Source organism: Mercurialis annua, linkage group LG1-X, assembly GCF_937616625.2.
Source record: "Mercurialis annua linkage group LG1-X, ddMerAnnu1.2, whole genome shotgun sequence".
Lineage (NCBI taxonomy): Eukaryota > Viridiplantae > Streptophyta > Magnoliopsida > Malpighiales > Euphorbiaceae > Mercurialis > Mercurialis annua.
The window spans coordinates 903,269-964,216 of NC_065570.1; the positions used below are offsets into that span (position 1 = coordinate 903,269).

The 60,948-nt window shown below is 33.1% G+C and overlaps 7 protein-coding genes across 10 annotated transcripts in view; 5 read left to right on the forward strand and 2 right to left on the reverse strand.

The window, feature by feature from the left end:
- Positions 1–1,761, forward strand: part of LOC126664758 (uncharacterized GPI-anchored protein At1g61900) — a 4,336-nt gene extending 2,575 nt beyond the window's left edge. Inside the window, exons 4-8 of the mRNA XM_050357300.2 lie at positions 1–223; positions 352–363; positions 747–890; positions 1,001–1,045; positions 1,384–1,761. The exon at positions 1–223 is cut by the window's left edge and continues 23 nt beyond it. Of these exons, the coding sequence (XP_050213257.1) occupies positions 1–223; positions 352–363; positions 747–890; positions 1,001–1,045; positions 1,384–1,454 (495 nt within the window). The 3' untranslated portion in view covers positions 1,455–1,761. The remainder of the gene's footprint in view (positions 224–351; positions 364–746; positions 891–1,000; positions 1,046–1,383) is intronic.
- Positions 1,762–1,851: 90 nt separating this feature from the next.
- LOC126664757 (wall-associated receptor kinase 2-like) lies at positions 1,852–4,928 on the forward strand. Its single transcript, XM_050357299.2, has 3 exons — positions 1,852–2,883; positions 3,459–3,635; positions 3,716–4,928. Exons 1-3 carry the CDS (start codon positions 1,905–1,907, stop codon positions 4,765–4,767), a joined length of 2,208 nt encoding a protein of 735 aa, XP_050213256.1. The 5' UTR covers positions 1,852–1,904; the 3' UTR covers positions 4,768–4,928.
- Positions 4,929–18,999: 14,071 nt separating this feature from the next.
- On the forward strand, positions 19,000–23,657 carry LOC126664594 (protein DETOXIFICATION 40-like). The gene is made up of 7 exons (XM_050357068.2): positions 19,000–19,406; positions 19,947–20,578; positions 20,868–20,924; positions 21,263–21,501; positions 21,752–21,870; positions 22,886–22,972; positions 23,477–23,657. Exons 1-7 carry the CDS (start codon positions 19,113–19,115, stop codon positions 23,540–23,542), a joined length of 1,494 nt encoding a protein of 497 aa, XP_050213025.1. The 5' UTR covers positions 19,000–19,112; the 3' UTR covers positions 23,543–23,657.
- Positions 23,658–26,201: 2,544 nt separating this feature from the next.
- LOC126664939 (protein DETOXIFICATION 40-like) lies at positions 26,202–32,416 on the forward strand. The gene is made up of 7 exons (XM_050357576.2): positions 26,202–26,713; positions 28,107–28,738; positions 29,281–29,337; positions 29,980–30,218; positions 30,383–30,501; positions 32,022–32,108; positions 32,283–32,416. Exons 1-7 carry the CDS (start codon positions 26,399–26,401, stop codon positions 32,325–32,327), a joined length of 1,494 nt encoding a protein of 497 aa, XP_050213533.1. The 5' UTR covers positions 26,202–26,398; the 3' UTR covers positions 32,328–32,416.
- A 5,049-nt stretch (positions 32,417–37,465) lies between these two features.
- LOC126654532 (UPF0051 protein ABCI8, chloroplastic) lies at positions 37,466–41,799 on the reverse strand. The gene is made up of 2 exons (XM_050348428.2): positions 40,259–41,799; positions 37,466–37,979 (listed from the first exon to the last, which is right to left on the reverse strand). Exons 1-2 carry the CDS (start codon positions 41,684–41,686, stop codon positions 37,761–37,763), a joined length of 1,647 nt encoding a protein of 548 aa, XP_050204385.1. The 5' UTR covers positions 41,687–41,799; the 3' UTR covers positions 37,466–37,760.
- A 2,832-nt stretch (positions 41,800–44,631) lies between these two features.
- On the forward strand, positions 44,632–47,520 carry LOC126685397 (uncharacterized). 3 transcript variants are annotated; one of them, XM_050379559.2, is made up of 2 exons: positions 44,632–44,866; positions 45,791–47,520. In XM_050379559.2, the coding sequence occupies exon 2, from the start codon at positions 45,877–45,879 to the stop codon at positions 47,197–47,199; it is 1,323 nt and encodes a 440-aa protein (XP_050235516.1). In that variant the 5' UTR covers positions 44,632–44,866; positions 45,791–45,876; the 3' UTR covers positions 47,200–47,520. The 3 variants fall into 3 exon arrangements, with proteins under 3 accessions (XP_050235516.1, XP_050235517.1, XP_050235515.1); XM_050379560.2 differs by having other exon boundaries at positions 45,839–47,520; XM_050379558.2 differs by having other exon boundaries at positions 44,633–44,866; positions 45,829–47,520.
- A 342-nt stretch (positions 47,521–47,862) lies between these two features.
- On the reverse strand, positions 47,863–51,683 carry LOC126685433 (polyadenylate-binding protein RBP45-like). Of its 2 annotated transcripts, none has more exons than XM_050379562.2 (6): positions 51,248–51,683; positions 50,466–50,937; positions 48,790–48,848; positions 48,580–48,710; positions 48,399–48,495; positions 47,863–48,307 (listed from the first exon to the last, which is right to left on the reverse strand). In XM_050379562.2, exons 1-6 carry the CDS (start codon positions 51,560–51,562, stop codon positions 48,092–48,094), a joined length of 1,290 nt encoding a protein of 429 aa, XP_050235519.1. In that variant the 5' UTR covers positions 51,563–51,683; the 3' UTR covers positions 47,863–48,091. The 2 variants fall into 2 exon arrangements, with proteins under 2 accessions (XP_050235519.1, XP_050235518.1); XM_050379561.2 differs by having other exon boundaries at positions 47,863–48,313.
- Positions 51,684–60,948: the final 9,265 nt, after the last annotated feature.

The window sequence follows — 60,948 nt, forward strand, 5'->3', positions numbered from 1 at the left end:
ATGAATCATGTTGCAAAGGGTTGTGGGAATGGGATAAGTAACACTGCTGGGTGCTGTAGTGCCATGGACAGCTATGTGTCTCACTTGCAGAAGCAGAGCCTTATTACAAATTTGCAAGCTCTGGACTGTGCTACTACTCTCGGAATGAAGTTACAAAAATCTAATATCACCAGAGATGTTTACAGCCTTTGTCACATAAGCCTCAAGGATTTCTCACTCCAAGGTCAATCTTCTAATCATACTGAAATATTTTCTGTTTCCCTTTCCATTTCTTTACGGAGATACTAATGCACCTGCCACGTGGTTTTGTCATTTTTTTATGCTGATGGTTAATGATTTGGACTACATCAGTTGCAAAGCAAGGTATGTACTAAAAACCATCTATGCATTTTTGTTGCCACATACTTTCTTATTTCCTGTACTATTTATTAAGTCTTTGTTGGTGTCTCACACAGAGTGCTTAAAAATAGATTTCAAATGCATTGAGTGTTTTTTTTTTCATCATTTAACCATATGCGTTACATGAATCAAGGTTCTGAGTGTCTTACACTAATGCGAGTATTCAAAACTATGAAGCATGATAGTAGAGTGGATTAGATTTGTCTACAATATCTTAGAAAATGTTTACAATTTTGTTTTCGTTTTTCCATTTTTTATATAATTATTATAGAAATAATTATTTTATTGCTTCGTTGTTTGTCATCTGAATGCTCTTTTCCCATATGTTTTTTGTTTTTCTGGAATAGAATCTGGGTGCCTTCTACCAAGTTTGCCTTCTGATGCAACACTGGACAAGTCTTCAGGGATAAGCTTCATTTGTGATCTAAATGACAACATTCCAGCTCCATGGCCATCTTCGTCTCAGTTATCGGCATCATCATGCAACAAAAGTATGTCTGACTTATTATTAACTGTCTTCATTAAATAGTAAATTTCTGTTGTTTAAATCTTTTTCCCCGGTCTTCTACTCGCCCTCTAACTTGGCTTACTGGGTTGGCAGCTCTGAAACTTCCTGCACTTCCAGCAGCTGCATCTGCCCAAAATGGTAAGAATTTCTACAATAGCTTCATATGTAGTTGTGTGCAACCGAACCAACTGAATCATTTTTTAACCAGAATTTTGAATGAATAATATTTTTCAAACTGAACTAGTCAAGTTTGGTTGAATTTTTCTGTTCGGTTCAGTTTGCAGTAAAACATAACTGAATCCTTTATGTTCAAAACCGAACCAAACCAAAAATCATTTTCTAAACATCATCAAACCGAACTGAATTTGGTTCTTCAGTTCCTATTCAGTTTGGTTCGATTTCAGTATGTATGCGCGGTAATTGCCTTTGGATGTAAGAACATTGCCATTTACTGACTTAAACTTGATGTTTGATAGGGATTTATAATGAAGATGTAGTGTTTTATGTACTACTTGGTGCCTCAGCTGCTATGATGATGCTGTTATAGATTTGTAGTGAAATTGAAGCGTACAAGTTCTTGTAGAATGAAGTTAGTTATGACACGTGTACTTGGGAGTCAGCAAATTTTCAACCTAAGGTGAATTCTAGTTTGTCTCTCCTCTGATTGTATTAATTCATGATTCTTGCATGTTTTCTGTAATAATAATAATTTTTTTTTTGTAAAGTACAACGATACAGTAGAAAAAATCAGAATATAATATTGTAATTTCCTATCTTACCGTGTATATTTTTCTATGTACACAAGTATTAGATCATAAAGATTCTCCCATATATTTTATTAACATATTTAATAATCTTCCTATTTTCTTGAATATCATACAGAATTTTCCTATTTTGTTAAAATGGTAAGCTTACAGGCTGCAGAATCAGAGTATTTCTTCCTAATTAGATTTTTTATATTATAACCCTAATAGCAACAATCCAAACAAGAGAAAAGATGAAACTCTTGAAAATACTAGCTCTGCAATTGTTGTTTCTACGAGTTTCCTCACCGACAGCGGCTCCTTCACCGGCACCAACTGCAGCACCACCGCTAGTATTCGGATTGAAGCCTGTTTCAGATTGTCGGAGAAGTTGCGGCAATGTTACTATACCGTTCCCATTCGGCATGGAACCGGGTTGTTACCTCGACGACAACTTCCATATATTATGCAACGACGCTAAAATTCCAATATTAGCTAAAAGCATCAACGACACAGCAATTTCAGTTGTTGATGAAAAAACCGTAAACCCTGGCATCAAGATCTTGGATATATCCATTAATGGCGAATTACGAGTTTCACTTCCAGTTTCTTATCAGTGTAGTCACTATTCTTCTGATTATTCACAGGAAACTCAGGAAACTTATAACTATTATTACACCTCCTCTTTCCCACTGTCGTACACCCGAAACAAGTTCACCTTAGTTGGCTGCGAAGCTTATGCATATCTCTGTGATTTATCTATTCTTAAAGACGACGGTAGTGGCCAACCAGTAACATGCACACTCAGCCACGCCTATTGTGATAGTACATCCGAACTTGTCAACGGATCCTGCTCCGGCATAGGATGCCACAGGGGTCTCGTTCCTAAAGCATACAAGGAATTCTCCGTAACTAGTATGAACAATCCGCTTGATTTTCTCCATCCTTATGTATTAAATTTCAGTCCGTGCAGTTTTGTATTTCTAGTAGAAGATGGTTACTATAATTTCACAACTCCGGACCTGGTTAATTTAAAGAAGGGGAGAGAGTTTCCTGTGATATTAGATTGGGCAGTGGGAGATAAAAATTGCGAAGAAGCTAAAAAGGCTCCTCAGAATTATGCTTGCCGTGACAAAGGTAGTGTGTGTTACGACGTTGATAATGGCTCCGGTTATCGTTGCAACTGTTCTCGGGGATTTCATGGAAATCCTTATCTCGAAAATGGCTGCCAAGGTATTCTTTTTTCTATTATATTCACTTATGTTGTGCGTAAACAGAAATTTTAAACAGGAAAATCTGAATTTTAAAATGGCTAAACCATATCTGTGACAATAATGGTTTCAAAATGTTTCTGCAAATGAAAGCTTTTAAAAAATTTCATGCAATATTCGCTCATAAATTGTATCTTTGCTTTGATTGCTACTTTATTATTTACATATTGAACATTGTAGGGTTAATAGGATCGATTTATAACCTTTATATTTTGTTTCAAATTGGGATTCTAATTTTAATTTAGATTTTTCTGAGAGTTCATTTTATTTTTATTTCAACCAAAACATCCTACCATTTCCAAATTAGTTAAAGCTGATGTGAACATCCATTTTAGCATATTCTAAAAATATTTAGATATGTCAAGCTGTCCAGAATTTGTACAAATGTTCTTTGAATACACTCAAAATGATGTCCATGTTAGCTTTTTCTAATGATTCAGAGCTATAAACATTTGGTACTGTCTATTCTACTAACCCGAACATGGTACTTTTGCTTGACGAGTGATCTCTTTTTAACTTTGTTCTTGTGGAGTTCAGATGTTAACGAATGCGTTGATTCAAGCCTGAATCAATGTATTTATCCGAAGTCATGCATCAACGGAGCAGGATATTACGCGTGTTCATGCCTGAAAGGCTACACCGGAGATGGTAAAAGAGACGGAAAAGGTTGCATCTCTCCTCATCATCTTGGACTATGGCCTAAGCTTTTTCTTGGTACGCACGCAATTCATCAAATTTGCACCAATGTAATTAACAGGCAAAACAATTGATGTGCTGATTATTTTTACTCGTAGGTATGCTCGTGGTCATTCTAGTCGGAGTGATAGCCATTTTCGTCAGTTGGATCGGAATTAAAAGAAGAACTATCAGAAAGATCAGAAAAAAATTATTCAATGAAAACGGTGGTCTACTACTTCAAGAAATGCTTTCAAAATCGGATCAATCCAGCAAACTTGCCATGGTTTTCTCCGAATCGGAGCTGAAAAAGGCGACAAACGATTTCAACGAGAGTGAGATAGTCGGGAGAGGAGGTAACGGAATAGTATACAAAGGAACATTAAAAGATGGCAGAATTGTTGCAATAAAAGTGTCAAAAATGATGGACAGATCACAGATTACGCAGTTCATAAACGAAGTGATTGTTCTTTCGCAAGTAAAGCATCCACATGTCGTAAAACTATTGGGATGTTGTTTAGAGACACCAGTTCCCTTGTTAGTTTACGAATTCATCACAAACAATACTCTTTACCATCATTTACATGATGAAGGTAAAGAATCATCGCTTTCTTGGAAGACACGTTTAAGAATCGCAGCAGAAACCGCAGGAGCATTGGCTCACATGCATTACGAGACTTGTATGCAGATCATCCACAGAGATATAAAGTCTGCAAACATATTGCTGGATGATGAATTCACTGCTAAAATTTCGGACTTCGGAATTTCAAGATTGGTTACTTTAACTCAAACTCATTTCTGTACTCTTGTTCAGGGGACTATTGGGTACATTGATCCACATTATTACGAGACAGGGCTTTTAAACGAAAAGAGCGATGTTTACAGTTTCGGAGTTATTCTTGCAGAGCTTTTGACAGGGAAGCCGGTGGTTGGTCACACGCAACAAGGATCGTCCAATGGCGAAAAAGCTCTTGCGCATCGGTTCACTTCTATGATGAGAGATGGCGTAATTCTTGACATTATTGAAGACCGAGTAAAAGACGAAGGAGGAGAAGATCAGCTGATGGGAGTGGCGGAGCTTGCAAACTGGTGCCTGGGTCGATTCGGAGATGAGAGGCCGACGATGAAGCAAGTCAAGGAGAAGCTTGACAATTATTACTCCAGTCTATGACCGGTGTGGAACCCTATTTCTATTTTATATTGCACGGAAACTTATCGAGTCTGCGTCTCAGAAATTCGTTTTTTTGTTTCTAAAACGCTTGTGAAACTCCAAGACTTTATAAATATGGTTTCACCTGTTTTCCATGCAACAGAAATTTCTAATTCTAAGACATAGTTTTTTGTTTTTTATTAGATACATTTAAATTTGGGGATTTTTTTTGTTTATTTTTTATTACATGACAAGTTTAACTTATAATACTTGCTAATTGAATAATTGAATTTCCTCTTAGGCTTTTCTAATGCAGTTTCTCTGTTTTTTTAATTGTGCGTCTGGTTCTGTTTTGATTGTCCTAGAGCTGATCATTGGAACGAGTATCCGCCCATGTCTGGTCTGTTTGGTCCGGACTTAAAACACTTATTTTTTTCATCAAGTCCGGTATGAGTTTGAACCGGTAATAGATTCATTTTTTTACATGAGGGATTAAACTTTTAAATTTGATAAATTAATGTGATATTTATTGATTGGCTATAACATTTGTTATTGACACATGTCACATAATAAATAGATGGTTTATAATTGTACGTGGCGAATTTAGGGGCCGTTTGGTTCGCCATAAAAAGGGGGAATGGGAATGGGTATGGGAATGATTCCCATTGTTTATATTTGTTTTGTCAAATTGCACGAAATGGAAATGTGATTACTCCCTCAATGAAAATCACCCATTCTCCCCTTACCCCATGGGAATGGACTTTTGGGAATGGGAATCAAAATTTTACAAAATATTTTAATAATAAATAATAAATATATAATTATTAAAAAAACTATTTTTAAATATTTATTTTAAAAAATATACTTAGAATAATAAAAAAAATTTAATATTTTTTTAAATTTTTTTAATTTTTTTTTATTTTTTTAATTTTTTTTTTTAAATTTTTTATAATTTTTTCGAAAATAATTTTTTAATTTTTTCGAAAATATTTTTAATTTTTTTTAATTTTTTATAAAAAAATAATTTTTAATTTTTATAATTTTTTCGAAAATAATTTTTAAATTTTTTCGAATTCTAAATTTTAATTTTTTTATAAAATAATTTTTTTAATTTTTTATATTTTTTTAAAAAAATTTTATTTTTAAAAAAATATTTTTAATAAATAATAAATAATGTTTTTATTAAATTTTATCCATTCTCATTTCTACACTAATTTTGAACCAAACAAAAAATGAAAACAATCATTCCCATTCCCATTCCTTCTCATTCCGATTTCCATTCCGATTCCCATTTCCAACTTTGAACCAAACGGCCCTTTAGTTCTGATATAATCCGACCCAATCCCACATTAATCTAATATACGGATCAATCTTTAGTAGCTACATATTATAGATTCGAACCCATCCAAACCCGGTCATGAATAGGTATTGTTTATGGCAATTTGTGTTTCTCATGATACATAATGTTTGGTCAGATGCAAAATGTTTGTAAGATTTCCAGTAAACATGAACCTCTACTAATTGGCTGTTTTTTTTTTTTAAGCACAGTTGTTTGTTTCGCAGCTGGCAGAATATTTCCAAAAGGTGATTTTTTTTTATATAATTTGATGTTTTTCCAATTTTTCTCATGGCATGCCATATACATATTCCGACTAGAAGTGTGCGTTAGTTCAAATCGAACCAACCATGATCGATTTTTTTTAAATAAACCGAATTAAATTTATAAAAATGTACAATTTTTAAACAAAACCGAATTGAACTAGTACGCTATGTTGATTTTTTGGTTTAATTTGTACTAAAATCTAAGTGATTTTTATTTATATTTCAAATCGAATCATATTAAACATAATATATTTTTATAGTTTCAAATTAAAGTGAACCAAATATTCGGCTTGCTTCGTTTTTATTGGGATTTTCTAATTTGAATATGGTCTATGGTTAATTTCTAGACCTACCCAATCAAAAGATACCCAAGCAAATATTCGGTTTGGTTTCGGAAATTTGCACATTGAACCGAACCGAAGCATGGACACCCCAATTGTGAGCGTGTGGCTCAATCGCCATTAAGTAATTAACCATTTCTATGTTAAAAATGAAAAAAATGCACATATACTTTTAAATTGTGTTTATCGGTCTCTTTTCCAGGTTTTTTTTATTCAATAGGTTCCAATAATTATAAATTTTTGTTTTACTAATCCTTCTTAAAGTTTATTGGTGTGACATATATTGCCAACATATTAAGTTAGTTGAATATTTAAATTCGGTCTCACAGCGATAATGCACGCTCCTTTTCTGTCTTAAAAATGACCTACAAATTAAAAATATTAAATCAAGTATAAGAATTTAGTAAAGATAAAAGTTTTTTTTTAAATAAAATAAAATTAAAACAGATAAAATAAAATCATGAAAGTAGAAGAGTTATTTTTCACTACTTTCATTCTCCATTATTTGATTGGTTTGAGTTCATGAATTAATCATAGACTGGCATGTCTACTCTTAATACAGAGTACGATCATGAAGCATGCAATGACTAGATGGACAAAATGAAAACCTTTAAAGAAATATTATAATGAGAAGAAGATAAAGTTTCTTTAATAATGGACCAAACTTATGGACTTATAATTATACCATTTGCCCTAATATATAAACGGCTAGATTCCTATGAACAGTCCAAGCAATATATTTCCAAATCACTAAAACATAATATTCAATGGAAAATTCCAAAATAGAGTTTTGGAGGTGTGTAAATAATAGTAGTATATATTGATGAGGTAAGTGATGAGATAATTTTGTGGATCTTCTACATAATTTCCCATCACTCATTTTGGATTTGTATTTAGTTTGAGCCGCCACATTTCTACATTACGTCTTCAAATTTGATGGTATTATCTCTTAGGTTTAAATTAATTCAACATTTGTTTTTCTGGTTGAGAATTTTCCAAACAAAATATGAAGATATTGCCAAATTATCGCCATCGTTTCAACATATCAAACAACAGAATCTTCAAACAAAAATTGGACCACTCTTTGTCATCTTCATTTCCCATCCATTAGGACATTTTTTGTTTAAATTAGTATACGGATATAATAAAGTTGATAGTAAATTAAACCAAATTGCAATTTTAATTTTGTTTGGTTTTTGCTTTATTTAATTCAATTATGGTTAGTTTTTTTGGAGTAATTTTTTTTTCATAAATTTGGTTCGGTTTTATTTTCAGTATGAAATTTTTGGATTAAACAAATCGATTGATTTTATCAAATGATCGACTAATGCACATTTTTTCTCCTTTAGTAAAAAGAAAGAGGAGCTAGATGCCTTCTAAATCAATTTGAATTTTGCTTCCATAACAAAAGTAAAATACCTTTTTTTAACGAATTAGTGATTTAGGTTAACATAAAGGAACGAGATAATGATTTTCACACATATTCAGATTCGAGATATTTTAATTTCTAATTTTTCTCACCCCATTATAGTAAAAAGATAAAAAAAAATCTAAGCAGCATGACATGTGATTACTTAGGAGGAGCATTGCATAGCATATAATTAATTAAGATAATGAAATGCATGTGTAGACCAATGCATTCTGGACAAACATGAAAGTGAGTACTCTTGTTTTTTCTTATGAAATGAAAGTGACTATTTTGTCTTGTAAGTCATTATGGAAAATTTGAGGGTAAATCATTCTGAGATTTACTGAACCTTTTTAAAATTATAAAATATTTATTAAACTTTAAAACATATCAAAATGATGACAATCTTGTAATCTTAGTATTCAAATATGTAAATAAGTAATAAATAAATTTACAAAATTGCCATCATTATGTGATAGGTTTAGTCCATGGATGACGTGGTAGAACGAATCTACCTAAAAATCTCTCTATTAAACTATTATTTTATTTAGAAAAGGATTTTTGTCACTGAAAAAATAATTCAAGTTGATTTTTGATTGATTATGTATAAACATAAAATATAAGATACTATCTGTAATTGATGGATACCGAATCCTATTCTACTTATAATGGAGCCGAGTCGCAGGAGATCTATTCTCAGACGACACCAGACTCCCGCCCAAAGGGCCGAATCCACCGGATCCGCCTTGACTGGAATACATCATTCGACATCATAAAGACCGAATCCCTGAGGACTCGGACAAAGCACGTCGACCCCGAGATTCGGATAAGATTTCCAAGATCTACGCATATTCGGAGTATCTGTCCTATTTGGATACAAATTCCAACTTAGGAAGATAGCCTCCAACTTAGGAAGACGAGACTGTTTAGGAATATCTTCCTAAATAGGACTCCTGTCTGAATAAGGAAGGACACTTCTAATCAGGGTCAAACCCTACTAAATATGAATCACTTTCCTACTACAACTCTGCAAGGTATACATTCGACTACTATAAAAGGAGCTTGAGGTATGCCTAAACAGACAACTTATAACAAATACAACTAGTCAAAATCCCGCGCATTTGCGCGGAATCAAATTTATATATAATTTATAAAATAATTAAATTTTGAAAAAATAATATAAAAAATTCATAGAAAATAAAAATTCATAATTTATGAATTAATAAGAAAAAAATCTATCTAACTATCCTAGTTATGAATTATTTTAAAATACTGAATATCTACGATACATTTGTTGCATTTTATATTTGCAAACATTTTTCGTACTGGTATTTGGTATTTATTACTCCAATGAGCTTCTTTTGTTTCTTAGCAAATTTATCTGCATCTACTTCTCGTAATGAAATGTGAACTGGTTACCATGCTTCTTAATACTTTACGATATTTATCAAATTATCTTGTATGATTTTTTTTGCTATTGATAATAAAATTGATGTTCCTTTTTCCATTATAAAATGCGTGTCGGATTACTACATAGGCAAAACTTGCATGGTTGTTTTTCTTTTTATAAGACCGCTCTAAATTATGAAGTCCTTGAACTAATTTTCCTGCAAAACAAATATTAATAAATTCTAATAATAAAAAGAGCATATTTTTTATTTACTCTTTGACATTTTACGAACATATCATATTAATTTGACTTAATGCCTTAAAAAAATTCAGACCTTTCATCCTTTTTTCAATCTTATCTTGACGTTTAAAATTTGTCAATTTTACCATATTTTGTATTTTTTTCATTTCAATTGTACCCTGAAGCATAAAATTGACATTTATTTATTTGACAAAAGTTCAAAAAAATTCTTCAAAAATAGTCAATTTAATATAAAAAGTTAATCTAATGTAAAAAGAGTCAATTTAGAGAATCTTTTTGAGCTTTTGTCAAATAAAAAAATGTCAATTTTATGCTTCAGGGTACAATCGAAATGAAAAAAAATACAAAATAGAGTAAAATTGACTGATTTGCAACGTCAGGGTAGGATTGAAAAGAGGATAAGCGAACGGTTTTTTATTAAGACATTAGGCCTATTAATTTTGTTTAACATGACATATAAATTTATAGAGAAACTCAAGGTTCAGATTTCTTAAATAATTTGATTTTTGAGCTGCAGTATAAATTTGAATGACCTGTGGAAAAAATATAAATGGTTAGATAATTTGTTATGATTATACTTATACTAATTGAAAATTTTGTAAATTGGTCATGTTTGATTTTGTCATTTTTGTAGCTATTTTCCAAAGGACTTTCAAAGATAATATTGGATTTTTCTAATTTTTTTTCTATAAGGGGCATCACATTTAAAAAAAATATATAAAATATTAAATTAATATCACTATAATAAATATTATAGTGTAATAAGATAAAGTGTTAAGGAAAGGTCTCATATTAGTTCATAAAGTCATAAATAAAGACCTAAATAACCACAAATAATTATGTTTAGTTATAGTTTAATAAATTTTATTCCATTAAGTAAGAAAATAACGTAATTTGAGACACAGTAAAACAATGAAGGATGCCATTATTTTTTTGGATAAATGATGGTTTATTGAGCACAACCACAAGAAGTGGGAGGCAAAAATCTCAAAAGAGATCAATCAAAAGGAACTACAAAAGTATCCAAACATCTAAACACGTCATTTCCGTTATATGAAAAATGAGGGTGAAAAGAAGAAAAATAAAAAACCGCCTTAGTAATACATAAATAAGCTAATGATTCATGAGAGCTTTCAATACCATTAAACACCCTATTATTTCGACCTTTCCACAACTCCCATATGCCAAAAAACCAAATAAGCCTCCAAATGTTCTTGAAAGAAGAAGAAGAGAAGGAAGACCAAACCTCAAAAAAGTTACCAACCGACGGAGGCGACACCCAACAAATATCGCACTTTGCTAAGATATAGCACCAAAATCTCCAAGCCAAACTACAATGACAAATAATGTGCATACTAGATTCCTCCAACTTACACACCAAGCAATCAATTAAGTCCGGGTTCAAAATACCTCTAGAAACCAAATAGGAATTTGAGAAAATTCTATCATGAACTAGAAGCCACGAAAAGAATTGGATCCGAGGGGGCATTTTAGATTTCCAAATCAAATGCAGGAATTTATTAATGGCAGTGACGTTGCAGAACTTCTGAATGGAGGTGGAGACATCCCTGCTTTTGAAAATTGGCTTCCTATTCCAATAGAAATGATCCGGGCTGTTAAGACGCAAAGGGAAAGGACCAATTTCCAGCAATAAATCGTCCAATTCCTGTTGTTCACCGAGCCTCAGACGGCGATTCCAGCTGAAACTGGACAGCGACGGCGCCTGTTCACTAACCAGCTGCTCATTAGCTGAAATTAACTTTGATCTAGATAAGGCATAAAGACCCGGAAATCGAGCAGCTAAAGAAGTGTTATCCGTCCAAGAATCTAACCAAAAGGCAATAGACAAACCATTTCCTATTTTAATCGAAACTCCCGCATTAAAAATTGACCAAATGGTTTGATTAGTAACACAGAGTTTGTAAATTCCTTTCCAAATGTGCGAAAGAGAATTAAAACTGCAATCCTCAAAATCATGCCAAGATCGAATACCACAACTATTAATCACCACGAAGTACCAAAGAGAATTACCTCCAATACGAAGCTTCCAAAGCCATTTACAAAGTAAGCTTTGATTTTTGATTTTAAAAGGAATCAAATTGAGACCCCCTTGATCAAAAGGAAGACAAACTTTATCCCACGAAAGCTTGCAGATTCCTTTGCCGTCCGGGTTACCACACCAAAGAAAACGCTTCATACAACGATCAAGCGAAGCAATAATAGACTGCGGCATTACCAAGGAGCCCATGAAATACACTGGAAAACTATGAAGAACAAATTTGATCAGAACCAATCTTCCGGCGGGCGAAAGTAAATTTCCTTTCCAAAGGGAAAGCTGATCCGCAAAAGTAGAAACAACTAGCTTCCATAAAGAAGCTTTAACTGGCTTTGGCGAAAGCGGCAGGCCCAAATAAGTGATGGGAAATTTCTCAATTGAACAATTGAGAATACCTGAAGCAATAGAGAGGGAAGCATCATCAACATTAACACCAAGAATAGAACTCTTCTGATAGTTAATTGAGAGGCCTGATACAAGCTCAAAACATCTAAGAACCCGCAACAAATTTCTGAGCATATCAAAGTCGTGAGGAACAAAAACCAAGGTGTCATCAGCAAACTGAAGAAGAGAGATAGGGTCAGCATACCCATCAATATTAACGCCATCCGGCAAATTAAGACTAATAGCTTCACTTAATAAAGCCTTTAAACCCTCCACAGCAAGCACAAACAACATGGGAGATAAAGGATCACCCTGTCTGACCCCTTTTCCCATAGTAAAATTCTTTGACGGGCTCCCATTGACAAGAACCGATAACTGGGAAGAATCAAAGAAAGAGGAAATCCAATTCCGCCATTTGGAATCAAAATTCATTCTAGTAAGCATCTTCAGAATAAAATCCCACGATATACTGTCAAAAGCTTTACGAAAATCCAGCTTAATAACAAAAGGCTTATCCTTGCGCTTGGACGCTATATGAATAATCTCTGAGGCTAGCATATGACAGTCATGAATATTCCTACCTCTGATAAAACCAAATTGATTCTCTGAGATAAGCTGAGGAAGCAAAGGAGAAAGCCTATTTGCTAGAACCTTAGAAATCAATTTGAAGATACCATTAATCAAGCTGATGGGTCTGAAATCCGAAATATTAGAAGCACCCTTAATTTTCGGAATAAGGACAAGGAAAGCAGTATTGATACCTGGAGGGAAAGACCCCGATCTGTGAAGCTCATAAAAAATCTCAAGGATATCAGTCTTGAGAACTTGCCAAGCCTTCTTATAAAAGAAGAAATTAAACCCATCAGGACCAGGAGCTTTATTCTCATCACAGCATAACAGAGTATTGTGAATTTCCTCTTCGGTGAAGGGAGCGGACAAGGACGCAGCACCAGAGGCATCCAGACACCTCACGGTCAAGCCATCCAGGGAGAAAGGAATTGCCGCATTCCTTCTGAATAATTGCTTGTAGAATCCGAAGATCTTCTCCTTTACTTCAATCGGATTAGAAAATGTAGCATTATCAACCGTAATCTCAGAGAGCATATTACTCCTAGAATGAACCGAAGCAATAGAGTGGAAAAATTTTGTATTTCTATCTCCAGAAAGATTCCAGCTAACTCTTGACTTTTGATGCCAGAGAGATTCTAATTGCTTAGAAACTTGAAAACTCTCTGCGCGTAAAGAAGTCAAAGTTTCTTTATCCACCTCTGATAAGTCAGAGAAATCAGCAGAAGATTCTAAGGAATGAATGGATTCAAGAATTACATCCAATTTCCTATTCATGTTCCCAAAAACATTAAGATTCCAATCCTTGATCAAATAACGGAGAGCACGAAGCTTGGCCACAAAATCACCTGTAACCGAACTATTGATAGATATCCAGGAAGAAGAGATAAAAGACTCAAAGTCCTTATGCTCCCACCAAGCATTAATAGACCTAAAAGGTTTAGCACCCCAATCTGATTTAATCTCTGATCTGAACAGAAGCGGAACATGATCAGAAAAATTCCTGGGCAAGGCTGACAAGGAGCAATTCGGCCACTCAATCAGAACATCAGCTGAAATGAAGCACCTGTCAATTTTGGAACTCGAGAAGGAGTTCTGCCAAGTATAAAGACGACCTTGCAGCGGCAAATCAATAAGATTAGACCCTGAAATAAAATCAGCAAAAAGTTGCATGGAAGCAGAAAAGCTCACGCAATTTAATCTATCAGAAGGAGAAAGGATCTCATTAAAATCCCCAATAAGAACACACATCTTATCCTGCACAATTTTATCCAGAATGATAGGCCAAAAGGTAGCACGCTCAGTAGAACAGTTACTAGCATAAACACATATAAGACGAATAGGACGAGAACACCACAGAAAATCCAAAACAATCCATCTATCCCCAATAAAAGAAGAGAGAATAGAGAGGACCTGATTATCCCAAATACAAATGATACCTCCTGAAGCTCCAATGGAAGGGGCAAAACAATAACCAAAATCCATGTTAGGCCAGAGCCTACGCACTAGAAAATCATCAAACATCTCCTTCTTAGTCTCAATGAGGCAAATAAGAGATAAAGAATTCTTGCTAATTAAAGAACGAATAATACGTTGCTTTCTAGAAAAAGCCAAACCACCACGACAATTCCATGAAATACAATTAAATGTGTATGACATAAAATGATAATTTTAACCTGGAAGAAGCAAAGCTTCAAGAAGCAGTAGCTGCTGTCTTGAAGAATCTGTCGAATAGAAGAGATGTAATTTTGTCTTTCTTAGCCTCAGAGAATAGACCTGTGTTAACGCCAATGTTCCATGTTTTCTCAAGTTCAACAGTAAAATCATCTTCCACCTCCTTCGACTGAATCTGAGCTGAAATAAGTTTATTCCTATTAATAATGCAATCATTATTAAAAGAGGATGAGACCTCTGCCGAAGATGCTCCTGCCGTTGGAGAATTAACGTCACTAACTGTTAACTGCGTCTTTCTACGCTGAGTGATTCCCGGATGGTTCAGAGCTGGATACTCAATATTCTGATCAATAGCATCTTCTGGCAAAGTTTCTGGAACGACTTCTCTTGAAACATTACCAGGAGAAGGGAGATCTGTCCTCTTAACAACGTTTATAGTATTAATAGGAGAACAGGTAGGGGTTGCCGTTGAAAAAGAGTCTGGAGCTGATGAAGAGTCATCACTGTTCGCTGTAGTATCAGAGTTATCAGAGAGATCTTGGTAATCAGTCATTAAAACCGGACTATCCGTTTCAAAAATAGTGGCCGAAGCAGATTGATCTCCTAGAATTATAGGAATAGAACAGTTAATCTTCTCAAAACCTGCTGATATCAAGATATATGCCGCATCCAATCGTTCCTTTGAATTCACAAACGGGTGAACCGTAACAAACTTTCCCAATCGGTTTCCAACTGCTTCAAAAAACGCTTCAGTCCAAGCCCCCAAAGGAACACCCATAATTTTAATCCACACAAACCGTTCCTTAGCTACAAAATTGGAATTCCACGAACGATAAGTATCAAAAAAATCCGAACAATCTTGTTTTTGAAAGAAAAGTTTGTCCTCAGTTGATGAGAAATTGATCATGAAGTAATGACCTCCAAGGAAAGAAGTAGAGGAAAACCTAATTCCTTTCTTCTGCAGGTAGCTGCATGCATGTAGAATTCTGTGAATTTGCAAAATACGTACAATGACGGAATTCTGAAAAGATTGCTGCACCATCATAGACGGTGTAACAGTGATAGGGTTAATAGTGGCCACTTGCACATATGATCTCGTATCCCTGAGCGACGGAATAGTAACAGGCTTCTGCATCGCAACTCTAGCTGTCGTGTGAACTGGAGCTGAAGACTACACTGGAGCAGACTTGAATGGGTATTTAGCTCGAAAAGCCCTAATAAAATAGGAACCAATACAAACCGTATTCATTAATCTCAAAACCTCTGACAAACGGCTGGAATCATCAATATGCATAAATCCGAAACGCTTGTTAGCCTGATTCAATCTGCGAGCTATTGTAACTTTTCCATATATCCCATATTTGGCAAAAGCCCTTTGAAGGTCCGAGAACTTCCAGAATTGAGGAAAATTCTCAAAGTAAATCAATGCTGATGAAGATTCTGAAGGTTGCGAGGGGGTAAGGTTTGGTGGGCTACGATCATGGCTGAGAATTGAAGGTTTTTGGCTAGGGTTAGGGTTAGGGTTAAAGGGGAGGGAGAGAACCATAGCGTGATCCTTTATCTCAGCCATATTTCTTTTTTTGTATATATATTTACAGTATGGCTTCTGAAGGATGCCATTATTGTTTTTTGACTCATCAAACCACATTGTTATTAAGTAATTTACTTAAAAATCATATAAAAATATTACATGAAGTGGAACTTTTTTTAGATTCCTTTGATTTTGAATCGAGTGTTATGTCTGAACTGTTCGGCAAGTGTCGGTCGAGACGTAGGTGACTGCTGTCATTTTTATGCATCGTTCAAACAAAGGAAAATAAATGAACTTCAATTGGTAATTTATTAGGATTCTCTATTGATGTTTATGAGAATTATAAATAAATAGAATGACACAGATTGTTGAAGTATTAAAATGACACAGATTGTTGTATATTATAAGGATGAGATGTAGAGAATTTACATAATTGAAGAATTCGATGTAGAGTTTGTATAAAATAAGGATTAGATTTAGAAAGTTTGCATAATATAAGAATTAGATGGATATATAATATTTTAAAGATTCAAAATTAATATATATTTTTTAAAATTTAAATAGTTTATATATTTTTTAAATTTAAATAGTTTATATATTTAATTGGATTATTTAGGATTGGTAAAATCCGCATGGAGTTTTGATTTGTGTTTTTTTATCACTTTTGTAGCTATCCTTCTGCATTCGAAGGAATGAATTGTTTTTGTTAGTCCATATATGCGGGATGTTATTATGAATTTAATTTTTGTTATTATGAATTTAATTTTTGATTTTTAAGTATAGCATGTTCAGCGTATTTTTAAGTAAATATAAAAGTTAATTGACCTTAAATTTATACATGTAATATGAAAATTAAACATTTATTTTAAAAAGTACAAACTCATATTTTAACATAAAACCAACCATACCCTGCCCGGAAACACAGATAGACCTAGAATTCACTGTGAAAACAACTGCAAGCTACACTCAAATCTATCCGTAAAGACGCTCTTCCCTCAAATACTACGAAGTTAACATATTCCTTGTAACCAACCGACGATGGACCTAGTATTTATTCACACAGCAACAATATGAATGAATAATAAATTGTACTGAGTTAATGCCAATACAATTTGATTATAGGCATTAATTTATGAAGATTGATATGAAAATACCATTCTAATTGAATGAAATATAGGCAGTGCATAATATATATCTACTAAAATAAACAATGAGAACTTTTTCCCACAAATTGTAAACAAATATGAAAGATGAATAAACAATGAGATATAGACAGTGCATAATATATGCCTTCTATAATTTTCAATGCAGATGAAGATTACTGTAATTTTTTCACAACTAATTGTAATTAAATATGAGAGCTTTTTATTTTTCAAACTGATGTTGGAATACCAAATGAAGAAAAAAAAACGTTAGATTTTGGCATGAACAAAGAATGATGTAAAGCAATTATGATTGAATGTAAAGATTAAAAGAGTTATAAATTTTAACAAAGACTGATTTAAACCGATGAATGAGTAAATAAGTATTTTGAAAAAAGGTGGGAACTAACAATAAATAAAATAAAAAATTATAAAACTTAATAAAAATAAGTATTTTGAAAAAGGTGGGAACTAACAGGCAATGATTTAAAACCCGGACCGGACCGGCCGGTTCAACCGGTTTGACCGGGAACCGGAGGCCAGTCCGGTCCGATTCTCTGTTAAAACCCGGATTTCCGGTTCGACCTCTTTGAACCGGAAATACCCGTTAAAACTCGGAAAACCGGAGAACCGGTTGAACCTTTGAAACCGGTTTCTCACATATGCAATTAGAAAAAAATTTCAGTTAACAAAAATAAAATGACAGACAATAAGATGTTTTGCAATCGATGATGATGACACAAAGAGGTTCATGTAATGGGAACTGAGAATTATAATAGAAAGATCTATATTCTTGAAGTTTTTTATTATTGATTGTTGAAGAAAGCTTTTGCAGAAATAGCCGCCACAAGTGTTGTATACTTTGAAATAAACATTAAAACCCTAATAGTTAAATTGTCAATCACATGTAGTTTGAAGGGCCTGGATTAATTATAAAGCCCACACATTCATTAAAAGATAAAGCCTACACATTTATTAAAATTTTAAAATAAATTTCGCTAGTCCATTTACTTCTTTAATTTATTATCATACACATATTTATTTATTTATGAATTGTCTAAACGGTTCAACCAGCGGTTCAACCGGTTGAACCGGTTGAACCTTGAACCGGTGACCATACCGGTTCTGTCACCGGTCCGGGTTTTAAAACATTGCTAACAGGAATGCTCTATTTGGTGAGAATGAATGAGAGGGCTCCGTTGGTCCTCTCAATTATATAATATATAGATTATTCTCTCTTAAGCCTAAACTGACTTAAGTATCGGAGAGCTAATCGGACAAACCGTCCGATTAGCCATCTACACTGTTTTGCAGGATTAATGCCGTCGAGATGCCGGAATCCATCAGTAATAAATAATTAAAAATTAATTGTTACATATGTATAATTTGATCTGAAATTATTTAAAAATTTCCCAAAGTCACAAATTTGAAATTTTAGTAACAACTTTTTTTTTTTATATTTAGTAACCATTTTACAATTTAGTAACCATTTCCAATCTTTGCAACTATTTTATAATTTGAATATAATTATAATTATAATTAAAAGTTAAAAATATGAAATAAATTAATTTTTTTTTAGTTTAGTTAGATTTTACCGCATTCATGAATATTTGATTTTTCATGAAGCGTCACGCCAATATTCTATATTCTAGACTAATGAGCTATAGCTCAAATGGTACCTTCCACAAGCGTTCTCCCCTCCCCAAATTATCAAAAAAATATTCTATAATCTAGATGTCATATAACATTCATGTGAGCAATAATGTTAGAAAGTACTAACTGAGAAAAATACAAGAATTCTGTGCTTATGTTGAATCTTGCAGTAAATTATTAATAATAAAAAAGAAACTTGCACCAATTGACCACTCCATTATCAATAATTGTCATCTTATGGTCGTTTCCAAATTAATCACACAACTGAAAAAACACAAAAATAATTAATAAACTTCCTATAAAACTACTGTATCATTGTTAAGCATTTTGGCAGGCTAAAAAAACAGAACCGACACTATGAGCTCAGGACCATTACTTGAGAGCTTCAAATCTGGACATGAAGAAGTAGATTCTGAGCTTGAAGAAATACTCACGGATACAAGTTCGTCCCCGTTTAATCGGCTTAAATCCGCGTCAAGAGTTGAACTGAGATTGCTGTTCAAGCTTGCTGCTCCGGCAATAGTAGTTTACTTGCTCAACAATGTTGTTTCCATGTCTACACAAATCTTTTGTGGTCACCTCGGAAACCTTGAACTTGCTGCTGTCTCTCTTGGCAACACTGGTATCCAACTTTTCGCGTATGGTCTTCTGGTACGTATGAGACTATGATGATTTTTCGTGTATTTTCTGTCGAATGAAGTTTTTTTTTCATCGATTTTGAGTTGATTTTAGAGTATCTGCCGTATTTTTTGATGTTATGGTTTCTTTTGAAGGGTTACACGCAAATTACATCTTGATAATATTAAGATGAAAAAAATGCTGATATAAATACCAGAATATACACTATTCCGACATCCACAATGTTATTTTAGCGAAAAAATGTTCAATATCTGGAATTGCAAAAAACTAGTTGTTCGTGTCTTTTTTATTAAATTTTAAAATTCATATTGTAATCACAAAATACACAATACACTAAAATTAATAATTTTGCCTGCACGTAATCCAAATTAATATCCTTTTGAGAATTCATTTCACAAATTTCATATGCTAAAACTGGCAAGTACATAATATTGTAATATAGTATTTAAAGTAGCGAGTAGAATTATTATTCATACGATTAAAGAATTATTATTCATACGATTAAATTATTAATTACCAACCAAAATTAACCTTCGAACATGTTTTGTTCAGCTTGGCATGGGAAGCGCGGTGGAAACACTCTGCGGCCAAGCTTACGGAGCTCAAAAATACGAAATGTTAGGCATATATCTTCAAAGATCAACAGTACTTCTAATGGCAACAGGAATCCCTCTAACTTTAATCTACCTCTTCTCCAAACCCATCTTGATCCTGCTCGGCGAACCTGTCGCCATAGCCTCAGCCGCCGCAGTTTTTATTTACGGACTAATCCCTCAAATTTTCGCATACGCCGCGAATTTTCCAATTCAAAAATTTCTCCAATCACAAAGCATAATTGCCCCAAGTGCATACATATCACTTGCTGCACTTCTTGTGCACCTTTTGTTCTCCTGGCTAGCCGTGTTCAAGTGGAATTGGGGGCTACTCGGTGCAGCCTTGGTCCTGAGTATGTCGTGGTGGATCATTGTAGTGGCTCAGTTTATTTACGTCGTGACGAGCCGGAGGTGTCGGGATACATGGAGAGGTTTTAGCCTGCAGGCATTTTTTGGTGTGTGGGGTTTTTTTAAATTGTCTGCTGCTTCTGCTGTAATGCTGTGCTTGGAGACTTGGTACTATCAAATTTTGGTTTTAATTGCGGGGTTGCTTGATAATGCTGAGATTCAATTGGATTCCCTCTCTGTTTGGTGAGTTCTTACTTTTCATAAAGATATTTACATTTATTTTTTTTGATGACGAGGACTCACTGCTCCAAGCCGGAGTCCAGGATCACAGTCAAACCCTGGGATGTGGACCGCCCGCAAGCCACATACCTGGCACATTTAGGCTATAATGGCTAGTAGCTCAGTCCCAATCACTCCATTTATTAGAAAATATTATTTTTTGTTTTCGGTTTTGGAATTTATAGTTTGAGTGTTTTTATTTCCGTGCGACATATATAGGTAGTATGTTGTTTGATGCATTTTTGTTATGCAGCATGACAATATCAGGATGGGTGTTCATGATTTCAGTTGGATTTAATGCAGCTGCCAGGTGAGTTTTATAAAATTATAGAACAAAATGTCATTGCGGTCTTTAAACTTATACGTCATGGTTAATTAATTTACCTTTAGTAATTTTAATTAATTAGAACTAATTTTAGGTTAATAATCTCCAAATTGGATCATCACGGCTATAGAACGCGTTTATTTTGTTCCTAAAAATTAAAAATATTATCCTTAATTGATTAAACTTATGAAGTGTTAGTTGATTCTGTGCACAAGTTTGGAGACCGCAATTACTGAATTATATGCCATTACGCAAATAATTTTACAGTTTTTGATTAATTTACTCAAGAGTATCCATAAAAATTTAAAAACGGATGATTTCAGTGTAAGAGTGAGCAATGAGCTAGGAGCAGGACACCCAAAATCAGCAGCATTTTCAGTAATTGTGGTGACAGTATGCTCATTCATAATTTCCGTAATAGCAGCTGTAGTTGTCATGGCATTCCGTGATGTTCTCAGCTACGCTTTCACGGGTGGCGAAGTTGTTGCCAGAGCAGTCTCCGATCTCACTCCATTTTTGGCTGTTACTCTCATTCTTAACGGCGTTCAGCCTGTTTTATCCGGTAAATAATTTAAATTAACTCTTATATTTTATTTTAAAAAAGTATAATTTTTTTTGTCAAAGATAAATCTAATTTATATTAGTTGTTGGTTCTATATTATATTAAATCAGCTTTAACTTAGTTGCGCTTAAAATTCGAAGCCAAAATTTTAGAAATGTACTTGAAGAACCTTAGCTATTTGGGTTAGACTTCATTAATTATAATTAATTAATTATTCGGTGTAATTAAGAATTTTTAACTTTTTTTGAAGGGGTGGCGGTTGGATGTGGATGGCAAGCATTTGTGGCGTATGTAAATGTTGGATGTTATTATGTGATTGGTGTTCCTCTAGGGGTGCTTCTTGGCTTTAAGTTCAATCTTGGTGCTAAGGTTAGTATAACAATCCAGATTCAACACATCCAAATTAATTTTTAAATCAAATTTCTCAACTCAAAATGATTAATCGAAATTAATTTAATAGTCGATACTAGACATTAGAAATCATTAAAATTGTCCTTACACTTTTGATGCGGAATACTACAATATCTCATAAATTTGCTTATTTTTATGTCGGACTTAGATCCGTTCATGGGCCTGGATATCTGTCATATTCGGTCAGATCCGTTTGTCATGGATTGGATTTGGACAATTAATTTTGTCTCAAGTCCGGTTTAAGTTTAACCCCGTGATTTTGATTTTTTTATAAATGGACTTAAAATTTCTCTATAATAATATTTTTTACAAGTCCGATAAAAGTCAAATTTAAACCCGTATAAATATAATGATAAGGTCGGATTTAGATTGTAAATACAAGGTCCAAACGAATTTACACTTGTACTTGAAAATACTGCAGTCCAACTGGTCCGACTCAAACCCGACTTAAAAATAGGTCTAGTCGGGTTTGAGCAGATTTAATTTTATTCAAGATCTAACTTTTTTTTAAAGGTCTAATTATTTAAAAAAAACCCATCTTGAAACATTTTTTCGTTTATACCCTGACTTAGGAAAAAGTTTATTTGTATCCTTTTTTTGATTTTTCGTTTTCAACTGTACCCCAAAATTTTATTTTTTGACAAAATAATTAATTAAAAGATGAAAACATTAAAAATAATTAAATAGAAGGGTTATATCATCTTTTTTCTATTTTAAAAAATACATATAAGTTAAAAAATGAAGGATTATTTTAAGCTTTTTTCTAATAAAACAGTTCAATTTAGTGCTTTAGGGTAGAGTTGAAAATGAAAAATAAAAAAAGGGTACAAATGAACTTTTTTCTAGGTCATGCTATAAACAAAAAGATATTATAAGGTGGGTTTTTTTTTAAGTAATTAGGCCTTTTTTAAACGTTAGCTCAAACTCAGTTTTTTTAAGATTAATTTTTTGTTGGAAAAATAACACTGTATAGGGGATATGGACGGGAATGATTGGAGGTACATTCTTGCAAACTATCATTTTGGTATGGGTCACTTACCGAACCGACTGGAACAAAGAGGTACAATTTCTTAATTATTTTATTTTTAAAGATTTTTTATTGGAAAAATAACATTTTCAGAAGTTTAAATTCTCTATTTTTCATTGTTTGTGGTTTTTAGCTTTTGTTGTTTCGAATTGCTTTTTAGCTACTCCTCGTAGATTTTAATATATTATCCCATTCATGAAAAATAGTTTAATAGTAAAAAAATTTTACTTTAAAAATAAAAAAGTGGATTCCTAGATTGTCAAACTCCGCTTGTTTTTGGCTTCTTCAGTAATCACATTGATACGATATTTATTGATTAGCTAGCTATATTCAACAATGCAAAGCGCCACATAATTAATTTATAGCTTATTTATAATTGTATGTGGGGAATTAAGTTGAAGGAATATTACATATTATATTAGTTAGTTCCCTTTTTTTTTTACTCAAGTGATTAATCGTATTACTTGTGTTTGTGTCATAGTCTTTTGTAAATTAAAATCTTCTGTAAATTAAATTTATTTTCCCCCAAAATTTCAGGTGGAAAACGCAAGGCAACGACTCATGACATGGGAAAATGGAAAAACAACTGTTTTGGAGAACTAAGCCAAATCATTTATATTAATTTATTGTATAACAGATCTGCATAAGATTAATTTTCGAGCAAGAAAGAAAATTGAAATTACTATCAATTACACATATTATGCCATTTCTAGTGCAATACTCGAGGCCAACCCAATTTGCTTGCACAATCGATGCATATAGATCTCACTGAAATTGGATTAATTTACAGTAACAATATATGAACTCAAGTGTCTTTAAATTTTTATTCAGATAATTCATATTTGAAGTTAGCAGATATATATATCTTCAAATAATCTACCAAGACAGGTGACACATCATCAAAAATCAACATCTTTAGAAGAAACTAATAACATAGATAATTAAATTACTGAATAATAATTTTGAGACATTTGAAATAAGAATTATAATTTAAGAATAGTTCCGAAAAAAAAGATAATTTAGAAACAGTTAAAATTGCTATCATCAATAGTCTTATATTTAATATAATGTGGAAACAACACAACACAATAGAAAAAACGAAAAAAATATAAATGAAATATTTGTTTTGTGATAAAATAAGTTCAAGACAGTCAAAATATTGTTTGAAAAATGAAAATGACCTTACAATACCAAGATGTACACCCCTGCAAATGAATTGAGTGGGGTCTGCAACCAAAGAAAATGTAGGGTGATTGGTCTTCAATGCAGGCCTTTTTTTTTGATTTGATAGGATTCTCCAATAATTGATGAGAAATTGTGATTCTTTTGGGTTAGCTAAAATTATTTGGGTGACAAAAAAGTAAATATATCCTCATACAAATTAATGGGCACTTATTTTGTAAGGAATCTATAAAAAGATAGAATTAATCCTTTGAAGAGGAGATGCTATTTATTTTAAAATTTATTCTTAATGGATTCGTAAATGACCTTAGTAAATCAAATCTGTCTGGTATAGGGATTTAGATAACTCTTTAAGTCGGTAATTTTTTTTAACAATATAGTTAATTATAAATAAATTTCGGAATATTAAAAGTGCATTATCCCTTTTTATGTTTCGGTGAGTGTGTATTGACATTTATAGGTCTTTGGGGAGCGGTTTCATGACATTTAGCGGCTACAAACGATGAGTTGAGGCCACAATCCTGCATTATTCGTGCGTAGCGTATAGGGGTATTAGGTTTATTAATATGCTATTTGGTGAGACAGTGTCATATAAAAATTTAACAAGCAAAAGTTATTGGCGATCTAAGAGGATTAAGATATATAGGCGGGCATGGATGACTGAGACATGCGATCTCCTAGCTCATTTGGAGTTCGACGAATGCCAAATCGTTATGAAGAAATAGCTAAATTGGATTTGAACTTCTACATTCATTGTTCACTCTGTTATTAAAGGCAGTCGAGAGGTTACTATTTATATCAATAGTCAGAAATCGTGTCCTTTTTATATTCTAGCGATGGATCTATTTACGATATTTATAAGGTACCATCAATTATACTAAAATTCATGTATTACCCTAATGAAAAAAAGAAAAAAAATTATTTATGGTGAATAAATTTTTTCAATTTGTACGATAAAATATTTTGCTCATTATATATAATGGGTCAAATGAAAAGAGAGTATGTTGCTCCATTTGTTTGTATATAAATTAATAAGTAGATAGGCCATTGCTTACTTCAAACTTCTCAGTCTTTTTGTGTATGAATTGTAGCAATCCATTTAAGAGCACATAATCTCTTTGAGTTGTCTTGAAAATGACCACTTTGTTACCTATCTTTAATGTCTATTTCTAAGATTTTCATTACTTGGCTAGCTCCGAAATATTTGTTAGTCTAGAAATTAAATTATATGTGAATTTTGATTTTTAATGTGAAGAATAATGTAAATTTATTTTATGTTCAATCCAAGTAATCGATTTTCAATTTTATTTAGCCTCCACCAAAAATATTTTTTCATAATTTTTTTTTATCTATTCATGATTTTAGGTTGTTTGCCAAATATAACATGATCTGTATATTTTTCCATATCTATTATTATTTTTCAGTCGTTTGCCAAATATATTTGCAATTCGTTTGAATCTGATATGACGCGGGACTCAAAATATATTTAAAGAAGCTATTAATTTTAGAACAAAAAAAAACAGAAAATTCATACATACATTATATATATATACTCATTTTATCAGAGTGCGATCTGCACATGATCAATAACTATTCTTTAAGGGTGGTGAACATTATCATACCCGAGCCTTATTCTTATTTGTTTTCTTCTGAAAAGTATTTTGTATAAAGCAAGAGTTTACAACCAATATATTCTTATTGTTTTTATTAGATTCAAATTTGTATAACCTATTCTTTTATTTGGTTGCCCAGTTTTCAGGGCTTCGCCATGACTAATCTGAATCCGACCCACACCGCCCATCTGGCATGGTGGGTGAGTCTACCAGCGGGAATTTGCTGCATTCACAAGACTCGTACCCATGTCCTTGCTTAATTATAACCTATTCTTATTTATACAGTTAAAGTGTTCTCTACAATTATTATTATTTTTGATATAAAACAAATTTATTATAACCTAAATTTTAAATTAACTGTATACAAGTATATTTATTTATCAATAAAATTTTATGCACTAAGAATAAAATTTTGACACGGCTGTGAATTATAAATAAGAACAAATAATTGAAAAAAAATGGTGCATGGCTGCTGCTCATCAAAAATCTCCAAAGAAAACCGCACAATATTTCAAGAAACAAACAGACAAAGAAAGAAAAAACTATTAAAACGTCACATAATTGTCTGTTCTATAATTGAATCCATCATATCATTGAGCAAACAACTCTGTTATAATAGCCAATCCTCTCTATTCTTCCATAAACAACCCATAATTTTACGAGCATGGAGTCTCGAGATGAGCTTCACGAATCCATTTTACACTCAATTCCTGAACATGAACATCACCATGAAGTCGATTCAAGGCTCGAAAAGATACTAAACGACGCGGAATTGGCGTATTTCGAGCGACTCAGATTAGCATCAGCGGTTGAACTGAAGCTGCTCTTTCGCCTGGCTGGACCGGCAGTTTTTGTTTACATGATCAACAATTTTATGTCGCTATCCACCAGAATTTTCTCCGGTCACCTTGGTAATATTGAACTTGCTGCTGCTGCTCTTGGCAATAGTGGCATCCAACTCTTCGCCTATGGCCTCATGGTATCTATCTATATCCATCATAATAATGAGATTAATTTCTGAGTTAAAATTTGTGCGGTTGTCAAATTATAGTATATTTATATACACATTATATATCAATATTTAATTTCATACATTTTGATAATAAAATTGTAGATTTATTAATTATGGCAGGTCACACAATAATTTTGATGGATTTTTATTTATGTAAACCAAAAATATAGAATATTTATCATATTTTATTTATTTTAATAATATCAATTTACATATTTTAATTTATAAAAAATATTGATTTTTAAATGACAAGTAAAAAAGGTGCTTATTTTTTGTCGCTCATATGCAAGTAAATTTTTGGGGTTAATTCTTTTATAGTTACCGAAGGATAATTATACAATACAACATTTCGCCATGTCATTCGTGTAACAAATCACTAAAAAACAACAAATTACCGACGGAAAAATATTGATTTAACAACGGATTTCAACTTTTTAGCAACGGAAAATTGATTTAGCAACGGATTTTAGTCATTTACCGACAAAAATATCTGTTGCTAAACGTGGAAAATTGAATGATAAAAAAAAGTAATAATTAAAAAATTTCATATCGCAAATGTTCATTGGCTTGATTTAAAAATAACGTGACGGAACGGTTGTATGGGATAATGACTCGTTACTGAATTATAAATCATTTACTCTTCCATTACTATATTTTTATGTATTACATTTTAATAACTCAACTTACTTTTCTGAAATGGGAGGATACTATTATAATTTCGGTCAATAATTGCCCATGTGACAATGGAAAAGTTGGATGCCAAATAATATTGAGAAAATAAAAGTTGAGTTAGCAAAAGGTAAATATTTTTGTAAAATAATTGTAATTGAAGTATAAAAATTTATAATTCAATAACCATAAAAAAAGTAACCTTAATTTTTGCTTGAATTCATATAGGGATCTTCCGTTATCGGTAAAGTCAAAGTTTGATTATTAAAAAGAAAAATCCATTTTCAGGTCCTTAAACTATACCTGTCTTATTTATCTGGTCTTTAAACAATTTTTTTGTTCTTATCTGATTTTTCAACTTAGCGAAAAACCATTTTCCAGTCTCTAACTGCCAAAAACGACGCCGTTTAGAATATCAATTTGTATTTTCGATAATAACAAAACAACGTCGTTTTTATCATTCAGGGACTTAAAAATGCGTCTTCGCTTAGTTGAAGGACCAGATAAGGACAAAAAATAGTTTGAGGACCAGATAAACAAATCAGGTATTGTTTAGGGACCTAAAAATGGATCATTCCTTATTAAAATATAAATATTAGTCGGAAACTGTTGTATAGAAACACTATAATTGGATAACCGCAATAGTTTCATACGTTTAATTACATAATTTGGTTTATGTTCGTTGTTGTAGTTAGGAATGGGAAGTGCAGTAGAAACACTATGTGGCCAAGCCTACGGAGCACATAGAAACGAAATGCTTGGCATATACTTACAAAGAGCAACTGTTGTGCTGACTCTAACCGGCATCCCAATGACACTCATCTTTCTCCTGTCCAAACAAATCCTTCTTTTACTGGGCGAACCAGCCGCAGTTGCATCAGCAGCTGCGGTATTCGTTTACGGATTAATTCCTCAAATTTTCGCATACGCGGTAAACTTCCCGATACAAAAATTTCTCCAAGCGCAAAGTATTGTCAACCCGAGCGCTATGATATCAGCAGCAACTCTCGGGGTACACTTATTGCTGAGTTGGTTAGCTGTTTACAAAGCGGGTTTGGGGCTGATTGGTGCGTCGCTAGTGCTGAGCTTGTCGTGGTGGATAGTTGTGGCTGCACAGTTTGTTTATATAGTGAAGAGTGATCGGTGTAAGCAGACATGGAGTGGTTTTAGTTGGCAGGCGTTTTCAGGGCTTTGGGAGTTTTTGAAATTGTCGGCAGGTTCTGCTGTAATGTTGTGTTTGGAGGCCTGGTATTTTCAGATTCTGATGTTGATTTCTGGCCTACTTGAAAATCCTGAGATTGCTTTGGATTCGCTTGCTGTCTGGTAACTAACTCAACTTTTTGGTGTAACAATTTAAAAAAAAATAAACATCTGCCCTCTTTTTAATTTTAGATTATAATTCTATATATCAAATTATGGATATTAAACTCCTTGGGTCACTCAAGTCTCAGGAAATCTCAAAAAGGTAACTAAAGTCAATTTTCTTACAAAATGGTCACTTAACTATACCTTTTATTACAAAAGGGTTCACCCATATAAAACGACGTAAAAACCTAACATTTTTGCTTACGTGGCAAGCCAAAATTACAAAAAGGAACATAGTTCAGTGACCTTTTTGTAATAAAAGAAATAACCAAATGATTTTTTTGTAGTTCACAAAAAGTTTAGTGTTTTTTTTTGTAACAATAGAAATATTTTTGTAATAAAAGATATAGTTTAGTGATCACTTTGTAAGAAAATTGACTTTAGTGATCTTTTTGAAATTTCTTGAGACTTGAGTGAGTCAGAGAGTTTAATATCCATCAAATTATATTTGCTCCAATCTATTATTTGGATGATTAAATTGATGTTTAATTTGAGTGCAGCATGGCTATAATGGGATTATTGTTCATGGTCTCAGTTGGTTTCAACGCTGCTGCAAGGTTAATTATACTCACCAAGTCTCTCTGTATATTGCATAAATGCACATGTTTTGTTGAAAAACCACACATTTAACTAAAAAAAATAAACAATATACTACTAATATTGAATAATTTTTAAAGACAAAATGATTACTTCATGAAAATGTAATAAATATATTAAATAATTTGGTCCGTCAATTTTCTGATTGTCAATAAAATTTAAGCAATAAATAAACAAGATGGAATTAATCAATTAGTCCATAATTTGAAAAAATGTTCAGAAATTATTTATTAAATTTTATCAATATTATTATGCTGCTATAGAATTTTGTTTATGAATTATTAGAATAACTTAAAATATTGAATCATATCGTAGTTAAATCAACTCGATCGTTTATTTTTTTCATTTGCTGCTTGAATATAATTGACTTTAAAAATAAGATTGCTGGATCAAACTGTGATTTTTTTTACTATGGTATATATCAATTTTATTATAATTATGGATATTACGACTCATTTTTGTTTTTCTAAATCCTTGCAAAATCAACCAATTGACATTTAGACAAAATTATAATAGTATATTACCTAAATGTCAATTAGTTTAAGTAATTTGCTTATTATTAGTAGTCTAATTCAACGTTTACAATGAATTATGGAATGCAGCGTGAGAGTAAGCAACGAATTAGGAGCTGGAAACCCAAAATCAGCAGCATTTTCAGTAGTGATGGTAAATCTGGTTTCCTTCATAATATCAGTGATCGAAGCTGTAATTGTCCTTTCTCTACGCCACGTCATCAGCTATGCATTCACTGAAGGAGAAATTGTAGCCAATGCTGTCTCAGAACTCTGTCCATTACTGGCCATTTCCCTCGTACTTAATGGGATTCAACCAGTATTATCAGGTACTAATTTATTAATTATTAGTGACCCCTTAATTAATTTCTGAAGCTATATATGGTCCATATTATAAATTAGTATATTTTATTGTAATGTTGGTCCATATAATAAATTTCATTTTTACAGTTATGTTGGTCCATATTATAAATTGCATTTTACTGTAATGTAGGAGTTGCTGTGGGGTGTGGATGGCAAACGTTTGTTGCATATGTTAATGTAGGATGCTACTATGTTGTTGGAATTCCGTTAGGTTGTGTTCTCGGCTTTAAGTTCGGTTTCGGTGTACAGGTAAATATATCCGTAATTATGATAAAATTGATAAATATTATATTTAAAAAGAAAAAATTAACTGTAAAAATAATTATGAATGTTAGTGTGGTTTACAAATAAAATATAAATCATAAAATTAAATAAAATTAACTACAAATTTTATATTTTGAAAAAATGACATCCATCTATTTTCTGAAACGGTGCATTACAATGTCATCGGCATCTTTCATTGAAAATTAGCCCAGTTGTATAATTTTTAAAACATAAAAATTAATGACTGATTTGGTCAAATTTTAAAATTTATGTTTAATTTGCAAATCATTTTAAAATTTGTGATAATGTGCTTTAGGCCTAAAAAAATTGACAATTTCACTCATAATTTAATGTTTTGAATTAATTATATTTTGAAGTAAATAAAAAATGAAATATTTAATTGATAATTTTTTTTTTTGTTCAATCCACCAAAAGAAGTAAATATATTGCTAAAAAGGTCAGAAATATAACCCAAAAGGGCAAAATAGAAGCCATCAGGCTCAACAAGCCAACAGCCTAAGAAAAAAACACCCTGGAACTAAGCTAGGGGCACAACTAAACTACATACCACAACACTCAATTGAGTTTAGCTCTAACATCAAATTAATCCTGAACATTACTTGATCAACATTCTGCACTTTGCTGTTAAAGACAGCATTATTCTTTTCCTTCCATATATGATAAACTGTTGTATTAAACCAGAATCTTCTAGCTTTAGCCAAAACTGATCTACCCCTAGCTCTTCTTGAGAGGTAGCTGACCTCCCTTCTCCAGCACATCTTATGTCTGATCTCACCAGAGATACTCAGAGTTCTATCCCACACACTCGAAGAGAAACTACAATCAAAGAACATGTGATCTATAGATTCAGGATGAGTGTTACACATAGGACAAATGTTAGACTGAATGACTCCCCACTTCATCAATTTATCCGTAGTGTTTAACCCCACCCCCATCCCCCTTTTAAAGTCAACCAAGTAAATGTCTAGGGATTGAACTAGAGAACCAGATAACTGAATACCAAGTAACTATATTCTGCATAGGACTTAAACTCTTTCAGGAACTGGTCACAGATAATCTATCACTCTTTTTTCCATTCCACTTAATCACATCTGCAACCTGAGTTCTTACTTTGAAATTATTTACTAAGAAATCCCAAGCATGCTGAATTTGATCATCTATTGGGCCAGAAAGAGCCCAATTGTTATTTCTCCAAACATTTGAAACTTTAGCCTTCTTAGAAATATCAGCATCAGCTAGGTTGACATCTGAAAATTTATTTTTGATAGACATTTCATTCACCCAAGGATCAAATCTGAAGGTGAATGAATTCCCATTGCCAATAACATAAGAAAATTAATTTATCATAAAATATAGAATTTTATTTTTAGAAAACCTTAATTTCTTTTATATTTGTTGTTTGGATACCCAATTATTTTGTCTATAATTTTATTTCAGGAAAATATAAATTGATAGATGTGTTAATTTGGAAATGTGTACATTAGGGAATATGGTCTGGGATGATTGGAGGTACTTTGTTGCAAACCCTAATATTGCTATGGGTCACATTTCGCACCGACTGGAATAAAGAGGTATACATATTAAATATCATCAGACTAAGAATTTGCAAGTTTTTTATGATTTTTTTTAATTTTTTTAAGACATTAACAGTAACGTTATTATACATATAAACATATATAGTATGATATTTTTTAATCCTAAAAAAATTAAGTTCCTAAAATTTGCACTTGTTGTGACTAATTCAGGTAGAAAAGGCAAGGATGCGTTTGGACAAATGGGGAGGCAAATGAAGCTATTCCATGATTTTGACATTTATGAATTTTTTTATTAATAACTAAATGCTATAATATTTGATCAAAAAAATAAAACTTAATGCTAATATGTGCTGCGAAATTATTTAAGTATACAACCATTAACGATCATTAGAAAATTAATTATAACTTTTGCAAAAAATCAAATTTTTTTGTGCATTAGCAATTTATTTTATTTGACTTTTCTAATTATTTTTAGTTTCAAACTTGCTGCTTTTTACTTCAACTATCGAAAGTTAAAAGATTTAAAATTAGATTTTAATATTACTTATAAGATTAAGAGTTATTTTTAGATTTTGCTAATTATGAAGTTAGTGTATAAATTTAATTGAAAATTGAAATAATTAAATTGATTAGAAAAATTGAACAAAATTGCCTCACAAAAACGGAGTTGGATGGTATTATAAAAATTAAAAAAAATTGGTTAAACTACAAACACATGGAAAAATGTGATTGTTTTTACAATTAGGCCATTAATTAATGGTTGTCTCACATTATAATAAAAAACTAGTAACAGCCATTGAAATTCATGCATTACTAGTTATGAACCCAAAATATGGGCTTCATTTTGGCAAGTGGACCTTTTTATGAGCCTTTTGCTTGTAACTAATTTTTCTTAATTTAAGTGTGAATAAAAAATATTTTACATTTAAAATAAAAGAAATTAGATTAAGTAAAAAATCATTAAAAAGGAGAGTAGGATAGTAGTAGGAAGGACTAAGGTACAACATGATATAATCTTGGCTGCAAATTGCACTTTAAATCCTCTATATATTAGTAAAATAAAATCCTTAAATACCCCCTCAAAATCCATTAAATGTGCCAGCTGGGGTTCATGGGTTGGTCTGCTAAATTAGGAGTATTTAGTAAGCTGACCAGTCAGTCACTTAATGCAATGAAGAAGGACAGTAAGTACGTTTTGAAATTGGGACATATTGGGGTACCACTTAGTCAGTCATAGAGACCATTTACTTACTAGCACATCTTTGTAAGTGATTTAATTCAGCAGTCAACGGAACATCTATCAAATATCGGCCTTAAAATAGCACGAATAATTCACTCAATCAACCTATTTCGAGAATATGTCGAAAATTCGACATTTCGGACTCAATTTTTAACCTATTTTTTTTTTAAATAACACTATTTAGGTGCCGTAAACATATCGTTTTTATGTTTTATGACAATTTTAATTTACATTACTCGAGCAATAGGTCCTTTGCTGGGGCATATACATGTTTATGGTTGAATGAAAACACATATATGTATGACACTATGTGTGTTTGTAAAACTTTTTAAACTTTCAATTGGATAAGAAATTATAATAACTAATTCCCAAATTCAGCAAACATCTTTGAACATTGATTCCATAACTTTGGTCACAAAATGAAAAAATAAGTCTACAATCACATCTATATCATCTTGAAAATAAATGAAGTTTGTATATTTCTATAATTGTAGCAAGCAAGCAAGCACACATGGATTTAATTTCAAAATCCTTGAAAAACCAAAATAAAAAAGACAAGTGAGCTTGCGGGCAGTTCACATTTCGAAATTTGACAGTAATTCTACGCTTCGGCTCGGGAGAGTGACTTCTCGTAAAACAAAAGGAAAAACAAAATGTTTCAAGGTAAATCTATAAGACTAGGAAGAGTACTTGCAATGGCATCTCTATTGCCAAATAATCGTTTCAATTGACTCATAATTTGCTTGTAAATTCTAATTCTTGCAGCATAAATACTTAACATCACACTTTTTCTCAGCTTCTTTAATTTCCTCCCAATCTTGACCCTTAATTTACACATTCTGATCTTCAAGAACGACGGTTTCGTTGTTGTTGAATCTGCTCGTTTCAAACTTTTGTAAATCAAGAACTGAGCCTTTCTATGAATTACGTCTTCAGGATCTTCTTTATCCATCTTGGAGTAGCCATTTGATGCTCTTTTCATCATCATTATGTATTATTTTTTTTCTTTTTTCTTGTAGCCGGTGGAGAAAACAATACAAGAAAATTTAGAGAAGAGAAATGAGTAATGATGATGGGAGATTGAAGTGAGAATGAGTAAGTATTTATAAGGCATTAAAAAAAGAAAGAGTTTATAAGGCATTAAAAAAAGGAAAGAGTTGGTGATGATTAGGGTTGATCATCGGCAAAGTTAAATTAATTTTTTTTTGTTACAGAGTATATAAGATGTTTTAAACGAGTTTCAACTAAAAGACGCTATTTTAAATTTTTTATATCCAGATTAATTCGTATTCGAGCTAGACAAGTCCAGTGCGGAAGACGAAACTCGAACTCCAAATTTTAAATAGCTGCATACATAAATATGATTTTGAATTCACGATCTCATTTTAATCAATAGAGTATCTTACCAACTCACGTGCAACTTGGGAATTCAACTATATTAAATTAATCAATCTATTTCGATTAAAATCGAATAAACCTTTTGGTTAATTCGATCAATAAAAGGTTTAGTTTGGTTTTAGTTAAGAGTTTAAAATATACTGCTAATCGAATTAACCAACTATTATACATATATATAATTTTTTTTTCTTTTTATCGGTTATAAACTGGTTAATTCAGTCACTTTGGTTTGTATATTTTAAATTTTAATTAAATCGATTTTTGTTAAAAATTCATAATTCAAGTGATTTGAATAAAGAGGTTCGGTTTTGGTTAAATCGGTTGATTTTCGGTTTGCACGCCCTAGTGATGATGATGAGTGATGTAGCGGTGCATGTGCACTAATGTTTGGTAAGAAAATTAGTAGAAAAAATAGAGCCTGAGTTGTCCTTATATATCCAGCCTAGCTTTGACAACTATTATAGTAGTAATACATTAATAACTTATTTCTTTTTCTCAAACATTTTAAAATGATTTCAAAATATTAATTATATTCAGAAATATGGTTGATTATTGAGACAAAGTCATAAATGTTTATTGACAATTTGACATAATATATAAAATATTGATATAGTTGAGGTATGAAATGTGAAGTATGCCACACCATTTGCTTTTTCTTTTAAAAAAAGAGAAGAATTAAGATTTAGAAGGTCAAAGGAAGAAGCATGCCTTGTATAAAATAGACAAAATAATGCACCGGCGAGAGGAATCGTTGAAAAAAGAAATTTGCATAATTTATAAAACAATATTAGAGTCAAACCTATAGAGTAAGTGATCATACATAAGGTTAGACCCTAACATGTGGAATTTCTCTACTATGTAGGGTTGTGCATAAGTCGGTTTGGTTTGAAGTAACCAAAATTTGTAAATTTTTCAAACCGGACTGAACAGAAGTATAAATTCTGATTATAACAAACCGATCAGTTCAATTATCCATAAAAACCTGAAAGTTTTGTTTATATTTTTATCCTAAAATAATTTAAACATTAAAAAATTATTGAATTAGTAATTTTTCATAAATGTTTATTAGCATATTTGTTCGTTGTACGATATTTATTAACTTACGATATTTAATATTTATGTTTTTTTTTTAATATTTATGTTACTTTAGTCTTATATTCGAGGTTTTAAAATATTCCAACCAAACCGAAAACCAAATATCAGACTTTTACACAATTACCAATCGAACCATAATTACAATTCCATCGGTTTGTAGTTAAGGTGCGTTTCAGTTTGATTTTTGCACACCCCTCTTCCGGAATCCAAAGTAGTATCCCTTGGGCGAGAACTAAGAAAATGCTTACTCATTTTCTATCTTAGTCTTTTAATTAACCACATGTTATCTTAAAATTTGAGAAATAAATATGTAATATTAGTAATAAGGTGGCTTAGGCATAAGTTCATTTCTAAAATAGACTCATCTCATCTTCTACGTTAATCAAGTATTTTAATAACGTCATTAGATAGAAACTATGGCATTTAAAACCCACATAATTCGACCATGACATCAAAGAATACCTCACATAGATTTAAGAATATATAAATTATGCAGATGCATTTCACCAGTAACTATCTATACGCACTCACCCAAATAGAAATCGGCTAAATAACATTTAACAAATAAGACAAAGTCGGAAAAAAAAATGTCAAGCCGGCCCTTCCTTAAAGGAACTTTGAACATTTTAATACAATTTTAGTTTTTTAATTTACGTGCCTAAAATGCATTCGATTAAGTAGTGTAATACCAAGATTACGTCTCTTAGGCACTATTAATAGCCTTTAATTTTGATGTTGAATTTGGTTGAGAGAGGTTGCTGTAGAATTGTCTGTTCATTTTAAAACATGTAGAGCACATTAATTGACTTTATGATAATGCATTTTTGCAATAGGAAAGGGCAAATGTATTTGTATTTGGCACGCCATTTCTTAACCCCGTGACACCAACATTTATTTAATTAATCTCTAATCAGTACGCTTAGCCACTTGACACCAAGATTGCATAGCGAAATGCCGGAATCCGAAAATAAAAAATACTCCCTCCGTCCCAAATTGATAGACAGTTTAGGACAAATACAAGTATTAAGGAATTTAACAAATCTATGTAAAATGAGTAATTTTATAAAAACATATCACACTTACCCTTATTTAATGCAGTGTTGACTGTGCCTTTTAGTGGTGTTTGCTCTCTTTTTAATGTAATATAATATAGTTAATGAGGGTATTCATGCCATTTTATCATTTTAGCAATAAATGACTGCCTATAATTTGGGACAAAGAAACTTGAAATAGTGCCTATCAATTTGGGATGGAGGGAGTATATAGTAGATGAGTTGCAATATTCACATCAGCATTGATTGATTAAATATTCAATTGATTATTCAGATAATTAAAATTATCATGTTTTGAATTGAAAAAATTAGAAATTTGGAGAAAAATAAAAAATATGCTCTAATTTATAATTTTATTTGCATTAACCTTTTTAGAAAAAATAAGACTGAAGTAGAAATCGGCTTTTCATTTTTGCAAAAACATACAACGTGATCATTCATAAGCATACAAATTCACAAGACATGGTTCAATCGTACTAGTATTAATGCACCGAATACCATCAAAACTCCGACGCTTAAGCGTGACCGGATGAGTGTAGTACTAGGATAAGCGATCTCCTAAAATAGTCATTATATTGCACCCTTTCTATATTAAAATAAAAATAAAATTCACAAGTTGGTCTTTCACTTCATATTCATTCATAAGCACAGCCTTGAACTTGCAGGAATAAGTAAGTGGCATCAAATTCATACATCAATCATCACTTATTATATGTTACATATGATTTCCTACATTAATAAAAAGGTTGCAGGTGGTTCATCACTTACTTAGGAACTACCAAGTATACAGCTCTGCGCGGTGCATTTACAAATGAAACCATACAAATTTTCTCGAGTCATTAACTTATCAGCAAAAAAAAGATATTAAAAACCAAAGGATTTTTGGCTAAATCTCACTAGAGCTTAACCGACGGATCCCTCAAGCTTTAAGCTCATCAGCTGGTTCACCTCTGAACCAAATTCATCAGGAAGTTCATTGAACACGTCTTGGCAAAATCCAGAAATCATGGCGGCCATTGCCTTTTCGTAGTCTATTCCTCTCTGCTGAAAGTAAAATAGCTGATCTTCTCCAATTTTAGAAGTGCTGGCTTCATGTTCCACTCGAGCTGTGGGGTTCTTAACCTGATTAAAGAATAAGAGTACACACACACTTAGGCAACAATGTAGAATCCCACGAGAGAGTCCAATATTTTAGAATCTAGATCTAAATTGTGAGATAAGCAATTAAAGTAAAAGAAAATGAAGACTTGACACCAACATATGGTCAATACAATATTTAATAGGGGTGGGCAAAAAAACCGGTCAAACCGATTAATCGAACCGAAACCGGAAATCCGAACCGGAAAATGTGGTTAACCGGTCCAACGGTTTAGGTTTAGGTTTTGATTTTTAGTTTTCATGGTTAATGGTTTAGGTTTAGGTTTTGGATTTCTAAAAACCGTGGTTAATCGGTTAACCGGTTTATATATATATTCATATATTTTTAATAATTAATAAGATATATTTTATGATCTGTAAAATAATATGGATTTTATAATATACACAATAAAATTTAATTATAAAAATATATTGACATATATTTTATTTAGGAATATTTATATATTTTAGGAGAATTTATATATGAAAATATTTTAAAAGAAATTTGTTTTCCTTATTATAATATTTAATTAACAGAAATAGGAATATTTAAGTATATAAATAGTAGAAAGTGGACGTGAACAACACCACAAACAATTCAAAAAATACAAACCTAGCTTTAATATTACTCATAAATTATTTATAAATAATAATAGTTTTAAATATTTGCATTGACTTAACTATTTATAAGATAGTTTAGATTTATATTTTTAATATAATTTGAATTTCTATAGTTTTTTTTGTTTGTTAAAAAATCAAATAGAATTAAAATTTTATCTTTTTTGTCTTTAATTTTTCTAATGGTTATATGGTTAAAAACCGTAAAACCGAAAAACCGAACCGTTTTTTATGGTTAACCGATTTATCGGTTAACCGTTTAAAATTTTAGGTTTAGGTTTTTAATTTTAAAAACCGTATTACAATGGACCGGTTTACAAATTGTCCTCATGGACCGGTTAACCGGTCCATGCCCACCCCTAATATTTAACATAGTAATCAACTTAAGTGTTGACTGAAAAATACAAGGCATATTGGTGGAAACTTGCTATTATCTTTGTTGTAAAGATTGAGCTTTAGCAACATAAAAAATTATATTTTCCAAATAATTCCGTCCCCATACCGTTTCACACCTCAAGAAAATATTTTCTATTTTCATATGCTGGATAAACAAGTCATGAAATAAGTTCGAACTTGAATATATGAAGCACTACTGCGCCTCTATATTTCATAACAAGAAATTTTTCACGTAGGCTGCACCTCTGCAAAGAGAGGGAAAAAGCCAAAGCAACACTTGGGGGAACTATCAACCCCGGATGATGAGATTCTAGTGGGTCTAATAAAAAGGGCTTTATGGTCACTCCCTCTACTCGGCCTCACAACCTTAACCTACCATGGGTTTCAAGGCAAAGCATAATAAACCTTTGTTTGAAGGAGAAAGAACATGTATGAAAACAAGATTAAATCATTAATGTCTTTTAATGAAAAGAAAACATCCATCAAATTTTTCCAGCACACAAACACTAAAATGTCTAATAAAAGAAACATAGATGAAAAGAGAAAGGTTTCTACAGCATTCAGCTAGTGATATTTCATATAATCAATTGCTCTCCGCTGGAAATGCAGAAATCGCATTTGTCGCTAATGGATTTCTTCATTCAGAAAAAAAAATCGATGTCCAGAATTTCATTAGACTTTTAGCTTCCTCCACTAGATATAACAGTCATTTCAGAACATAAGAAATGTGTAAAAGCTTAAGTTACAGTAAACAAGTCTAATAGTAGCTTCACCATCCATCATGAGTTCCATCACTTCTTTTTCTACTTTCAGTCTTAAACTAGAGAGTTAGAGTCAATGGAGCCCCTTCTGGCACTAAACACCCGCTTACTTGGACGGTGTGAGAAACATGACACACATGTTAAACAATGAACCCTCTTATGCTGTTTCATAGCACTACATTTCAGTTTCACAGTTTCTCTAAGGTCACTCCACTCATAAGATTAAGCATCTACTGCAGGAGTTAGTTTGCTACATATAATTTACTGAGGGAATAATAGATTATAATAAGCAGCTCCTTTTATGGATGGATTAAGACAGCAAATTAACCAAAGATACACAATGCCACATTCATCTAAGAGGAAAACATCAAAAATATATGACGGATCTTAACTAGACTATGTTGAGCACCACTAGAAAATTTTAATTAAATAAAACAAACATGGAAATGATAAACTGCTTTAACGATATATGAGAATATACAAACATACCTGAATATACGGATAGGTATTGGCTGCTGCAGTATCACCAATAAGCATTGAGTCGCATTGTGATGAGTTGCGAGCATTCTCTGCCTTTGATTGAACCTGAACAAGGCCCCTGTAACAGTTCCTAGAATTCCCAGCTGATATACCCTTTGAAATAATACGACTTCTAGTATTTTTTCCTTTATGTATCATTTTTGTTCCTGTATCCGCTTGCTGATAATTATTAGTCAAAGCAACAGAATAGAACTCTCCCACAGTATCATCCCCTTCTAATACAACACTAGGGTACTTCCAAGTAATGGCAGAACCTGTCTCGACCTGAGTCCATGATATCTTAGACTTATTTCCAGCACAAAGCCCCCGCTTTGTAACAAAATTGTAAATCCCACCCTTTCCTTCCTCATCACCAGCATACCAATTCTGCACCGTCGAATACTTAATCTCTGCAGCCTCAGCACAATACAACTCAACCACAGCTGCATGAAGCTGATTCGTATCATAAGACGGTGCAGTACACCCTTCTAAATACTCCACAAAGCTCCTATCATCAGCAACAATCAAAGTCCTCTCAAACTGACCCGTTTCCATAGCATTAATCCTAAAATACGTAGAAATCTGCATTGGACACTTGGTATCCTTTGGTATATAACAAAACGATCCATCACTAAAAACAGCCGAATTCAAAGCAGCATAATAATTATCCTCACTAGGAACAACTCTCCCCAAATACTTCCTAACCAAATCAGGATACTCCTTAATCGCCTCAGAAATAGAGCAAAATATAACACCCGATTTCTCCAACGTCTTCCTATGAGTCGTAGCTATCGAAACACTATCAAGCACAGCATCAACAGCAACATTAGCTAACCTATTCTTCTCATTCAAAGGAACACCAAGCCTATCAAAATACTTAAGTAATTCTGGGTCGGCCTCGTCGAGACTATTCAAAGTTGGTTTCTTTTTAGGAGCAGAATAATAACACATATCTTGAAAATTAATGGGTGGGTATCGATTATCAGACCAGTTAGGCTCTTTTAACTTCAAAAACTTCTCAAAAGCATTTAACCTAAACTCAAGCATCCAATCAGGTTCTTCTTTAAGCAAAGAAATTGACCTGATTGTATCTTCAGAAAGCCCCTTAGGGATTGAAAACGAATCAATATCTATAGTGAACCCAAATTTCTTATCATAGTCACGATTACGGAGAATCTCACGAATTTTATCATCAGAGCTAGTTGAAATTGATGCTGTATTACCTGAGTCTGGAGTTCGGGTCTTGGGTTCAAACCCGACATCGGCTCGGATTCTAACCAAACTTGACGGTTTTGGAGCCGGTTTGAGTGAAAATGAAAAGGGTCTGTGTGGTTTGGTTGAATCGGAACTGGGTTGTGGAGAAAACCGGGAGATGTTGTTTGTTAGGAGAGAAGCCATGGATGGAATTTGATTGAAGTTTGAAGATGAGTCTGGTTTTTGATTTTATTTAATTAAGTGAATGATTATGTTGGCCATATGTTTTGAGATTGGCTCGTGTGTTCCACACGTAAGTCTTGTTGGAAGAATGTGGACTGCTGCTCAGCTTAGTTCCAAAAAAGAAAAAGCATAGCTGCCAAATTTGAACAAAAATAGGATAATGTTGTTTTGATTATTTTATTGAGAATTTTACATTTTTTTTTTTGAAATCATCAAATCTCATTAAATCGAATATGAAACAGTTACATTTGTAAGAAATTCGGAATAATTCGAAAACTAAATCCGATGACCTGACATGGAACAGACAACATGCTGCCTGATTCGTAGATCTTACTTACGAAAATAAAAATAAATTATTAACTGTTTCGCTAAATAAGTGCAGTCTTCGATCACTCGTCGATCAAAACTTATCCAATAACCCACAAACTCAGAGCATTCCATTCAATCACCACTTGATAACTCCTTCATAAAAAAGAGACAGCAAACTCCTACATAAAAAGGAGACAACAAACCTTTCACAGAGAAAGGACAACAAACCTTTCATAATGAAAGGACAACATAAAACATTCAGAAAAAAAACAAACAATGAAAAACAAATAAAACTAATATAGCTCATAAACGATTCCATTTTATTGATGAAAGATCTTCGATCTATCTTCACTTCTTGGTAAATGAATTGCGCTTTCGTTGATAGATTTTAATCCATCAAAAAAATGAAAAAGAGTCGCTATTTATTGTATTCTATAAAATTAAGATAACATAAATAAAGGGATGGCTACCGTCAACAACAAAAAATCAAACCATTGACGGCAGCCGGAGAAGAAATAAGAAGAAAACTCTTGGCGGCTAGGGTTTTTTTAGAGAGAAAAAGGAGGTTTTTAGGTTTGCAGAAAATACCAGAGTTATTGAGAATTTTACATGAATAACCAAAAAAGTATATATAAAAAAAAACATTAAAAGTATTGTAATAAGTAAATAAGTAATAAAAACAAGTGTTACTTCAACTAACAAAAAGATTGACATTAATTTTTTAAAAATTAATAGAACCATAATTTTAGAATAAAAACATATACAGTACCATCGGTAAAGAAATTTGAAAAAACCACACAATTATTTAAGATATGTATTTTAATATTTAAAAATACGTTTTAATTATAATTGACTTATTATACTTCCGGATACTTATATCTTAGCAGCATTTCGAGTAATTCATTAACTCGAAGATCCGCTGAAAGAAGCAGAAGTTGCAGTAAATACTAAATCTTTCATTGATACGGACTATTGTGTGAAAAATATATTAAATGTACACTAAATTTTTGAAAAAGTTCAAATCACTTTGATAATAATTAGTTTGATCTATTTTACCGAAAAACTTTACGGCACGTCCTTATAACTCTAAATAAAAAAAAATCATATAAAAATGGATAAATAAAAATATCTTATTTGGAGAGATTGGATTCATTCTAAATTAAAAAAAAATGAATAAAAAATACACATTAAATATATAAAAAATATTTTTTTTCTGATAATAAACATAGGAGATGATTTTTTAAAAAATATAAAGTGAAACATGAAGTATACAGAAATGGAAAAAAAATTAAAAATCATACTTGTAAAAAAAATTGATTTTCGTTTGTAATTTTTCTATATAAGAAAAAGTGAAACACGTAATTTCCACTACTTGGTTAGATCCAAAATGAACAAAGGATCACTTTACCCCCTCATCTTGGCACAAAGTATCAAAAACGTCCAAATTGAGAAAACCGGATCACTTTTACCCTGAACTTGTCAAAACCGGTACAAAAACACCCCTTATGCTGACGTGGCACTTAATTGGAGAGTGGGTTACTAATTAAACCTAATTCACTCTAATTAATCACTTTTAGACACTAATTAATATCAATTAAATTCTAATTAATCTAAGGGTCTTTTTTAACTTTTTTCAACTTCTTTTTTTAATTTTTTTTATTCCGGCGAGCCTCCTCGCCGGAAAACAGGAGCTGCTGCTCCTCTGAGGAGCAACAGCTCCTCAAAAATTTGCTCCTCCAGGAGCAGATTTGCTCCTCGAGGAGCGGATATGAACAGACCCATCTGGGTCTGTTCATCTTCTTCAACGAAAAAGATGAACAGACCCAGATGGGTCTGTTCATAACTTCCATTAGGAAGTGAAGAAAATTTAATTTTCTTCACTTCCTAATGGAAGTGAAGAGGAAGAGACCCATCTGGGTCTCTTCGTCAAGAGACCCAGATGGGTCTCTTTATCACTTCCTAATGGAAGTGGACACTTTCATTAGGAAGTGATGAAGAGAACCAGATCTGGTTCTCTTCGTCACTTCCTAATGGAAGTGAATTCCACTTCCATTAGGAAGTGATGAAGAGACCCAGATGGGTCTCTTCTTCACTTCCATTAAGGAAGTGAAGAAATCCTTCACTTCCTTAATGGAAGTGATGAACAGATCCACGGGTCGTCAAGAACAGACCCGTGGGTCTGTTCTTTAATTTTTTTTTAATTAAATTATAAAAAGTTAGGGGTTAATTTGTTATATATGTATAATTTAAAGGATTAATTTGTTATTTTAAGTTCTTGATTAGTGGGAGTAAATTGTTTTTTTTTTAATTATTAGGTATTAATTTAAAATGGTTTAAAAAGAATTAGGATCATTTTAAACCTTTTTATATCAAAAACCACCTTAATAAACCGAAAACCACTTTGAAAACCGGAGAGTGTATCTCACTCTCTTAAGTGAGAGTGGGGAGGGGGGTTTTTGTACCAAATTTGACAAGTTCAGGGTAAAAGTGACCCCATTTTGCTAATTTTGACGTTTTTGATACTTTGCGCCAAGTTCAGGGGGTAAAGTGATCCTTTGTTCGATCCAAAATAAGCGTAGGTAGCCAAAGCCCATTAAGGATCCAAAGAAAGTGAGAGATACTGTGCGCCAACTTCTGACATTCCAGTTTCTTTTGTTTTTCAGTTATTCTAACTTTTCTATTAATTCTAACAAACAAAACAAATCTTTAAACATAACAAAACAAAACAAAACAAAAATAATTAATAAAATCAAGATTAAGATTAAGATTCACCTTTCAAGACGTAACTCCACAAGCAGATTTTAGCTCTTCTTCATCTCATATTTTCACCAGGTTAACATTTTTAATCTCATTGTATTATGCGTTTATTTTACCACATTGTTGTTTTAATTAATTTTATTGTTGATATGGACGAAATTAGAATTATAATCTCTTTTATTAGATTTTCACAAAATTCACTGAGGTGAATGGAGTGCAATCTTTGAAATGTGTGTTTTTTTTTTCAGTTTTGCCTCGAATTTTTTCGTATGTGATGATCTTAGATATTGATGTTGCTTCTAGTATAATGGATTTAATATTTGAAGGTCTCTCAGGTTGAATTATGGATTTAATATTTAATATTTCTCCACAACTATTGGTGTAAAAGTTGGCTCTTCTATTTTGTTCATGACTCTATTTTCTTATTCTTATTATCAAGAGTTATTTTTGATATAAAATCTCAACTTTTAGTGTATTTTGTGATTGAAGCACATATTTTAAAATTTGTCATAAAAAGGTCCAACCTTTTATATTTGGCATTGTTTCACTAAGGTGTTTTTTTTTATAGCGAAATGATATCATTTTGGCCGTTTTGTAGACGGTTGCAGTGTAAAATGCTGAAAAATGAAAGGTTGAGCTTTTTTATGTCACAAAATGAAAGGTTGGGACTTTTTATGCCAAGTTTTAAATAATGAGCACAAAAAACACTAATCGTTGGAATTTTTTTTTTTTTTTGATGAATAATAGTTGGACTTTTTGTACAAATAACTGTATTATTAATCAATTCTTGCTTAGACCATTAAGGTTGATTATTCTTTAATTAGTTCACAGGACAACAATAGGACCATTATGAGCATAAATTTGTAGTTTACAGACAATGATATGTTTGGTTTTCAGCTGGACAATTTAGAAAAAAAAAATTCAAGTATCGGTGCTCTATGCCGACTGTTGTGTGCAACATGCTAACTTTTTTTTGATTTAACTGCTTGCTTTTTATAGATAAAGGAAGATAGTGATATTTAATTTGTTTGATACAGAAAGTTTCAGATTTGGGTTAAATCAGCCATCTTTGATCAGTTTGTGAAATGGACCCGCATAGTCAAGGGAATAGCTCTGCTTCTCCAGCAGACCCTCCCTTGAAACGCAAACGTGGTCGTCCTCGTAAGGATGAGAGCCAGGTACAAGGGGAGACCACGCCTGCTACTCCGGCAGCTGACATATTGAAGAAAAATAAACAGTCTGCTGATACTACTGATTATGTTGGTGATGAAATGGTGGGTAAAAGGGTTTCTGGTGTCATTGAGGGCTCATTTGATGCAGGATATCTTCTCAAAGTTAAAGTAGGTGATACTGAAACTCAGCTGAGGGGTGTTGTGTTTCTACCGGGCAGATTTACTCCCGTCACGGCCTCAAATGATGTGGCTCCAGAAGTGAAAATGTATAAAAGGACAGAAATGCAAATACCTGCTCCGATTCCAACAACTCAGGTTCATGGTCCAGTACCATCGTTGGATCAAAGTGATAAGCAACCAATAGTTCAAGTCAAAGGTTTATCATCTGAACTTCAGTCTGCTATTCCAAGTCTGCAGGAAAATCAACCTTCTTCGAATATACTTCCCGTGGCTGATAATTTCCCACCTCTGAGTAGCGCAGGATCTTCCTTAGTGGGTGCGCCACAGAAACTTGTAGAGTCGGTAACTGGTGTCCTACCTGCATCTATCATGCCAAGGATAGTGCATGAAAAAGTTCCCGAGCGAAATGACCTGTTGAAAGAATTTGAAGATTCCCTAAACAAATTTCATAGTGTTAGTGTGGAGACAACCGAGCAATCAAAAGCAATGCCACAATCTGTGCCTCCTGTCGACAGTATTCCTGGCAGTGGAACTGTTAATGTTGAGCTTGAAATCCAACATCAGGTTGCGAATAACGACTTTAAGCCAAACCTGGAAAATAACCATATTTCTGTGATCTCCGAGTCCGTGGAATCAATTGAAACAAAAGTATGGACTGTAAAGCCGGTTGAACTACCAGAGGTTGCTGCAAAAACTGTTAGTGGAAACGATATGTCCCACTTAAACGGGAGGTCTGTAAGTAACGATTACAACACTACACAGGCAGACTCAAAATCTACTCCATCAACTGGCCTTCCAGTAACACTGTCTGAGAGAGAAGCTATTACATCTGAATCCAAGCTTGCCACTGAAGGATCTTCTGCTTCTTCACCTGTTGCCGGTTTGCCTGTAACTTTGTTTCAGAGAGAAGCTGTTCCATCTGAATGCAAGCTTGCTATAGATGGACCTGTTCTTGGCAGAATAACGGAGCCTCAGTTCTGCATCTCACCAGGTGTGACTGTGAGCAACAATGTGGACTGTAACTTGAAGGATTCAATTCCTCCTACAGAATCTTAGCTTTATCTACATTAGTATGGTGATAATTTGGATTGTGCACTGGTGCCTAACAAGAGTAATCTACGAGTGATGTGGCCTATTAGGTCACGTGTTGGAAAATAAAGGGGCAATACTGCCAGGGTCTAGATTTCTATAAATTTAAACTCGGATAGATTAGCACCTGCTCTTGATGAATTTGCAATGTGAACTGCTGCTCTCTAAATGGATTATTGGAGGCAGATTTTGGATACAGTTCTTTTGCAACTTTTTTTGAAGCAGCTTTATTGAATTGTTTCTTTTGGAAGTAAATTATTATTAAATCATTTGTTTAAATACTGTTTATTGTGGATTCTTTTTCTTTCTTTAAATTATGCCCTCAAGACGATCAATTTGAAAATATTGTGACATCAGTGAATAGCAAGAAATTTCTAACCAATCAAGGTAGTCCCTATGCAAATCCTGTTTCGATATACTTAGATTGGAGCATAAATTTAAACCAAATACAGCTTTCGAATATGCATTACTAAGAAAGAAAATTCCAGGGAATTGTATTGTTTTTAACACAGTTGCAACATAACAAGATCTGGAAATAATTCTAAGACAACACAATTTACGACAACTCTTATCAAGGGTCTGGTAAAAATATGCCGCAGAACCAGGTTGTCAATATCAGTAACTAGAACATTCACACCCAAGTTGGATAATATAAATATATGAAAACAAGAAACTTAACACATTAAAATAGTAATCAAACAGAAACTCGCAAAAACATAAGTTGTAAAGTGCATATACTATTAGCAAGAAAACAGCAAAAGCCTGAATTCCCTTTCACCCTCAAAGGCACAGATGAAACTAACACATGTTCTCGTCTCACTAGTAACATAAAATGAAGGCATGCTTAGACAAAAACTTATCAGCTATATCCCACTTGCTGATGTTGCTGATGTTGCTGCTGTTGCTGCTGTTGCTGTTGTTGCTGCTGTTGCTGGTTCTGCTGATAATTCCCATACCCAGGATAATTTCCATAGTACATGTTAGGATCCTGTGGAGCAGGGGCATAGCCGTAATTCTCATATCCTGGTTGTTGTGTATATCCATAATATCCAGCATTATACTGATTAGCTTCTGCCTGAGGCTATAAAAAAAACCATTCAGTATATTTATCATTTTCAACTTTTCAACGACTTGTGTAATTTCCGTATAAAACATCGGAAACAAACCTGTTTGTTTGAAGGACTGCGTCCCCATGACAGCCGAATATTTTGTCCACTCAACGAAACTCCATTTAATCCTCGCAATGCCTCCTCTGCACCATTCCTGATTCATGGCAGGAAAGAAAAAAAGTAAACACTCAAATCCTCGTGAGATCTCTTACTACAGTCATGCAAGGGATGAATTTACCTGTCAGCAAACTGAACAAATCCGCATCGCTTCCCAGCAGGTATTTTCACATGTAATAATGGCCCAAAACGGCCAAAAAGATCCCTCAAATTGTCATCAGTGACATTCGAGTCCAAATTACCAACAAATATCTGCGTTGAAATCTGGAAGAGTTACAAATGCATTGCAAAGGAATAAAGTGTGTAAGTAAAAAAATTGCAAGGTACCCACAGTTGTGTTATTTGGGTCGTTCTCGTTTTCACTCGGAGTTTGAGAACTGGGATAAGAAGCTGCATATGAAAGATAACATGCAATAAAAAAATTTAAACAAAATAATTTTTTTCTAAGTTGCATAAATATATGTGTGTGTGTAGGTGGCAAACCAGGCACAGATATGGTCCCTCACAAACACAACACAACACATTAGACAAATAATTCAAGTATCATAATCAAATCTTTGAAAAAAATAAGAGCACATATATTTTAATAAAAAAAGATTGCAACACATCTGAGTAAATATCAAGACAAACATGGGAGTGATCCAGACAATTTGAATGAGCCTACATACAACTGAGAATGTTCGGCCACACAGCCGTCCTGGCAAAATATCTATAATGAATAAATTATATTATAATGCAGTTGAAACGTAGAAATTCTTACTACTCTTCCAACATCTAACATCCACAGTTAGACACAAACAACAAGAGATTTATATGATCAGGCAGCAACCAAAAAGTTTGCCTTAACATGACAAGATAAATAAAAATTTCTAGCACAATGCAGGTAGCAAATCAGTAGAAAAATATCCTATCAATACAAAAAAAAAAATTGGGATCAGCAGCCATTGCAGAGGATACTCAGGTGGATCTATTTTTGAACCTGAAAGCAACAAAAACTTACTAGTATACAAGCTATGAAAGCAAATATGTCATATTAATATTAGAATATGCTCAGAAAGGAATCCAAATAATTGAAGTATTATACTTATCACAAGTCTCGATGAAAAAGCAAACCACAGCACTATAATAATACATCTAAAAAGAATAGTTAATTTGGAAGTAGAAATTACCAAAATATAAAATAAAATCAAACACGGGAAATGAGAGGTAACAGTCCAACGAAAACTACAGTCCAAGAATAGAAGCTAAAAGAGAAACAATCCTGCACCATAGTTTCGAAAAAGTTTCTATATCACCATCCATAGTCCTTAAAGTGTCACTGAACATTACCGGGAATCTAGAAAGCATTTATTGCCAGACTAATCTAAAATTATTAATGAGAAGTATTTGACACCAACAAGGAAAATACCAAGCATGTGAAAGAAATTCATAAAAACTGAAAGAGAAATAGAAGCAAAATAAATCCTTCTCTGGAGACAAAAAATGACAAGTTACTGAACTAGCAGATATTTAAAAAATCTGAGCAGTAACAGAACACAGCTGGAATGAAGCTCAATCACAAGAGTGGACTAAAAAGATACTTTGAAGAATGTAGCATAATGGATGCCACATATAAACTTAAATTAATGGACAAGAGAAGGATTAAAAATATCTAAAAACTGACCTAGGAGAGGCACGCACTAAGGGTAACCAATTCAGCTGAAATCAGTCCCAGGCCCCTAGATGATAGAGCCTCTTGACGCCCTGCTTTGAGACAACAGGAGTTCTATAAGTTTTTGTAAGTTTTAAGACTTTAAAAAGTGTGAATACTGCCCAAATAGTATAGGAAGGAAAGACTTGGGAAACTGCTTCCTATCTTCGAAAAGTATTAACTGAAAGAACAGAAACTTAACAAAAAAGTTCAGCAATCAAATTAAAGAACACATAAATGACCTACCAATTAAAAGGAACAACCAATAACGATAAGGCATTCAACTAAAGCAACAGCCAGAAAAAAAAGATGCATACCTTTAGAATACTGCTGGTCAGTGACCACCTTCTTATTAGTAGCTAGTCCAATTCTCATTGGCCTAGTTGAACAAAATGCACCATTCATCTCAGTCATAGCACGTAACTGCTCACCTTCATCAGCAAATCGAACAAACCCATAACCCTTCGAACGTCCAGTGAGCCTATCAATAACAACCTTAGCGCCCTTAATTGATGGATAATGCACCCTAAAAGTCTCTTGTAGTGTATAATCTGAAACATCAGCAGCCAAATCTCCAACAAAAATGGTAAAATCGGCTGTATCGTCACGCTTATCACCCCCACTAAAAGACGCCCAATTCATCCTAAAATTCTGCTCACTGTTAGGCATACGTGCACCATTGTAAGTCTGCAATATCCTCTCGGCAGAACCATGGCTATTAAACTCGATAAATCCATATCCTTCTATTTGACCCGTTTGCTTATTGCGAATCACTTTCACGGAAGTAAGCTACAACAAAAAATACAACCACCTTACATAACCCTACTTTATTGTTATGCACAACTATATAACGCCATAAACACTATGCATTTATATAAAAAAATACCTAAAAACAAGAATTTTTTAATACGAAACAAAAACCCTAGAATATTTTCCATATTACACACAAAATTAGGGTTTTTTCGCAATTAAATCCACGTATGAGTTTTTTTTTCTTCTTCACTTTGCAACTTATAAAGAAAACCCTAATTTTCTTTAAAAAAAGAAGATATGAACTTTTACTAATCATAAAAATAACCTAATTTTTTTAAGACAGTACCTCGCCGGTTTGAGCAAAACAGCTACTAATGTAATTCTCATCCATCCAGTACTGCAAATCTCCGATCCAAAGAGTACGGAGTTCATCACCAGTAGCCGGTTGACCCTGAGTTGGCTGTTGCTGAGATGGAACCGCCGCAGGAGCCATGGCAGGCTGCTGTTGGTGGTGGCCCCACATAGTTGGCTGCGGAGGCTGCATCATCATCATGTACGGTGACGGCTGCTGGTATTGCTGCGCAGCCATTGACGGCGCCTGTTGCGGCGGTTGGCCACCCATTTGTTGCGGTGGTGCTCCCGCTCCTGGCTGTTGCATCATTGTGTTTGGGTTTTTGAGATTTCTTTAGAGAGAGAAACAAAAGAGGGAGAAACACAGAAACCCTAATTTTTTTAGAGAGAGAAAGCAAAGGATTTGTAAAGAAGAGATGCGTTTATTTGTATACTCTTTTATTATTAAATTTTAGGAAATTTTTTATTTAGACACGACGAATAGTACTAATTAACACGTGGCTGGTTTTTATTGATGCGTTAGAAAGATATTTTTTCTTCTTCTTTTATGGCCGTTAGATGTGCTGACCAAAATAATTTTTATTTGAGGTCACATGAATTAAAATTTAAAACTAGACGACCTCACTAAATCATTCTCTCTTAATTTAAAAAGAAAAGGTTATTATGGTAAAAAAATCTCCAACTTTTGCTTCTAATTTAAACACATTTTACCAGAAGTCGCACTCTACATCCCAACTTTTTCAAAAACAAGGCTTAATACATCTGCGTGTCCCTGCACTTTTCTATTTTTGCACATAAGGTCCCTGCACTAAAATATCCATCATTAAATCCCTGCACTTTAACTTTCATCATCCCGTAGTCCCTCTGTTAAGGCGAGTGTTGACGCCGTTAATGCATTTTCAGTTTTCTTAATTTTAGATCCCTGCACTTTTAATTTTTTAATGTTACGTCCCTGCACTTTTAAATGTTGAGATTATGTATAAATATGCATTAATTTTTAGTTTAATAAAACTAAATTTAAGTATAAAATATTAAAACTAATATTTTTAAAGGGTATGAATTTAACATATTTAAATAATAATAATGTCAAAAATTATATTTTTTAGCTATTATTTTATTGAAAATTTTATTCCTTACTGAATGTTTAATGTATTATTATTCATCTATAAATAAAAAAAATATAATTTATTTATTTATTTTACTACGTTGAAAATAAATGTAAATTTAATTTTTATTTTAACAAATAAACATTAACTTAGAGAAATAAAACGAATTTTAATATTTTTTATTAAATAATTAAAATAATATTCTATACCGATAAATTTTATTTTTTAAATAATATGACAACATTGCACTTAGAGGTGTAAACAGACGTTGATCTTGATATATGTCAATTTCAAAATTGAGTATGTTATATAAGCTTGCAAGTTCGAGCTGTCTACTTCCATTTTTAAAGTAGACATATCAAGCGAAAGTCTGAATGAATTTCTAATTTCTTAATAATTTTTTATGTTACCTTTAATTTTTTTTAAACTAACTTTGAATATTTCTTGAGTTAGGGCCTCATTCACGAAATGTACTGTAATACTTAAGTCATATTTATTTTGATAAAATGATCGTTAATATAATTTTAATAATCTTTAAATTATAAATTAATTAGCTTTAAATAAAAAATAAAATTAACTAATATTTAATTATATTAAAAAATAAAAGTGAACTAGATTTTTTATTTTTTAAAAGTAAATATTAACCAACATAAATAATACTAATTTTTGTCACGACCCAAATTATTGAGCCGAGACCGGCGCTAGGGAATGGGAGTGGTAGCTCCGAAACCCGTAGCAAGCCTAAAACCACTATTAATTTTTTTCGCATTTAAAATTATAATATCATATATAAACCTTTTTAGAAAACTCTTTTAAATAATATAATTGTAGATATTAAAATATCATATTAAAGTTTACATTCAAAACTAACTATATGAAATCCAAATGTCTATCTAATACTGACATCTACTGACTACTGCAGCTCTAGGAACTCATGCTTGTGCAAGTCCAATGACTTCTGGCACAATGGAGATGGTTTGTCTGATCTGACTCCGTCTACCTGCAAACATCAGAGTGAGGGGTCAATATTTGGGAAAATACTGAGTGAGTTTGCAAGTTACTTATAGTATTATCAAAATATAGCGCTACATGCTTAATACGTATATAAATTTATGATATAAGCAAACATTATCAATTTCAAAAGTGTGAGTCCAACTCACTAGATACGGGGACTTCCAGACTACACCGTAGCCGAGTGCTCACTCGTATCGAAATCATAAAGTGTGAGTCCAACTCACTGGTGGCCCAGCCACTGGTGGGCCCAGCCCACTAGATACGGGGACTTCCAGGCTACACCGTAGCCGAGTTCACTCTCGTATCGAATTCATATCATATCATACATAAACATATTTTAATTCTTAATCATAAAGTCAAATACTCTAGACTGACTCACCAATGATCATGCACCCTATTGACACCCAATAGGTAGTTGGTCTCTTCGGACCGCACATTAGACACTTATCTCCAAAACAACGAGTACAACAACATTCATATAATCAAATCTATCAAACAAAACAGCTCATACGAGCAAGTCATATAGATACGAGATATTTAATAACAATACTCATAATATAAGAAAATAACTTTCATAACAATAATACGCGAAAGTAAATTGCCACTCACAGTGACCGCTATTCCTTATATCCGAACGTAAGCTCCAGGAGACTGGTCCGTCAATCCTCGTCGAGCTTCTTGGTTCGTCATACTCGTAGCTCGGTAGTCCTTCACATCTATCATAGGATTCTATCGTTAAAGCATATACTTAGAGAATCATATTCTTAAAACCTGCACTAGATACTTAACACGACAAAAGCACGAAACATAACCGCAGTGCTCCAAACGTATCTTTCTCTGTAGATATCTATTCATATCTTGATTACTTATCATGCTAATGTTCATTGCTATAATGTCTTATTGATATTCATTTTAAGACATTAGTCAGAGTTCTACACCCGTATCATGTCATCGGAAGCCAATTTTCGCTCCCGGAAGTCCCCCGGAGGTTCCGGTCAAGGTGGGGCACGTCGTGCTAGCTTGGCACGTCGTGCCCTTCAATTTTTATGAAGGGCACGTCGTGCCCTTCCTTGTGCACGTCGTGCACCCCTGGTGGTGCACGTCGTGCACTTCTGGTAGTGCACGTCGTGCCCACTTCGGGTACGATGTTTCCGACGTGCTCTAGACCATTTCTGAGGCCCCAAATCATCCAAAACTCATACCAAGTCGCATCTAACTCATATAAACACTTAACTTATCACTTTACACCTCAAACGTATTAAGAGTAACTCGATTTATATCCGAATGATTCAAACGTAACTTTTCAAACGAAACAGCCACTAACTCAGAAAATTTCACCATCAAAACGAAACTCTTACCTTTATTTGAGGCTGTAAAATGATAGAGGATCCTTTCCTCGTTCCGTGGCCGCGAGAATCGCTCAATTCCGAGTCCGAACGAAGGAGTTATGTCGATTTTAAGTTTGATCGCGTCGCGAAACTATGTCGCACGTCGTGAGACATAGTCGCACGTCGTGCGACACCCCTAAACAGGTCCAAACATCATCTCGACATGCTCACGACATCCCTAACTCATTCCGACATGGTTCTACATCAATATAACACAATATTCAACTCAATAATCATCAAAAACGTCAAAAACTACATGATTACGATAGATTCGATCCGTATATAACAAAACAGCCCATTAACTTCCAATTTCAGAAAACCAAACCTCAATTTTACCTTGATTTGTAGTTCATAATTGATTGAGGATCTAATTCTTGATCTAACGGTGCGAGAATCACTCGATTCGGACGAGAAACGGCGAAACGGCAGCGGATCGAATCGATCGTCACTTTTCTTCATTTCCTTCATCTGATTCTTCTTTTCTTCTTCTGGACTCTTCATTTCTCTTCTCAATTCTTATATACATATTGGTAAAAAGGTCATTTTGATCTCTCACTTCTTTAACTCAAACCATTTCTCTTTTAAACTTCCTAATTTAACCAAATGGTTAAATTATCCTTTTAACTCAACTTTATACGTATTATTTATATCCAAATAAATAATACTATCCCAAAATTATTATTTCCGTCAATAGTCTTTTAACTACTATACCCGAGGCTTAATTGGCTAATTTACACTTTAGCCCTTGAAACTTTTCAAAAGTTACAATTTAGCCCAAACGCATCCGCGTCCAAATTTTAAAAGGTCTCCGATTGACCCGAAACTTTTACCACATATACTATAAAACATTTCGCGGATCTTGGCGAAATAATTTCCATTTTAAATCGTAGTGGCTAAATTACCACTTTAGTCCCTGTACCTTATTTCGAGCTTTTCTTGACATTTTTCCTTCTAATTCCAATTCTAACTTTAGAATTGAAATAAAATAATAAGTTTCTCGAAAATTATTTCCAATATCGCCACCCTGGCGAAACAGGACTGGACACGTAGTCCAATTAAATGCTTCAATATTTTGGGGTATTACATTCTTCCCCCCTTATAAAAATTCGTCCTCGAATTTTCATATTCTTTTCTTACCTTAATCTCTTTTACATCTAGAATTTAGTAGGGATACCGTGTTCATCTTACAACACTGGTCAGCACATGAAATCGTTATTTCAATTTCTGTACTTCCTACCCTTTGATGTCAGTTAACACTGTCAACCTTACTTTTGATTTCATTTCTTTGAACTTCTAGTTCCTTACTGCTATCCAATGGCAGTTCGTCTTAATGACGTCTTATTACTAAAGACGATAATCTTTGTCATTCAACATCTCCCTTTTATGACGACATTAGTCGTATTCATATGTATCTACGATTCGCCGTTCTTAATTCTTTACTCTTGCAGTCTCTTCCATATGGCCGTCATTACGGCCTGATTCTTATTTATCATTATGTTGGGATCTTTATCCCATTATCCACTATTCTCTTTTTGTCTCGTTACTTCACTTCTCATATGAAAATTCTTTCGCTATCGTCGTTAATCATGGTTATCCATGAGGTGAATCCTTAGGATATATCCTTATGATGTCTTCACTTTTCTTGTAAAGCTTACTTAACCTTCTTCTTGCATCTTGATATCTCATATACCTCTTTATTCGTTTGCATATCCATTGATTTATTTTCTTTTTCTTAAGCATGACGTACTATTCTTTGAAATTCCTCGTCTCTTCTTACCTCACATCGATCTGTTTCATCAATCTGGTTTTCAGCCAGATAGGATTGTCATATTGGTCGCTGAATTCTTATTTTAATAAGACAGCGTGTGACCAATGTTCTGGTAAGCTTTCTTTACTTATAATCCTTAAATGAGGATCTTAATCCTTTTCCAATCATATACTTGCATTAGAATGTCCTCTGATGACATCGTTACTTATTCCATGCTTGATCTTTTTATTCATCATAATCTAACTTTTTCTTATCTATTCCTTCCTTCCAATTCTCAATCTTAATTGGCTCTTAGCTTTCAAATCACTTCCCTTTACTATCACGTACTACTAAACTTACTTCTCATTACTATTCATGATCTTTCCATTTCACTTGTTATTCCTACTTCTATCCATATCGTAGGTACACTTCTTCGTTACTTTCTTTGACTTCTTGTCCTTAGTTAACCAATAGGATTAATAGTCTAAATGCTATTATCATATGGTACTCTTATTGCGTTCCTAATTCACGCTTTTATCATATTCTTGATTATCTTTATCCCTTTTTGTTTCTATGCGTTGACGACTACATAGAATTTAATCCATATGATCCTCTCGTCATCTTTCCACGTGACTTTCTCTTTTTCATTTCTCAATAACTCTTATCAAGTTCCTTGCGACATACGCAGGTTATCCGTACTTTCTTTAACTCTGTTTATTTTAACTAACTTCTTATTATCCATAATCTACTTTTGCGTCTTTATACTTTATCATACACGTCATGTACCTTTAGCAATCCTTCGACCGTACGCAGGAAGTCAGTGGAATACAGTCCTACTGGTAGCATTCCTTGTGAAAAGGAGCGCATTTTCTTCCTAACCTGATCAGAGCCACTCGTGTCTGACCATTGGCTATCTCTGCATCCTCCCTCAGATTGCGATATTTCCGTACACTGGACCAGAAATGCTCACCCCGGTACTCCTCGACATCAGACTCGTCTGATAACTCTTCTTCCCCGAAGTCCTCTTCATGAGGATCTTGTTCTGGGAATGTATCAAACAAATTTGATCGTGTCTAATACATCTTAATCCTTTGAGGATCATAATCAATCTTCTATATCGATCACATTATGCACTTTATTCTTTATTTGATCTAACTTGAAGTCTAAGGTTTAGCACTTCACAAGCATCCATTATATTTGTACCTTTTTCAGCCTATTATTTCGCTTCATAATTGATACCTTGAGGTGGAAGTTTCAACTCTCAATCCACCGATTGCAGTTCTTGTTGTTTATCTCTTGATCTAAGTACCTTGATCTTTCCCGATTATCCTCAACCGGAACTAACAGTTGAAAGAATTTCCAAATCGGGTCACAAACTTAGTTCATGTTATTTGGTCTTTCACCGCTCTAATTGCATGTCGAAACTAATTATAGGTTAAACCTTTCATCGACATATTTATTGACATTACTGTTTGTCTTTCATCCGCTCGATATATACGAACATCTTACTTTACTTTTCCTAGAGGATCTAGCATACTGCTTGATCCGTTAAACTCTTTTAGCCTTAACTTATGTATACCACCATCAAACCTCTATAGGTGTTCCTTTCTTCACGTTAATACTGTCTTTGTATCCGTCGTCCTATTATTGGCACATAATTCCTTATATCAATTACTTTTATGGCTAACTGATTCACAACGATGTTGGATTACTACGGCACTTTCGATGCCTGTATATTCCCACTTTATCTTGCAAGGTTCCCATTGACCTTCATCTCGTTTCTGACCTTTACTGGCCAATTGAATTAGATTACACTTGTTCTTGTTACCTCGATCTTCTTCTCGCGCTTCACATACTTGCTGTGCAACAGCACACGTTCACGCAGTTCTTTGTTCATAGTATAGCGATTATATAAAGGAATACTGATAAATTCCTTAAAATATATCACTTACTAATCATCACAACTACTCGCTGTCCACGTAAGTTGGACTATCGGAACATGTCCTTCCTTGTGACCTTCCATGATTACGTCTTTCGTTGCAAGTCTTCTGAGTGTTCTAACTCATTGTAGACTTGCAAATTATCAAATCATATACTCGCGTCGTATATGTTAAACGCATATTACTATCGTAACTATAAGCATCTATGTTGACCGGATTCAAGAAAATCAGTGTCCCCTAGATTTCCTTGATTACGTATCCATCTTAAGTCTTGCGAGCATTCCGCTCACATGGACTTAATCAAACATCAAAAATATCAAATCACATCATACATGTTCTATACATTATTAATCGGATATAAATTATTATCCAAACACATATATTATTCTAACTGTGTACTAGCCTGTTTAATCAAGGCTAAGTTCATTAACTAGAGACACAAATCCTATGCTCTCACAATTATACTTATTCATTCGCCTCCTAGCCTTGTTCACAGCTTGCTCGCGAGCACTCTACTTCCTTTACAGAGTTCTGGTCTAGGTATACTCACATTAAAAACAAAACTCTTTGAAAACTCTTTCAAATAAAACGACTCATTTAAAAATTTCATTTAAATCTTAGCAAAATTGTGCACTAGGGTGATGACGTCTCTCATCCCCAAAGAGTTGCCACATCTCACCTCTTCGTCTGAACATAATGCATATGATGCATGTTCTATTAATGCATGAATTGATGTATGTAGTGATGCATTTCTATCAATGTCGTGGCAATTATCAATGGCTATTACGGGTCTAGGCACAATTATGCTTTTAGAATCGTTAAACAAATAACTTTTAAAAGTTATAAACTTCGAGTTTTGTAAGTTCTCTAGACCTTTAAACTCTGCTTCTGGAAAGTTCCTCAACTTCTATAACTTTGTAATTTTTCTTCTCACTCTTTCTGAAATTTCGATCGATCGAATCCAATAACATCTCTCCTGCTATCTGATGCTAAACACCTATATATCTAACATCAAATCACATCCACATCAATCATATTCTATTCATAGGAGGCAATACCTCTCCTAGAAACTTTATTTCAAAAAGCATATTATTCTTAATATCTTTCGTCTGACATCGATAGCGAAGCCAACCGATGTATCCTATATCCCTGACATCGATAGCAAAGCCAACCGATGTATCTTATCTGTCTGACATCGATAGCGAAGCCAACCGATGTATCGGATATGTCTGACATCGATAGCAAAGCCAACCGATGTATCCGATTCAATTCATACAAATCAATCTCATATCATGCAAGCACATCTTATCGAAAACAAAATTATACGTATATTTATCTCGTATATACGTGTCACGAAAGTCAACCAAACATTTCACAAGTTAATCTATTATACTTATCACAAAACACTTAACGTAAACAACTGGGATCAGACAAAGCTCAACTCTATAGCTGCAGTAGTTCCTAGATTACTTAACCGACAAACACATCTTAGCAGAGGTAACTGGACCAACTGCTCTGATACCACAATTGTCACGACCCAAATTATTGAGCCGAGACCGGCGCTAGGGAATGGGAGTGGTAGCTCCGAAACCCGTAGCAAGCCTAAAACCACTATTAATTTTTTTCGCATTTAAAATTATAATATCATATATAAACCTTTTTAGAAAACTCTTTTAAATAATATAATTGTAGATATTAAAATATCATATTAAAGTTTACATTCAAAACTAACTATATGAAATCCAAATGTCTATCTAATACTGACATCTACTGACTACTGCAGCTCTAGGAACTCATGCTTGTGCAAGTCCAATGACTTCTGGCACAATGGAGATGGTTTGTCTGATCTGACTCCGTCTACCTGCAAACATCAGAGTGAGGGGTCAATATTTGGGAAAATACTGAGTGAGTTTGCAAGTTACTTATAGTATTATCAAAATATAGCGCTACATGCTTAATACGTATATAAATTTATGATATAAGCAAACATTATCAATTTCAAAAGTGTGAGTCCAACTCACTAGATACGGGGACTTCCAGACTACACCGTAGCCGAGTGCTCACTCGTATCGAAATCATAAAGTGTGAGTCCAACTCACTGGTGGCCCAGCCACTGGTGGGCCCAGCCCACTAGATACGGGGACTTCCAGGCTACACCGTAGCCGAGTTCACTCTCGTATCGAATTCATATCATATCATACATAAACATATTTTAATTCTTAATCATAAAGTCAAATACTCTAGACTGACTCACCAATGATCATGCACCCTATTGACACCCAATAGGTAGTTGGTCTCTTCGGACCGCACATTAGACACTTATCTCCAAAACAACGAGTACAACAACATTCATATAATCAAATCTATCAAACAAAACAGCTCATACGAGCAAGTCATATAGATACGAGATATTTAATAACAATACTCATAATATAAGAAAATAACTTTCATAACAATAATACGCGAAAGTAAATTGCCACTCACAGTGACCGCTATTCCTT

What these genes read in the sequence shown, in the direction of transcription:
- LOC126685433 (XM_050379561.2), bottom strand. Translation starts at nt 51,562, where the DNA reads ATGATGCAACAGCCAGGAGCGGGAGCACCACCGCAACAAATGGGTGGC. An exon ending in GTTTTGCTCAAACCGGCGAG is followed by an intron (nt 50,938 to 51,247) that starts GTACTGTCTTAA and finishes TTTTTGTTGTAG; the next exon opens with CTTACTTCCGTGAAAGTGAT. An exon ending in TGACCAGCAGTATTCTAAAG is followed by an intron (nt 48,849 to 50,465) that starts GTATGCATCTTT and finishes TTTCATATGCAG; the next exon opens with CTTCTTATCCCAGTTCTCAA.
- LOC126664757 (XM_050357299.2), top strand. Translation starts at nt 1,905, where the DNA reads ATGAAACTCTTGAAAATACTAGCTCTGCAATTGTTGTTTCTACGAGTT. An exon ending in TCTCGAAAATGGCTGCCAAG is followed by an intron (nt 2,884 to 3,458) that starts GTATTCTTTTTT and finishes TGTGGAGTTCAG; the next exon opens with ATGTTAACGAATGCGTTGAT. An exon ending in ATGGCCTAAGCTTTTTCTTG is followed by an intron (nt 3,636 to 3,715) that starts GTACGCACGCAA and finishes TTTTACTCGTAG; the next exon opens with GTATGCTCGTGGTCATTCTA.
- LOC126654532 (XM_050348428.2), bottom strand. Translation starts at nt 41,686, where the DNA reads ATGGCTTCTCTCCTAACAAACAACATCTCCCGGTTTTCTCCACAACCC. An exon ending in ATACCTATCCGTATATTCAG is followed by an intron (nt 37,980 to 40,258) that starts GTATGTTTGTAT and finishes TTCTTTAATCAG; the next exon opens with GTTAAGAACCCCACAGCTCG.
- LOC126664939 (XM_050357576.2), top strand. Translation starts at nt 26,399, where the DNA reads ATGGAGTCTCGAGATGAGCTTCACGAATCCATTTTACACTCAATTCCT. An exon ending in TTGGATTCGCTTGCTGTCTG is followed by an intron (nt 28,739 to 29,280) that starts GTAACTAACTCA and finishes ATTTGAGTGCAG; the next exon opens with CATGGCTATAATGGGATTAT. An exon ending in GGTTTCAACGCTGCTGCAAG is followed by an intron (nt 29,338 to 29,979) that starts GTTAATTATACT and finishes TATGGAATGCAG; the next exon opens with CGTGAGAGTAAGCAACGAAT.
- LOC126664594 (XM_050357068.2), top strand. Translation starts at nt 19,113, where the DNA reads ATGAGCTCAGGACCATTACTTGAGAGCTTCAAATCTGGACATGAAGAA. An exon ending in TTTTCGCGTATGGTCTTCTG is followed by an intron (nt 19,407 to 19,946) that starts GTACGTATGAGA and finishes TGTTTTGTTCAG; the next exon opens with CTTGGCATGGGAAGCGCGGT. An exon ending in TTGGATTCCCTCTCTGTTTG is followed by an intron (nt 20,579 to 20,867) that starts GTGAGTTCTTAC and finishes TTTGTTATGCAG; the next exon opens with CATGACAATATCAGGATGGG.
- LOC126685397 (XM_050379559.2), top strand. Translation starts at nt 45,877, where the DNA reads ATGGACCCGCATAGTCAAGGGAATAGCTCTGCTTCTCCAGCAGACCCT.